At 33.8% G+C, this 72089-nt stretch overlaps 2 long non-coding RNA genes across 2 annotated transcripts; both read right to left on the minus strand.

Annotated features, from left to right (window-relative positions):
- Positions 1-12670: 12670 nt before the first annotated feature.
- LOC127718202 (uncharacterized) lies at positions 12671-55066 on the minus strand. The gene is made up of 4 exons (XR_007989632.1): positions 55007-55066; positions 30982-31086; positions 15527-15660; positions 12671-13235 (listed from the first exon to the last, which is right to left on the minus strand). It is a non-coding gene; the product is annotated as an uncharacterized LOC127718202 (long non-coding RNA).
- LOC127718203 (uncharacterized) lies at positions 18715-19135 on the minus strand. The gene is made up of 2 exons (XR_007989633.1): positions 19034-19135; positions 18715-18769 (listed from the first exon to the last, which is right to left on the minus strand). It is a non-coding gene; the product is annotated as an uncharacterized LOC127718203 (long non-coding RNA).
- Positions 55067-72089: the final 17023 nt, after the last annotated feature.

Consider the following 72089-nt stretch of genomic DNA (forward strand, 5'->3'; position numbering starts at 1 on the left):
TTTAGTAGCTTCCTTGTGAGCAGCAATCCTCTATCAAGGAAATCATGATAGGAAATACAAGACCGGGAATATCGTATCAATTGGGAGATATATACTCCGTATGCAGGGGCTGCTGGAATGTTGCTACATAGAAATGGAAAGTTCACAATTGGGAAGCTGAAATCATCTCTTTTGTCGTAAAGTTTTGTTTTCAACCGACCCTCATTGTCAATTTCTAGATGTAAGTTAAGATATGAGGCAGACTTAACTGTATCTGTAGTATCCTTTATGTCTAGTTCGATGGGATAGTTTCGTTCAACATAGTCACCAAATTTTGTATTTCTTCACTGACATTAGCAGGATCCTGCAAGTGAGGATCAGATTTGTTTCAGGGCATAACATTGTTTGTCCTTATTTGCAATTCATTTATGAATTTCAAAATCTCCATGCTTGACAGACACCTAAATTTACAGGTTTTCTCTATGATCTCATAAGCACACACATACATACCCGAAACTATAACATTTATTTGTATTGTTGCTTGAGTGATTTTCAGAAAAATAAGATGCTTACTCATTGAAAGTTTGAAGATTAATTATAAAATAACATGTTTCTGGCATCCAATAAATTTGAACGACAGAGCTAATGTATCCGGAAGAAGTGAAAAGTTTTCCTTTTACAAAATTTACACTCGTACAGACTACAATATCTTTGAATAGCTTTAAAAAAAACCGATAAATCCCTTGAAATAGGGTAAAAAACACAAAGTTCTTTATCAAGGGCATTGATCCCCAATGTCAATGAAAAGACCCCATTAGTCTAGGACTTTTGGTTTCATAGTTATAGCTAATAATGTCTTTCCCACACCGTCAATGGGAGTTATTCGTCTTACGGAAAGTAATATATATTCAAATAGACGCAGGGTGCATTGAAAATATACATGAAACCCTTAAAATGGGTCTAAGACCTTTTGTTTAAGAGTTATGCCTAATAATGTCTTAACAAACTGTCAGTTGGGTATGCTCCTTACAGAATGGTAAAATCAATACAGTCATAATGTAACAAAATTGCCCCTTAAAGAACCAAACATTTTTCACCGTTTAAATTTCATCTATCTATAATCATTTGAGAATAAAAGGGGGAAAAAAGAAATGTCAAAATCTTAAACATGACCTTCACCTTTGACCTTGGCCTATATATTTATGAGATGCCTCAGCATACCGCTAAGTAAAATATTCAAGGGGAGATCCCTCCTATAGGAAGACAATGGATTGCATTGTCGCTAACTCTTTTAGTTTATGAAGAGTAGCAATAACAGTGTTTTTGGGAATGGGTGAAATAACTCTTATAAGGGAAATAGTACGCTTCGGTGCCCTAACCACAAAAAAGATTTTAGTAACCCGATACTTGGTACCAAAGATCATTTTAATATGTCGCGTACTTTTTGACTACTCACTTTGAAATTTAATGGAGGAAATAATAGTGAACAATTGAGAGGTCTTTCCTTTTCTTTATGTAGACTATTGCTCCATATAGACGCAGAATGCATTGATAAGCTTTAAAACCAAACATAAAACCCTTAAAATAGGGTCAAAAACACGAAACTCGCTGTCCTGGATATGACCTTGACCTTTAACCCTATGACCTTTGTCTAGTTTATTAGTCATTGATGTCATGGCAAAAGACCCAATGGGTCTAGAACCTTCGGTTTAACAGTTAAAGGTGATTTTGTCTTTTAAGAAACCGTTAACGTCGGTTATGCCCTTAAAGTAAAGGTCAAATCTCTCCGGTCAAAATGTAACAAAATTGCACCTTGATGACCTAACTTTTTTCACTACTTACGATTCCTGTAAGCATAAGGGTTTCTGATATATCTCATAACAAGTAGTAAGGTGTAAGGTCAAAGGTCAACCTGGAAAAGCTTTAAAACACATATGAAACCCTCAAAATAGGGTCAAAAACATAAAATTCGATATCTAGGACATTACCTTGACCTTTGACCTTCTGACCTATGTCAAGGTCATTGGTCCACGATGTCATTGCAAAAGACCCAATTTTTTACATTATAATTAAATAGTGCGGGCCAAAACTTTTTTTTCTATTCTATTAGGTTCGTGTAAACAGTTATCATTCTTTAATTTTCGTTGTCATGAATTTTGAGGTCAAGAAGTGATTTAGTCCAGTTGAAAAAAGTAAAGCATTGTTATATCAAAACATGCAAGTAATGGTTTACTTTTATAAATTTTGACTTGGATGGAGAGTTGTCTCATTGGCACTCATACCACATCTTCTTATATCTAAATATTATATTTTACTGCCGTGTTTTGAAACTGTCAAACTGAATTATAGATCCCCTTAACATATTGAAATTATCCATATTTAAATTTAGAGGTGGTAGACTTCTCTATGATTTTGATATATTTTGTCCCAAAAGTAGAAAACAACACGGAAAAAATCTTATTAAGAAAACGCAGGTGGGATTTTTTTCATTTGCTTTTATTGTTCTAAATTCCATTATATTGACAACAATGTGTGAGCAAAACAAACAGAAATAAAGTAAAAATGTCAAAAATTGGGATACAGCAGTCAACATTGTGTTATAATCTTCATCACTAAGACTAAAACAAACAACTACATCTTACGTTTATGTATAGCTGTAATGATTTTAATATACCCTCTAGAAAAAAGAAAAACCAAACTTACAGTGTCTATTCTCTTCTTTTTTTAAAGGAATAGTATTTCCTACTAATATAAATATATTATGGGAACGATCATTAATACTGTTGATTATCTTGGAGGAGGTGGCGAATTATGGAAATGAATATGCTGGCCTGGTACGAACTGGAAAAAAATAACCTTGCCTAAAACGGGTAGAAAATGAATAATTTGCCAAACAATAAGCTAGAAATAGTTGTCTACAAAAGTGAAACTCTATTTTTGGACTACAGACCCGCACGAGATAGATAAGTGGAAATAGCAACAGGTGAAAACGAATATCCCCGTCCCCCCGCAAAACACCAACATTCTCCGACCCCTCTCCCTAACCCAGCCCTAATTAAATACGAAAGTACGAGATTTATAAAGTGTATTTGACGGTGGTACTTAGCAAGTCCGAGTCTGTTAACTTTAATGTAAACTGTACGAAATTTCCCATTTGCAACCTGAAATTCGTAGAAATTTTCATGGTTTATTAAAGAGAATCCCAAAAAGTATTTATTTTAAAATAAAACAGGAGGCGCCAACTATGTATGGCATGAAGTTTAATAATTAATTTTAGTTCAAACCAAGTGAATGCCGTAGGAGCTTAGCTTTGACAAACCTCCCAATAGATAAAACAAATCAATCTGATAGGAAATTTAAACTGCAAGAAACTATATATATATACATTATTCTTTAGGCAAACTGTGGGAGATTCTTTAAATATGCACAAATGAAAAAACTCTATGTTTTAATAGCTATTGGAAACATTAATAAATAAATCTGATAAAATAAAAAATAAAATAAGAGGTGCGCAACCAGATATGGTACGAAGAAATCTTATTTCACTTCCTATGTAATCTGTAATCTTTGTAATTTGACTTGCAGAATTTGCGTTGATAGTCTACTCTTGCCCATATAACGAAACCACAAATTTCGTGTTGTTTTTCTATTATAGTAAACCTAAAAGTCGGTCTGATACAAAAGTAAAAAAAAAAATTGAGCACAAATATAGGCAGAATGAAGTAGTTTTGTCAAGTTACGTTCCAATAATCATATTGTAAGATTTATGGTTAAAATACTTTTTGACGGGCAGAATAATAGACAAAGAAAAACAGACAAATATTTTCCCAGTATACAATGTTTCCTTAATACATGGTATCTTCTTTGTTGTGTTTGTCCAGAGAAGTTTACCTTTACTTCAATTTGATAACTGCATTCAAAGCTATAGCAATACTTGTAGCTCTATATTTCTTTTGCATTTTACATTTCATAACTACACTCAGCAGCGAAAATGGTAATTGCACGAAGAGATCTTATTCTCTTAAGAATAAAAACAAAACTACCACCTAAAATTACAGTTTATAAAAAACAAATAAAAAAGAAAAATATCCTAATTTCCGTAAATTATCTTCGTGCACTTATGTTTTGTAGCAATACATGATGAACAAAATTCAAAACTGTTCCTCTCTTCTTTTGATTCGGAAAAAAAATTATACTATTTATTTCATTTACATAGGCTTCCTCCCTGTTTAACGGAAGGGGAAGTAAAACAGGAAAACTTAATTCGTTTACAGTGTTGGGTTTACCTTGAATATGCATCATATTTCATCAATACTTTCCTTTACAATACATTTTTCGAAGCGATAACAAAAAAAAAAGGGAGAGGTTGCAATCCAATGTTAAGTTACTTCGTCTTAAAACCTTTATCTTGAAAAAGTCCATTCCCGATACAATAAATATAATATATTAAAAACTATAATAAGCTATTTATTGTTAAGGAAAACTTGCAACGCAGCCTATATCGCTTAAAAAATATTGATATAGCGTTGAAACTCACTTCTAAAAACGACTGAAGAAAATATTTTTTTTTCACTTTTTAGTTTTTCCATAATGTATTAATGGAAGTAAGAAAATATGAGATAGTTAACCGATACATGTATGGACCGAAAATGTGAAAAGAATAAAACTGTGAGGTCATTCATTTGGAAATCTGATCACGAATGTCACGAAGGTCTATGATCACTATACTAGGTGTTTGAATTATTTTATTTTCCCCGAATTTGACAATACTTAATACACACTTTTTTCTAAACTTATACATGATAAAGCCAAAATAATTGTACAGTCATATGTATTTGTACAAAAATTAATGCTACCTAATTAAATAATTTAGATGTTAGAATATCATAAATACAATCTCCATCACCCTTCCTTCAATTCGAAATATACTTTAAAATAGTCCGAGGAAGATGTTAGAAAATATGGGAATATAATCATTAAATTAAATGGTGGTTGGGTCATGGACCCCTCTTTTTCTTTTTCTTTTTTTTTGGGTAGAGCCAACATTGTGTTAAAATCTTAATCACAATAAAAACAAACAACCATGTCAACAAAGAAAAACAAAATGGCATACTCTATAGACAAAGCGCAAAGGCCAAAATGAAAGACAAGAATACAAAAATAACTATAGCACAATAATAAAATGACGGGATGTATAAATACCGAGAAACTCCAAAGGGATATTACCAAAAATAGACTAAGCAGTAAAGGTTCAAAATATACAAAGACAAGTAAAAAGAACACTATAACTTGTTATTAAGATGATAAACGACGTCAATACCTAGAATCTATACTTCAAGACCATCATGTATCATTTTTGAAGTTGGTACGGAATATTTATCAACAATGTCTTGGTATCTTCCGATGAACTTTTTTTTTTAGAAATAGGACGAGACGTTCTTTGACATAAACCTGGTTCATCAAATTTCTGCTCAGACACTGGTGACGTTTTATAAAGTCTAAGTAGCAGCTGCAAGCTCTTGTTAACTGTGAAGGGGGTGGGGGGCTGACATGTGGTGCTCCTGTTCCAAATCTCTTTGTTTTTAATAAATATATGTCTCTAATCCTAAACCCAAAAAGCGTGCCTTTCTCCTCAACTGTGTTCTCGAATTTTATCGAATTGGTCTAAATAGATATTCGAAACACCTGTTGATCTATGGAGTTGGGGTGCTAGGTTAGGATATGACAACGGTTTATTGAAATATTTAGTCTAAATAGAATCAACATAACACCTTCTATTACAAATCATTAATGGCACATGGTCGCGTGCTTAACGACTTCACTCTTCTGTCATGAGACACCCTAATGTGAGAAAAAAGTTTTGTGTATGAAACCAATTTATTTTAGTTAACTTTAATTACCTTTTTTTTCACAGATTTTTACAGTTTGCTCTGATGTTATGCCGTTGTGTCACTGTCCCATGTTAGGAGAGGGTTGAGAGCTCGCGAACATGTTTAACCCCCGCCACATTCTGTATCTGTCTATCCCACGCCAGGAGCCTGTAGTTCAGTAGTTGTCGTTGGTTTTTGTCTATCATATTTTTTTTTTCGTTTATTGTTCTGTACATAAATCAAGTCATTGGTTTTCTCGTTTGAACTGTTTTATATTTTATCAAAGCGGGGCCTTTTATATGTTATTGGTTTTGCTTCTTGTTGAAGGCCGTACTGTGACCTATAGTTGTCTACATCTACTACATTTGTTCTCTGGTAGATAGTTGTCTTATTGACATTCATACCACATCTTCTTATTTTTTATATTAAATGTTTGATTTACAATTAAGCTGTGTATAAACTCATCATAGATACCAGGATTGAAATTGTGTACGCTAGACATTGTGTAGCGTTTCGTCCAAAAAAAAAAGACTCATCAGTGACGCTCGAATAAAAAAAGTTCAAAATTCCAAACAAAGTACGAAGTTGACTAGCAATGAGGACAAACATTCATTAATGTTTTGCCAAATACAGCTAAGGTAGTCTATTCCTGGGGTAGAAAATCCTTAGTATATCGAAAAAATTCTAAGTTTTGTAAACAGTTAATTCATAATTATAACCATATAAATGACAATTTATGTCAACACACATGACACAGATGTGCTGACTACTGGGCTTATGATATCCACGGGAAGAAAAACTCATCCAAGCAGTGGCGTATTATTTTTCCTTTTTGTACTGCTAAATAATGAATTTATATAATGAAAATGAGATTTGGAGTTAACATAAATGCAACGGCAACGCATCTACACACAAACACGAAAGGCTTCTATATATCTTAAATAACTGAAGGTGTAGATTACATATTTAGCTCTTAATCGCTAAGAATGTCCCAAAATTGTATATGTTTAAACCGAAACCACCAAAATTCACCATTAACACTAAATTCTTAAAACAAAAAAATGAAACAAAAAAACACACACAAAAAACCCTACACAAAATACACACAAATCAAAACAATGAAACAACAGGCTGTGTACATTCTGTATATACAACTCGTCTAAACATCAGCCCAACAATGTTAGATCTATAAATTTGCTTTCGCAAATTTTTTGTTCTTCCCTCGCCGGGATTCGAACTCATGCTACTGAGATATCGTGACACCAAACGCCTGCACTGTATCCGACGCGCTAGACCACACGACCACCTAGGCTTCACAAAAATAAAGCTTTCGGTGGCCGGGTGTTACCTTTCCTCGTCAGTTTTAATCTAGCGTCGTAATACAGTACATGATATATAAGGCATGAAGATGGTATTGTTACAGATCAGCTGAAATATCTATTGTAAAGGATCCTACAAATTAATGCAAAGCTGATCTGAAACAATTCCATCTTCATGTCTTATATATCATGTACTGTATTACGACGCTAGATTAAAACTGACGAGGAAAGGTAACACCCGGCCACCGAAAGCTTTATTTTTGTGAAGCCTAGGTGGTGGTGTGGTCTAGCGCGTCGAATACAGTGCAGGCGATTTGGTCTCACGATATCTCAGTAGCATGAGTTCGAATCCCGACGAGGGAAGAACAAAAAATTTGCGAAATCAAATTTACGGATCTAACATTGTTGGGCTGATGTTTAGACGAGTTGTATATACAGAATGTACACAGCCATGTATCACCATCACTGCTGGTGATCCGATGGATAAATCGGTTGCAGAGTTGTCACTGGTTCAGACGTTCTTATAAATATAATTATTTCTGTGACTGTTTCTTGCATTGATTTGTAGGATCCTTTACAATAGATATTTCAGCTGATCTGTAACAATTCCATCTTCATGCCTTATATAACATGTACTGTATTACGACGCTAGATTAAAACTGACGAGGCAAGGTAACACCCAGCCACCGAAAGCTTTATTTTTGTGAAGCCTAGGTGGTCGTGTGGTCTAGCGCGTCGGATACAGTGCAGGCGATTTGGTGTTTTTTACAGATCTAACATTGTTGGGCTGATGTTTAGACGAGTTGTATATACAGAATGTACACAGCCACGTATCACCATCACTGCTGGTGATCCGATGGATAAATCTGTTGTAGAGTTGTCACTGTTTTAGACGTACTAATATATATATATATATATATATATATATATATATATGTATATATATATATGTAACTTACGATCCTTTACGATAGATATTTAGCTAATCTGCAATCAATTCCATCTTCATGCCTAATATATCATGTACTGTGTTACAACTCTAGATTCTACTGACGAGGAAAAGTAACACTAAGCCACCGAAAGCTGAATTTAACATTGTTGTGCTGATATTTAGAGTAGTTATGTACTTTTACAAATTGTGACTTGGATGGAGAGTTGTCTCATTGGCACTCATACCATATCTTCTTATATCTATGTATATATATATATATCTGCCTATGTGCAGTGACAACTGTACCTTGTTTATCGGATTTCTTATGATTAAGAAATACCAAGCGTTAGAATATTTATAAAGTGCATAGAAAATCAACCTAACAATGTTAAAGTAGATCTGATTCTTTACTTATGTAAATATATATAAAACACAATTTTCAGGTCAAGAAAGTTTTACAAGAAAGTAAGCCGTGTAAAGATCCAAAATCATGGTAGTTCAATTGAAAGGAAGAACTTGTAATAATTGTGTTAAGAACAGATAACAGAGGGTGTGGATGGGGGTTTACAGAATAAAGGTGAATGGGTAAAAATATAAAGAATAGAGAGAAATGGACCAAAAAAAAAATAAAGAAGAGAGAATAATGAGGTGCTACAATATAAAAAATAGAGAATAATGGGCAAAAAGTATGAAGAATATGAAAAAAAATTGGCCTCAAAAATTAAAGAATAACGTTGGATGAAGAACCCCCATCCAGACCCTCGTAACAGACAAATGGACACCCGAAAAGACAACATGATTCTATCATGAATGCCGGATGAATCCGTTAGCATAAACCTAATTTTCAGCTGAAATAAAAAGGTTGTATGTTGTTTATAATTATTTATGCATCAGATAAATCAAATCAAACGAGTGTATCCTTGTTAAATAATGGTTGTGGTCATTCACATTTATATCAACAGATGCATCTGTTGCTTAGATGAGAGTTTCCGCCCTAAATAACCCAACGTAAATATCGAGTCCTTGTAATAGATATTTTGTATTTTTTCTATATTTAGTATTATGTTTCATGTACAACGACCTCCGGTAAACGTGACTTTTTCTCTCGGATGTTATACACCGCTTGTTTCCACAAACCCTTTGCACTATTGATCAATAATCACCTTGTTAAGGATGTTCGCTGCTCTGTTCCAAAATAACAAGTTTTTTAAAAGACTGTTATAAGTTGATAGTATATGAATAAAGGAACTAAAAAAGCAGAGAAAAATGAAGGGTCTGTGCGCTTGTTTTCGAAATATAAACCATTGAAAATTTGGCGGGAAATGATTCTCTCTAGATTTTTCGTACATTCAGCATTGGCACCTTTTTTTGTTTCAAAAGCTATGAAAAAAAACAAGGGTTTTATAGGATTTTCAAATATGGCTTTTAAAACTTTATGTAATAAAATTATGTAAAGAAAAGCAGGGGTTAGGGGGAAAAATATGTAATGGCACTTCATGGATAAGACCAGAGGATTCTGAATATCGGACAGAATTTCAAAAACAAGAGGACCGAACATCCTTTAAGTTTATCCAACAAGTGCAGTCGTCAATCGTAACTACTCGGCCATTCTCGCTACACCTGGCTTCAATAACGTATCATTGGCAGCAGACCAAGACAAAATATATTAATTTTGTAATTTTTCTTGTTAATAATTTAAAAAAAACTTTATTAAGCACAAATTACACCCATAAGAAGGTCAAAGGCATAACAACAATTACATGTATAAACAACAATATAATGATGCCATTTACATTTAAATAAAAATATAACAAAATATTAAACACACAACTGTTACGTACACAACAAATGACCTCAAGTGCCCTCTGTCCATAAACTGTTTAACAAAGTAGCCTAAATATTTCACTTGCTGACTAGAAGTTGGATTTAGAATATATTTCATGTTATAATATCAGAAAAATCCTTGTGTTGGGTTTTTAAATCGTTAAAAAAAAGACGTCTTAAATCATTTTTTATTTTACATTACGAAAAAAGTATTTTATAAAAATACAATAATTATCTGACTATAAAGTAGAAAAGTAATTTTTCATATCAGCCCTTGTCTCATGTCTCAACCTATATCGGTCCTCAAGCTTATCAACCCTGATATTTTCCTGAGACTCGCATATCGGGCTGAGGGCTTTAGTCCGTCGTTCGATATTGGTAGAGGAATGATACCTGTGCCGATATTGAAAATGCCTAGTAATAAATGAAAATACTTGTAAGTTATCGTCCTATCTTAACATATGTAAGAGGGTCTGGATAGGGGGTCCTTTATTGCTTGTTCCTTTAACTTTTAATCATGTTTCTCTTTTCTTTATATTTCAGCGCCCCATTGTTCTCTATTCTTTTTTTTTGTTTGTTTATTTTTGTCTATTCTTTTTTTTGTTTGTCTATTTTTGTCTATTCCTAAATTTTATTTGCCCTTTATTCTGCTCTTTTTGCCCATTATTTTCTATTCTGCAAACCCTCTCCAGACCCTGATAAACAGTGCTGACATGAAATATGAAATATCATTGACACGATCATTGTCTATACATTATTTTACTGTTGATAAAAGGTTGCATTATTAGAATATACTCAAGGCGTGGATTACCGAAACTAGAAATATGAAATATCATTGATACGGTCATTGTCTATAAAACATCTTACTGTTTATAAAATGTTGCATTATTATAATCTACACAAGGATTGCCGAATCCAGAAATATGAAATGTCATTGATACGATCATTGTCTACAAATCATTTTACTGTTTATAAAATTATGCATTATTAGAATCTACCCAAGGCGTGGATTTCTGAAACAGATTTGGCACAATTTTTTTGAATGTTTGAATTTCAATGCTGATCAACTTCAAATTGATCTGGCTTAACGAGAAGCTGAAAACTTGATCAAAAAGTGTTTTTAATGTGTTTTGGTTATAAATTATATTTTTGGTACACACATTCTATCTTAGTATATGCTTATGCAATTTTTTAAGTATCTTATAATTAAAATTTATTTTGTACTTTTTAAATGAGACTCCCAGTAATGTTTTTATGTAGTGTTTTTATCCCTTTCTTGTTTTGTTTGATTGTGTGTATCTCTTCATTTAAAACTAAAAACTCTTCGCTTTACAGGAAAACAAGGTATCGTCACAAAAAATAGTCACTGTGTTTATCTTCCTGAGCACCAGAATTCAGCTCTAGTTTATAAGGGGTTCCTGTTGCTCAATCGTTTTTATGTTTAGTGTATTGTCGACTGTTGTTGTGTCTTTTCGTTTTTCTCTTTTAGTTGTGACAGATTTTGTCATTCCTCTATTGATTATTCGCGTTTTCCCTTGTAATATATCAGGGGCCGGGTAACAAGAAACGTCATATAAAGACCTCATTAGTCATAGTTTACGCCAGCACAGAGAGTGCGATAAAGAAACAAAAAGCTAATGTCCGACACATATCCAAAAAGCGTAGACTAGTTTCAACTCATCACTTTTGAGCAGATGATTAAATTTAAAATCATTTTGTTTAGTGGTATTGGAAAAATGTTTGACGAAAAAATGTAAGTTCATTCAACATATTGAAATATTGAATTTCAGAGTATATGCAATAAGAAAGTAAGTATCTGACTGATCAAAAATATTCGCACGTTACATTTCGTCACTATACAGCTACTAAATATTTATTAAAAATAAAATATTTAATATATAAGTTTCCAAATATAAAGATATTTGTTTAGTACTTTTTGAGAAAAAAAAGAGACGAGAATAAGGACGGACACGCTGATTGCGATATAGTCCCACTCCTTCTTTACAGTAAGGGAAATCATATATGTTCAATACTTCTAACTGTGTTCCTTAACCAGTAACACCATTATGGACCCAAAACTTTTGATAATGCATTCTAGGAAATGAAAGATATTAAATTTACCCCATGATTGAATTAGTAAAACCACACGAGCTGTAAAGATTATCAATTGCATGTTTATGAAAAGTAATACAATTATCAGTGTAAAAGAAATGTATTTCTGATTTTTGATGTTGGATTGCTGTATTATTGACGTACGCCCTGCATCTCCTCTCATCCTGCCTTTACCTGACTGAGGGTCTGAATGAGGGTCCTTCAATTCTGTATTATTTATTTATTTTGCCATTTTTCTCTATTCTTTATAAATTTTGCACATTATTATTCTGTATTCTATTTTTGGCATATTTTTCTCTTTTCTTTATTAATTTGGCCCTTTTTCAATAGTATTGGCGCATTATTTTCAATTCTGTAAACCCCATCCAGACCCTCCTGACTACAAATCTGGTAAACAAGAAAAGAGCAATCTTCAAATCAAGTTAATTATATTTATTATAAACATAGCAAATGTCTAATACATAGTCAAAATGAGTGACGTACAGTCTATTTAGAAAGCAATTATTTAGAAAGACCAATAACACGAGTCAGAGGCGAAATGTTAAAACCAAGATCGGCTGCCAAGGAAACAAATATGTTATTCAATTTTGGTTTAAAATAGCAGTGAATTTTTACAATTATATAATGTCCTTGAAGAAAAAAAAATGAATATGCACATTTTTAGTTTTGCGCCCATTAATAAAAATGCGTCTTCAGGCATATGAAAATATTGGTCTTTATTTTTGTAACAAAAATACGAAACAGTTAAGATTTTTCTTCCATTACAATATAAAAAAGTCGCGTTATCTACAAAGCAGCATGATATATACGTGTGCGGCTTCAAAGTTCATAGTACGATATCGTTGAGTACATATCACACATCTAATTTTCTAATGACGTTTAATCTGTATGGTATAGACTATATCGTCGTATGTTTCTGGACAACAGTCGTACTTCCTTGCCTCTCGAACAACACTCGATCCGACTATTTCGTACTGGGCGTTTTCCGTGTAGGTTTCCAGCAGTACGCGAGGACTGATGGCTTGTAATTCGATTTCATGTGCACCGTACGTCCAGGATCCAAATTTAAATTTACATTCGATAACATCGTCATTCTTCTGCTTGCAGTTTTCAGTGTCATACTTAGCATCAGGAACCATAATAACATCTCCATTCCGACTTATAACAACATTTTGGTTGTATAATGGCTTTGTATTTGGACTGCAAAAAAAAAAACAATTTAAGTGTTAACATACTAGTGTCGATCAAGAAGTTTTGGTAAAAAAACACGACAAAATTAACAATGAAAAACTTTCAAAATGGCGCTCGAACAGGGTAAGAATTTAGCGACCAGCATGCGTCAACTGTCATGTGATACTAGGTTGCTCTTTTGTGTACCAACTTATGTCAACATATCTGAACACTGTGATTGGACGAAAAATACAGCATCTACTGAACATATTTTTCCAAGATGAGGGATGAATCAGGTGTAGAAAATATAAACAAATTTTACACATGGGTGAAAATGAATTTTTGAGAATTTTTGTATTCACTTTATGATAAAAGGCCGCAAAGTACTAGTGGCCTTAGGTTTATAAAGATAGCAGAAAAAGAAGACGGTCATATTCACATTTGTTTCTGAATATTATAACGAAAGTACTTCGGTTAACTGTGTGTGTAGATTCTGGGTCAGTGTTAGAAAGTGGAGAATATTATAAAAAAAACCTTTCATTATCACTATGGCCCTGGAAATACAACCGTTCCACCTTCCTGTCTTCCTGCCTTCCCCCTTTAAAAAAATCAAATGGTCGTCCCCTTACTATACGGTATTGATTTTGCTTATTGTTGAAGCCAGTTGCATACATTCACGTCCTTTTGGTTTCTCGTAGATATGCAATAAACCTGCATTTCCTTTTAACGCTCTCCGAATTATTTGTTTTTCGGCAGCACATAGTAATCGCTTTGTCCGTCCTTCCTTCCGTGTGTCTGAAACAAATGGTTTCCGAAAGAAAACCTTAAGATATTGGGAAGGGAAAGAAGTCTAAATATTTTGGGGCAGAAAAAGAAGACGGTCATATTCACATTTATTTCTGAATATTATACGAAAGTACTTAATTAACTGTGTGTGTAGGTTCTAGGTCAGTGTTAGAAAGTGGAGAACATTAAAAAAAGGCTTCGTTATCCCCATTGCCCAGGAAATACAACCGTTCCACCTTCAGTCAAACACGCGTCAGAATCCGAAATAAAACAAGGTAGAAAAGTAGAGGACATATGAGGAACTCGGCTGTAATTCAGTGGGTGTCGTTATTTGATGTTTACCATATTTGTTTTTCGTTTATTGTTTTTTTTAACATAAATAGTGGTTTTCTCGTTTGAATTTTTTTTTACATTTTGTCATGCCTGGGTATTTTATAGCTTATATAATAAAAGGACGATCATTTGATTTTTTGGCGCATGGGGAGGATTTATTTCGGATAGAATAATCATATTCACCTATTGCAATGCGGCTTATTTTGTGCGCCAAATCCACGCGACAATATATCGTAGAATTAATGAACGACAAATATTAGAAATGCCCTTCAAACTCAAAGAGAGGGCGACCTAATAAATGTGTTGCTCAAAATAGCAAGAAATTTAGATCCTTTGGAAAAGCCTTTCTTATGAGGCAGTCAAAATGGCTTGCTTACGGCAATCAGTCTTCAAACCCCAACGTGATATTTGGAATGAGGTATCACCTAAGGTCTGGGCGGGGTTTACTGAATAAAGAATAACGGGCAAAAAGTGCAAAAAAAAGGGCAAACAAATAAAGAATAGAGAATAATTGGCAAAAAATGCAGAAAAATGGGCAAACAAATAAGAATAGAGAATAATGGGCAAAAAGTGCAGAAAAAAGGGCAAACAAATAAAGAATAGAGAATAATGGGCAGAAAGTGCAGAAAAAAGGGCAAACAAATAAAGAATAGAGAATAATGGGCAAAAAGTGCTGAATAAAGGGCAAACAAATAAAGAATAGAGAATAATGGGCAAAAAGTGCATAATAAAGAGCAAACAAATAAAGAATAGAGAATAATGGGCAAACAGTGCAGACAAAAGGGCAAACAAATGAAGAATAGAGAATAATGGGCAAACAGTGCAGAATAAAGGGCAGACAAATAAAGAATAGAGAATAATGGGCAAAAAGTGGAGATTAAAGGGCAAACAAATAAAAATAGAGAATAATGGGCAAAAAGTGCAGAAAAAAGGGCAAACAAATAGGAATAGAGAATAATGGGCAAAAAGTGGAGAATAAAGGGCAAACAAATAAGAATAGAGAATAATGGGCAAAAAGTGCAGAAAAAAAGGCAAACAAATAAAGAATAGAGAATAATGGGCAAACAAATAAGAATAGAGAATAATGGGCCAAAAAATAAAGACTAGAGAAAAATTGTCTAAAAAGTTAAAGAATAAAGAAATGAGGAACCCCCATCCAGACCCTCATAATCGACTGTACTGGTGCTTATTAAACTACTTACTGTTTGTATAGAACTATATCTGGTATCCATATGAGAGACATTGGGAGTCTTATTCTTGCTGGTGTTCCATTCCAGGTCAATCTAGGGTCATTCCATTTCAGCTCTGACCAAACCTCAATAGACATTTTGGACTTCTGCAAATGAAATGCGAAAATGGAAACGTTGATTATTTTTGAGTGTTGTTAATGCTTAAACTCGCACGGGGGTCAAATTCGCGCATCAACTGTACATTCGCACTTCACATCAACGATGTTGCTTTCTACAAACCATTCGCGTACTTTACCTAATCGCGAAATAAGCGAAAATAACGGTTACCCCCGCGCGAAAAGCAGTTCCACCAAATCCTATCAAACTTTCTTGGTTAGAGATCAGATAGCTCTAAAACTTATCTCTGATTGAAAATTATAATGTTGTGCGAGTAATGACTGTATCGACTTTCAAAAAACAATATCATCTGACTTCAACAAAATATTTAACATATATACTATTTTGCTAGAAAACTTTTTATTGTAATACTGTAATAAAAATGTTGAACAAAAATTCTCGCCATTTTTTTTCTTCCTGCGATCTAAGTTGCGAACTTACTTAAATGAGATCCACAAACTCCTTAAAAAACTAAATGCTAGAAACAAATACGTAAGTTATGAAATATCGGTCATGAATATGTGTCCATATGACACCATGCCTCGCGTGCACTATCATTTTCTTGTTCAGTGAACCGTGACATTGAGATCTTAACTGTAATTTCGGTTATACTTTACAAGGTCAATATCACAACCAACATGTATATTAAGTTTTATGTTGGTGTGATCACAACTTCATGGTAAACCAAATACCTGACAAAACATACTTTTTCCAACTTTCACATTTCCATGTTCAGTGAACTCTTAAAAATGGGGTCGAACCGTAATTTGGAATACAGTTTTAAAAGTTAATACCATAATAAAGATGTTTATTGGTGGCCTTGGGCTGTTTTCTGCACTTTGGTCGGGGTGTTGTCTCTTTGACACATTCTCCATTCCCATTCTCAATTTTACTCATTTTCAAGTTGATTTGACTACAACTTCCTGGTAAACAACCTTGACAAAAATCTTTAACCTGATATGGGATTAACGGACACACAGAATAGAAAACATTACTACTATCATAAGCGGGCCATAAACCTTGAAACCAAAGCAAAATTCAATAAAGAAAGAAAGAAAAAAGAAAAACAAATGCCTTCGTTTTTAAGTACTAATGGGCGAGACATGTCTATGTGTCAACGAAAAATTGAAATGAATTAAGTAGTTTCAAGACGCACTTACCATACTATCATAGTCCATTTTTTCGAGATTCAGGCTATGCGAGACTTTCACTATTGGATGTTCAGTTGTTCCAGGGTAGGCATATTTGTCGTAACCCTTCAAGACCTTTGTTATGGCTCCGTCTTCCTTGACATGTACAGTCCTATCAATTTTATTTTAAAAAAACATAATATAATTGTTTCTACTGATTTGTATGCCCAACCTACGATAGTAGAGAGGCATTATGTTTTTCGGTCTGTGTGTCCGTTCGTTCGTCCGTCCGTTCGTCTGTCCGTCCGTTCGTCCGTCTGTCCCGCTTCAGGTTAAAGTTTTGGTCAAGGTAGTTTTTGACGAAGTTGAAGTCCAATCAACTTGAAACTTAGTACACATGCTCCCTATGATATGGTTTTTCTAATTCTAATGCCAAATTAGAGTTTTGACCCCCAATTTCACGGTCTACTGAACATAGAAAATGATAGTGGGAGTGGGGAATCCGTGTACTATGGACACATTCTTGTTTTAAAATAAAACATCTCATACTGATGCATTATGTCAACTACCGGGGCCTCGGTGGCCAACTGGTGTATAAAGTTTATCTATTATAACTAGTCTGTCAATTACCGGGGCCTCGGTGGCCAAGTGGTATAAGCAGTTTATCTTCTATTATAACTAGTCTGTCAACTACCGGGGCATCGGTGGCCAAGTGGTATAAGTAGTTTATCTTCTATTATAACTAGTCTGTCAACATCGAGGTTATGAGATCGAACCTCACTCGTTGCAGGTGCGTTCGACTCCTATCTTAGTCGACAAGGATTGCCAGTTTTCCTGTCGAAGGTCGATGGTTCTTTTCGGTTTCCATCAATAAATCAATAAAAAATGGCCGCCACGATATAGCCAAGAGAGCTGTTAGTGGCCTTAAGCATCGAAAATCAATCAATAAATGTCAACTACCAACCGTCAGTTTGACAAACCAAGGATGTACCCTCCGTAGTAACCCGAGTGTTACCCTAAAGTATCATGTGTGTGACTTTTAGATATGACGAAAAAATGATAATATCATGTTTGTCTTACGTTTCGCACTACAATACCTATTGTTAATGATATGATATCATTAGATTGATTGACTGTTTACTTAACGTTCAGTGACAAATATTTCTTCCATATTCAGGACAAAAACAAAATGAAAATATACCATAACGGTAGGTGTTGCAAACTGTGCCTACCGAGAAAGGCGAGAAGTTACACATGATAATATAAGTTATATGACATACTAGAACGGACAGTAGTTTACTTTTTATCATAATATATCATTGTGTTATTGAAAATCCTAATAGCATGTGCTATCAATCCTTTATTGTTTGCAAAGTATAGCTTTAGTCTCATATTTAATCTAAAGTACAGAAAAAATCCACCAAACTTGTCAATACCTTGAGGACCACTAACATGATAAAAATTTTGCTTACATATTTAAGTATCAATTGTCATTTTAATTTCAAAAAATTGCATTTAACCTTATAAGTACATATGGGCGAGACATGTCTTTGTGTCAACAGTTTTAACTATTTTTAGAGTTTAGAATGAGAAATACTTGTAATAAGGGGAAAAAAAGGTAACATGTTACTATAGTATTCAACTCGGAAACGAGGAACAAGACTCAGGTACATGTTAAAAATAACAAGAATATTAAATAATTTTGCCAGAAGTATATTTGAGATTGAAGTTTTTTCTTATATGCATGTATTGAAAAATATAGAGGTTACTATAAAAAGTTTCTATGGATAGCACAGGAAAAGGTGCAAGTGCTTGCAAAATATAAAGTACAAAACTCGAGAACCCAATGTCCTAATAAATAAATGTAGTAAACGTCATAAGGGGGACTTACCCCTCCTGGCATAAGTATTCCCAAACCGTAAAACACAGATTAGCACAAGCACAGCAGACAGCTTTGCCGACATTCTTTCTGCGAAGAAAAAAGTTCGTAATTAATTGGTAAGACTGTCAGGAAATTTTATTTTACTTTATATCAATTATATTCGAATATTCTTCACTGCTGCAATGATTTAAGCATGCATATTCGATCTTTGAAACGTTATTATTAAAATTACTATTTACACTCGAATTTACATGACACATTTTACGTCCTAGCCTAATTCAAACAACAAAATGGTTTGGCAATTTTCCTGTTAATGTCATACTAAAAGTTAATAAATGAAAAACAACTTACCAGACAAAAAGTTGGATGCTAAGCAATTACTACAAACACGCTAATTTCACAAATACAGCAGTATTAATAGTTAAGTTTACAAGCACCTCTTCCGTCTAAAAACGGAAATGTGAAGGTTATCTGCATATTATCAAACCAATAAGTGCTTAGATATGACCAACCTTTAACCCATTGAAGCCATCCATTGGCTGGGTCTGATCGGGCAAACGTTCATCCGTTACGCCCGCTCATTTCGTTGTTTTTACATTGGACATTTAAACGCACGGGGTCGCCGAAGGGTTCTCAATGCCTACAAACAAATACCTTTAAAAACTATACAGGAGTTAACCTTGTGTTTTTATTAACATTGAATAATTGAACATTCTTTAATGGCGTGTTAGTTAAGTTTTGATATACACACATATATTTGCTTGTCTGAGTAAATTCATTGTTAGCGATAGCCGATGACAAACATGTTAAAGGTAAATGGTTAAGTATTATAAACAAAACTAGAACACACCATAGACATCGCAGGTCCATGACTGAATTTAGGTACCTACGCCTTATTTTTAGCCTGGATTTTTAGTATTATCATCTGATAAAGTCGTGCTGCTTATAGGGTGCACAGTGTTTTCTGCTTTCAAAATCTTTCTGTTTGAACCCGTCCTAGTTTCCTTACTACAACACTCAGCAGCGAAAATGGTTATTGCCCGAAAAGATCTTATCTCTGCATATAATTCTTTAGAAACAAGAAAAAACTAACACCTCAAATTACAGTTTATAACAAACAAACAAAAATGAAAAATATCCTAATTTCCGTAAATTATCTTCGTGTACTTATGTTTTGTAGCAATATATGATGCACACAATTTAAAACCGTTCTTCTATTCTTTTGTTTCAAAAAAAAATTAAAATATTTCTTTCATTTACATAGGCTTCCTCCTTGTTTAACGAAAGAGGAACTAACACGGGAAAACTTATTAGTTTACAGTGTTGAGTTTACCTTAAATATACATCATATTCTAATAAAAACTTTCCTTTACAATACGTTGTTTAGAAGCGATAACAAAAAAGGGAGAGGTTGCAATCCAATGTTAAGTTACTTCGTCTTAAAACCTTTATCTTGAAAAACTCCATCCCCGATACAACAAATATAATATATCAAATACTATAATAAGCTATTTATTGTTAAAGAAAACTTGCAACGCAGCCTATATCGCTTAAAAAATATTGATATAGCGTTGAAACTCACTTCTAAAAACGACTGAAGAAAATATTTTTTTTTCTCACTTTTTAGTTTTTCCATAATGTTTTAATGGAAGTAAGAAAATATGAGATAGTTAACCGATACATGTATGGACCGAAAATGTGAAAAGAATAAAACTGTGAGGTCATTCATTAGGAAATCTGATCACGAATGTCACGAAGGTCTAGGATCACTATACTAGGCGTTTGAATTATTTTATTTTCCCCGTATTTGACAATACTTAATACACACTTTTTTCTAAACTTATACATGATAAAGCCAAAATAATTGTACAGTCATATGTATTTGTACAAAAATCAATGCTACCTAATTAAATAATTTAGATGTTAGAATATCATAAATACAATCTCCATCATCCTTCCTTCAATTCGAAATATACTTTAAAATAGTCCAAGGAAGATGTTAGAAAATATGGGAATATAATCGTTAAGTTAAATGGTGCTTGGGTCATGGACCCCTCTTTTTCTTTTCTTTTTTTTTGGGTAGAGCAAACATTGTGTTAAAATCTTAATCACAATAAAAACAAACAACCATGTCAACAAAGAAAAACAAAATGGCATACTCTATAGACAAAGCGCATAAGCCAAAATGAAAGACAAGAATACAAAAATAACTATAGCACAATAATAAAATGACGGGGTGTATAAATACCGAGAAACTCCAAAGGGATATTACCAAAATTGGACTAAGCAGTAAAGGTTCAAAATATACAAAGACAAGTAAAAAGAACACTATAACTCGTTATTAAGATGATAAACAACGTCAGTACCTAGAATCTATACTTCAAGACCATCACGTATCATTTTTGAAGTTGGTACGGAATATCTATCAACAATGTCTTGGTGTCTTCCGATGAACTTTTTTTTTTTAGAAAAAGAACGAGACGTTCTTTGACATAAACCTGGTTCATCAAATTTCTGCTCAGACACTGGTGACGTTTTATAAAGTCTAAGTAGCAGCTGCAAGCTCTTGTAAACTGTGAAGGGGGTAGGGGGCTGACATGTGGTGCTCCTGTTCCTAATCTCTTTGTTTTTAATAAATATATGTCTCTAATCCTACACCCAAAAAGCGTGCCTTTCTCCTCAACTGTGTTCTCGAATTTTATCGAATTTGATTATTTTGTGCGCTTATATTGTGCACTTAAATTCACATATAGATTACATGTGGTAAGACACTCTTATGACTCATCTTCAAAGAGTAAAGGTTAAATTTTGACATAGGGTTAGTTTATAGCAAAATACTGGCGTTCTCGCAAAAAAATCACCACTACATTTTTTTTTTTTATATTTAGGAAGCTACGTTTGTATTGTCGAAAATATATACCACACTTGAAGATGTCGTTACCCATGTTTACCCAAGTATTATTTCTAAACACACGTTGAGAGTAATATTTTCAGCGGAACAAATTACTGGAAGATTATAATTATTCAAATGTCCATAGCTTGAAACAATTTTTGGAAAAGTGTGATTATTTCTATGTCCCAGTATGAATAAAAGGACATGTGTGGAATTTGTAAAAAGTCAAACAACAAAAATACCGAACTCCAAGTAAAATTCAAAACGGAAAGTCCCTTATCAAATGGCAAAATCAAAAACTCAAACACATTAAACTGTCATATTCCTGACTTGGTACAGGCATTTCCTTATGTTACAAATCGCGGATTAAACCTGGTTTCATAGCTAGCTACCTCTCACTTGTATACATGACGATCTACCCACCGACAGCCACAGGACATCAGGAGGTAATATAGAGTCTTTAAAATATATTCAACATAAAAAGTAAAATCACAAAAATATAATTTCTTGTCATGTGTGAATCTCATGAATATCAAAAATAATATCAACATAGTTTATGAGGGTCTGGATGGGAGTTTTTCATTTCTGTATTCTTTAATTTTAGGTCATTTCTCTATTCTTTATATTTTTAGCCTATTAATCTCTGTCCTTATATTTTAGCACCCCGTTGTTCTCTATTCTTTTTTGTGTTGCTCTATTTTTCTCTACTCTTTATTTTTTGGCAATTTATTCTGCACATTTTACCCATTATTCTATATTCAGTAAACCCCATCCAGACCCTCGTTCATTTCATTATTCATATTCTTAATATTTATATTTATAACTATAGAAATATAACGTTGATCTATTCACGTTCATTTCATAAGCCTTGACATATTTTAACATGCACATGAATGTTATGTTTATTCATTTTTGTTTAAATCGGGAGTATGATATTACTAATGTCTTAATTTAAAATTACGTAGTGCATTTTCAGCCTTAATCCCCCCCCCTATATATATATATATATATATATATATATATATATACATGTAACTTACGATCCTTTACGATAGATATTTAGCTAATCTGCAATCAATTCAATCTTCATGCCTAATATATCATGTACTGTGTTACAACTCTAGATTCTACTGACGAGGAAAAGTAACACTAGGCCACCGAAAGCTGAATTTAACATTGTTGTGCTGATATTTAGAGTAGTTATGTACTTTTACAAATTGTGACTTGGATGGAGAGTTGTCTCATTGGCACTCATACCATATCTTCTTATATCTATGTATATATATATCTGCCTATGTGTAGTGACAACTGTACCTTGTTTATCGGATTTCTTATGATTAAGAAATACCAAGCGTTAGAATATTTATAAAGTGCATAGAAAATCAACCTAACAATTTTACAGTAGATCTGATTCTTTATTTATGTAAATATATATAATACACAATTTTCAGGTCAAGAAAGTTTTACAAGAAAGTAAGCCGTGTAAAGATCCAAAATCATGGTAGTTCAATTGAAAGGAAGAACTTGTAATAATTGTGTTAAGAACAGATAACAGAGGGTGTGGATGGGGGTTTACAGAATAAAGGTGAATGGGTAAAAATATAAAGAATAGAGAGAAATGGACCAAAAAATAAAGAATAGAGAATAATGAGGTGCTACAATATAAAAAATAGAGAATAATGGGCAAAAAGTATGAAGAATATGGAAAAAACATGGCCTCAAAAATTAAAGAATAACGTTGGATGAAAAACCCCCATCCAGACCCTCGTAACAGACAAATGGACACCCGAAAAGACAACATGATTCTATCATGAATGCCGGATGAATCCGTTAGCATAAACCTAATTTTCAGCTGAAATAAAAAGGTTGTATGTTGTTTATAATTATTTATGCATCAGATTAATCAAATCAAAGGAGTGTATCCTTGTTAAATAATGGTTGTGGTCATTCACATTTATATCAACGGATGCATCTGTTGCTTAGATGAGAGTTTCCGCCCTAAATAACCCAACGTAAATATCGAGTCCTTGTAATAGATATTTGTATTTTTTCTATATTTAGTGTTTCATGTACAACGACCTCCGGTAAACGTGACTTTTTCTCTCGGATGTTATACACCGCTTGTTTCCACAAACCCTTTGCACTATTGATCAATAATCACCTTGTTAAAGATGTTCGCTGCTCTGTTCCAAAATAACAAGCTTTTTAAAAGACTGTTATAAGTTGATAGTATATGAATAAAGGAACTAAAAAAGCAGAGAAAAATGAAGGGTCTGTGCACTTGTTTTCGAAATATAAACCATTGAAAATTTGGCGGGAAATTATTCTCTCTAGATTTTTCGTACATTTAACATTGGCACCTTTTTTCTTTCAAAAGCTATGAAAAAAAATAACAAGGGTTTTATAGGAATTTCAAATATGGCTTTTAAAACTTTATGTAATAAAATTATGTAAAGAAAAGCAGGGTTTAGGGGCACAAATATGTAATGGCACTTCATGGATAAGACCAGAAGATTCTGAATATCGGACAGAATTTCAAACAAGAGGACCAAACATCCTTTAAGTTTATCCAACAAGTGCAGTCGTCAATCGTAACTACTCGGCCATTCTCGCTTCACCTGGCTACAATAACGTATCATTGGCAGCAGACCAAGACAAAATATATTAATTTTGTAATTTTTCTTGTTAATAATTTAAAAAAACTTTATTAAGCACAAATTACACCCATAAGAGGGTCAAAGGCATTACATGTATAAACAACAATATAAAGATGCCATTTACATTTACAAAAAAAAATATAACAAAATATTAAACACACAACTTTTACGTACACAACAAATGACCTCAAGTGCCCTCTGTCCTCAGTTCCATAAACTGTTTAACAAAGTAGCCTAAATATTTCACTTGCTGACTAGAAGTTGGATTTAGAATATATTTCATATTATTATATCAGAAAAATCCTTGTGTTGGGTTTTTAAATCGTTAAAAAAAGACGTCTTCAATCATTTTTTATTTTACATAATGAAAAAATATTTTATAAAAATGCAATAATTATCTGACTATAAAGTACAAAAGTAATTTTTCATATCAACCCTTGTATCATGTTTCAACCTATATCGGATCTTGAGCTTATCAACCCTGATATTTTCCTGAGACTCGCGTATCGGACTGAGGGCTTTTGTCCGTCGTTCGATATTGGTAGAGGAATGATACCTGTGCCGATATTGAAAATGCCTAGTAATAAATGAAAATACTTGTAAGTTATCGTCCTATCTTAACATATGTAAGAGGGTCTGGATAGGGGGTCCATTATTTCTTGTTCCTTTAACTTTTTAATCATTTTTCTCTTTTCTTTATATTTCAGCGCCCCATTATTCTCTATTCTTTTTTTCTAGTCTATTTTTGTCTATTCTTAATTTTGTTTGCCCTTTATTCTGTTCTTTTTGCCCATTATTTTCTATTCTGCAAACCCCCTCCAGACCCTGATAAAGAGTGCTGACATGAAATATCATTGACACGATCATTGTCTATACATTATTTTACTGTTGATAAAATGTTGCATTATTATAATATACTCAAGGCGTGGATTACCGAAAGTAGAAATATGAAATATCATTGATACGGTCATTGTCTATAAAACATCTTACTGTTTATAAAATGTTGCATTATTATAATCTACAAAAGGATTGCCGAATCCAGAAATATGAAATGTCATTGATACGATCATTGTCTACAAATCATTTTACTGTTTATAAAATTATGCATTATTAGAATCTACCCAAGGATTGCCGAATCCAGAAATGTGAAATGTCATTGATACGGTCATTATCTATAAATCATTTTACTGTGTATAAAATGTTGCATTATTAGAATCCATCCAAGGCGTGGATTTCTGAAACAGATTTGGCACAAATTTTTGGAATGTTTGAATTTCAATGCTGATCAACTTCAAATTGATCTGGCTTAACGAGAAGCTGAAAACTTTATTAAAAGGGTTTTTAATGTATTTGGTTATAAATTATATTTTTGGTACACACATTCTATCTGAGTATATGCTTATTCAATTTTTTAAGTGTCTTATAATTAAAATTTATTTTTCACTTTTTAAATGAGCAACCGGTAATGTTTTTATGTAGTGTTTTAATCCCTTTCTTGTTTTGTTTGATTGTGTGTATCTCTTCATTTAAAACTAAAAACTCTTCGCTTTACAGGAAAACAAGGTATCGTCACAAATAAAAATAGTCACTGTGTTTATCTTTCTGAGCACCAGAATTCAGCTCTAGTTTATAAGGGTTTCCTGTTGCTCAATCGTTTTTATGTTTAGTGTATTGTCGACTGTTGTTGTGTCTTTTCGTTTTTCTCTTTTAGTTATGACAGATTTTGTCATTCCTCTATTGATTATTCGCGTTTTCCCTTGTAATATATCTGGGGCCGGGTAACAAGAAACGTCATATAAAGACCTCATTAGTCATAGTTTACGCCAGCATAGAGAGTGCGATAAAGAAACAAAAAGCTGATGTCCGACACATATCCAAAAAGCGTAGACTAGTTTCAACTCATTCCTTTTGAGCAGATGATTAAATTTAAAATCATTTTGTTTAGTGGTATTGGAAAAATGTTTGACGAAAAAATGTAAGTTCATTCAACAAATTGAAATATTGAATTTCAGAGTATATGCAATAAGAAAGTAAGTATCTGACTGATCAAAAATATTCGCACGTTACATTTCGTCAATATACAGCTACTAAATATTTATTAGAAATAAAATATTTAATATATAAGTTTCCAAATATAAAGATATTTGTTTAGTACTTTTTGAGAAAAAAAAGAAACGAAAATAAGGACGGACACGCTGATTGCGATATAGTCTCACTCCTTCTTTACAGTAAGGGAAATCATAGATGTTCAAATACTTCCAACTGTGTTCCTTAATCAGTAACACCATTATGGACCCAAAACTTTTTATAATGCATTCTAGGAAATGAAAGATATTAAATTTACCCCATGATTGAATTAGTAAAACCACACGAGCTGTAAAGATTATTAATTGCATGTTTATGAAAAGTAATACAATTATCAGTGTAAAAGAAATGTATTTCTGATTTTAGATGTTGGATTGCTGTATTATTGACGTACGCCCTGCATCTCCTCTCATCCTGCATTTACCTGACTAAGGGTCTGAATGAGGGTCCTTCAATTCTGTATTATTTATTTATTTTGCCATTTTTCTCTATTCTTTATAAATTTTGCACATTATTATCTATTATTCATATTTTAGCACCTCATTATTCTGTATTCTATTTTTGGCATATTTTTCTCTTTTCTTTATTAATTTGACCCTTTTTCAATAGTATTGGCGCATTATTCTCAATTCTGTAAACCCCATCCAGACCCTCCTGACTACAAACCTGGTAAACAAAAAAAGAGCAATCTTCAAATCAAGTTAATTATATTTATTATAAACATAGCAAATGTCTAATACAAAGTCAAAATGAGTGACGTACAGACTATTTAGAAAGCAATTATTTAGAAAGACCAATAACACGAGTCAGAGGCGAAATGTTAAAACCAAGATCGGCTGCCAAGGAAACAAATATGTTATTCAATTTTGGTTTAAAATACAGTGAATTTTTACAATTATATAATGTCCTTGAAGAAAAAAAAAATGAATATGCACATTTTTAGTTTTGCGCCCATTAATAAAAATGCGTCTTCGTGCATGTGAAAATAATGGTCTTTATTTTTGTAACAAAAATACGAAACAGTTAAGATTTTTCTTCCATTACAATATAAAAAAGTCGCGTTATCTACAAAGCAGCATGATATATACGTGTGCGGCTTCAAAGTTCATAGTACGAAATCGTTGAGTACATATCACACATCTAATTTTCTAATGACGTTTAATCTGTATGGTATAGACTATATCGTCGTATGTTTCTGGACAACAGTCGTACTTCCTTGCCTCTCGAACAACACTCGATCCGACTATTTCGTACTGGGCGTTTTCCGTGTAGGTTTCCAGCAGCACGCGAGGATTGATGGCTTGTAAATCTTTTTCATGTGCACCGTACGTCCAGGATCCAAATTAATTTAAATTTACATTCGATAACATCGTCATTCTTCTGCTTGCAGTTTTCAGTGTCATACTTTGCATCAGGAACCATAATAACGTCTCCATTCCGACTTATAACAACATTTTGGTTGTATAATGGCTTTGTATTTGGACTGCAAAAAAAAACCAATTTAATTGTTAACATTCTAGTGTCGATCAAGAAGTTTTGGTAAAAAAACACGACAAAATTAACAATGAAAAACTTTCAAAATGGCGCTCGAACAGGGTAAGAATTTAGCGACCAGCTTGCGTCAACTGTCATGTGATACTAGGTTGCTCTTTTGTGTACCAACTTATGTCAATATATCTGAACACTGTGATTGGACGAAAAATACAGCATCTACTGAACATATTTTTCCAAGCTGAGGGATGAATCAGGTGTAGAAAATATAAACAAATTTTACACATGGGTGAAAATGAATTTTTGGGAATTTTTGTGTTCACTTCATGATAAAAGGCCGCAAAGTACTAGTGGCCTGAGGTTTATAAAGATAGCAGAAAAAGAAGACGATCATATTCACATTTATTTCTGAATATTATAACGAAAGTACTTCAGTTAACTGTGTGTGTAGATTCTGGGTCAGTGTTAGAAAGTGGAGAATATTATAAAAAAAACCTTTCATTATCACTATGGCCCTGGAAATACAACCGTTCCACCTTCCTGCCTTCCCCCTTTAAAAAAAACAAATGGTCGTCCCCTTACTATACGGTATTGATTTTGCTTATTGTTGAAGCCAGTTGCATACATTCACGTCCTTTTGGTTTCTCGTAGATATGCAATAAACCTGCATTTCCTTTTAACGCTCTCCGAATTATTTGTTTTTCGGCAGCACATAGTAATCGCTTTGTCCGTCCTTCCTTCCGTGTGTCTGAAACAAATGGTTTCCGAAGGAAAACCTTAAGATATTGGGAAGGGAAAGAAGTCTAAATATTTTGGGGCAGAAAAAGAAGACGGTCATATTCACATTTATTTCTGAATATTATAACGAAAGTACTCTAGTTAACTGTGTGTGTAGGTCAGTGTTAGAAAGTGGAGAACATTAAAAAAAGGCTTTCATTATCCCCATTGCCCAGGAAATACAACCGTTCCACCTTCAGTCAAACACGCGTCAGAATCCGAAGTAAAATAAGGTATAAAAGTAGTGGACATATGAGGAACTCGGCTGTAATTCAGTGGGTGTCGTTATTTGATGTTTACCATATTTGTTTTTCGTTCATTGTTTTTTTTTAACATAAATAGTGGTTTTCTCGTTTAAATTTTTTTTTACATTTTGTCATGCCTGGGTATTTTATAGCTTATATAATAAAAGGACGATCATTCGATTTTTGGCGCAGGGGGAGGATTTATTTCGGATAGAATAATCATATTCACCTATTGCAATGCGGCTTATTTTGTGCGCCAAATCCACGTGACAATATATCATAGAATTAATGAACGACAAATATTAGAAATGTCCTTCAAACTCAAAGAGAGGGCGACCTAATAAATATGTTGCTCAAAATAGCAAGAAATTTAGATCCTTTGGAAAAGCCTTTCTTATGAGGCAGTGAAAATGGCTTTCTTACGGCAATCAGTCTTCAAACCCCAACGTGAAATTTGGAATGAGGTATCACCAAAGGTCTGGGCGGGGTTTACTGAATAAAGAATAACGGGCAAAAAGTGCAGAAAAAAGGGCAAACAAATAAAGAATAGAGAATAATTGGCAAAAAATGCAGAAAAAGGGCACACAAATAAGAATAGAGAATAATGGGCAAAAAGTGCAGAATAAAGGGCAAACAAATAAGAATAGAGAATAATGGACAAAAAGTGCAGAATAAAGGGCAAACAAATAAGAATAGAGAATAATGGGCCAAAAAATAAAGAAGAGAGAAAAATTGTCTAAAAAATTTAAGAATAAAGAAATGAGGAACCCCCATCCAGACCCTCATAATCGACTATACTTGTGCTTATTAAATTACTTACTGTTTGTATAGAACTATATCTGGTATCCATATGAGAGACATTGGGAGTCTTATTCTTGCTGATGTTCCATTCCAGGTCAATCTAGGGTCATTCCATTTCAGCTCTGACCAAACCTCAATAGACATTTTGGACTTCTGCAAATGAAATGCAAAAATGGAAACGTTGATTATTTTTGAGGGTTGTTAATGCTTAAACTCGCGCGGGGGTCCAATTCGCGCATCAACTGTACATTCGCACTTCACATCAACGATGTTGCTTTCTACAAACCATTCGCGTACTTTACCTAATTGCGAAATAAGCGAAAATAACGGTTACCTCCGCGCGAAAAGCAGTTCCACCAAATCCTATCAAACTTTCTTGGTTAGAGATCAGATAGCTCTAAAACTTATCTCTGATTGACAATTATAATGTTGTGCGAGTAATGACTGTATCGACTTTCAAAAAACAATATCATCTGACTTCAACAAAATATTTAACATATATACTATTTTGCTAGAAAACTTTTTATTGTAATACTGTAATAAAAATGTTGAAAACAAAAATTCTCGCCATATTTTGTCTTCCGGCGATCTACGTTGCGAACTTACTTAAATGAGATCCACAAACTCCTTAAAAAACTGAATGCTAGAAACAAATACGTAAGTTATGAAATATCGGTCATGAATATGTGTCCATATGACACCATGCCTCGCGTGCACTATCATTTTACTTGTTCAGTGAACCGTGACATTGAGATCTTAACTGTAATTTCGCTTATACTTTACAGGGTCAATATCAAAACTAACATGTATATTAAGTTTTATGTTGGTGTGATCACAACTTCATGGTAAACCAAATACCTGACAAAAAATACTTTTTCCAACTTTCACATTTCTATGTTCAGTGAACTCTTAAAAATGGGGTCTAACCGGAATTTGGAATACAGTTTTAAAAGTTAATACCATAATAAAGATGTTTATTGGTGGCCTTGGGCTGTTTTCTGCACTTTGGTCGGGTGGTTGTCTCTTTGACACATTCTCCATTTCCATTCTCAATTTTACTAATTTTCAAGTTGTTTTGACTACAACTTCCTGGTAAACAACCTTGACAAAAATCTTTAACCTGATACGGGATTAACGGACACACAGAATAGAAAACATTATGCCAACTACTATCATAAGCAGGCCATAAACCTTGAAACCAAAGCAAAATTCAATAAAGAAAGAAAGAAAAAAGAAAAAGAAAAAACAAATGCCTTCGTTTATAAGTACTAATGGGCGAGACATGTCTATGTGTCAACGAAGAATTGAAGTGAATTAAATACTAATTAAGTAGTTTCAAGACGCACTTACCATACTATCATAGTCCATTTTTTCGAGATTCAGGCTATGCAAGACTTTCACTATTGGATGTTCAGTTGTTCCAGGGTAGGCATATTTGTCGTAATCCTTCAAGACCTTTGTTATGAGTCCGTCTTCCTTGACATGTACAGACCTATCTAAACATTAACATTTCATCAATTTTATATTAAAAAAACATAATATAATTGTTTCTACTGATTTTTATGCCCAACCTACGATAGTAGAGAGGCATTATGTTTTTCGGTCTGTGTGTCCGTTCGTTCGTCCGTCCGTTCGTCTGTCCGTCCGTTCGTCCGTTCGTCCGTCTGTCCGGCTTCAGGTTAAAGTTTTTGGTCAAGGTAATTTTTGACGAAGTTGAAGTCCAATCAACTTGAAACTTAGTACACATGTTCCCTATGATATGATCTTTTGAATTCTTATGCCAAATCATAGAAAATGATAGTGGGAGTTGGGCATCCGTGCACTATGGACACATTCTTGTTTTTAAATAAAACATCCCATACTGATGCATTATGTCAACTACCAGGGCCTCGGTGGCCAACTGGTGTATGAAGTTTATCTATTATAACTAGTCTGTCAACTACCGGGGCCTCGGTGGCCAAGTGGTATAAGCAGTTTATCTTCTATTATAACTAGTCTGTCAACTACCGGGCCTCGGTGGCCAAGTGGTATAAGTAGTTTATCTTCTATCATAACTAGTCTGTCAACATCGAGGTTATGAGATCGAACCTCACTCGTTGCAGGTGCGTTCGACTCCTATCTTAGTCGACAAGGATTGCCAGTTTTCCTGTCGAAGGTCGATGGTTCTTTTCGGTTTCCATCAATAAATCAATAAAAAATGGCCGCCACGATATAGCTAAGAGAGCTGTAAGTGGCCTTAAGCACCGAAAATCAATCAATCAATGTCAACTACCAACCGTCAGTTTGACAAACCAAGGATGTACCCTACGTAGTAACCCGAGTGTTACCCTAAAGTATCATGTGTGTGACTTTAGATATGACGAAAAAATGATAATATCATGTTTGTCTTACGTTTCGCACTACAATACCTATTGTTAATGATATGATATCATTAGATTGATTGACTGTTTACATATTCGATCTTTGAAACGTTATTATTAAAATTACTATTTACACTCGAATTTACATGACACATTTTACGTCCTAGCCTCCTAGTTCAAACAACAAAATGGTTTGGCAATTTTCCTGTTAATGTCATACTAAAAGTTAATAAATGAAAAACAACTTACCAGACAAAAAGTTGGATGCTAAGCAATTACTGCAAACACGCTAATTTCACAAATACAGCAGTATTAATAGTTAAGTTTACAAGCACCTCTTCCGTCTAGAAACGGAAATGTGAAGGTTATCTGCATATTATCAAACCAATAAGTGCTTAGATATGACCAACCTTTAACCCATTGAAGCCATTCATTGGTTGGGTCTGATCGGGCAAACGTTCATCCGTTACACCCGCTCATTTCGTTGTTTTTACATTGGACATTTAAACGCACGGGGTCGCCGAAGGGTTCTTAATGCCTACGAACAAATACCTTTAAAAACTATACAGGAGTTAACCTTGTGCTTTTATTAACATTGAATAATTGAACATTCTTCAATAGCGTGTTAGTTAAGTTTTGATATACACACATATATTTGCTTGTCTGAGTAAAATCATTGTTAGCGATAGCCGATGACAAACAAGTTAAAGGTAAATAGTTAAGTATTATAAACAAAACTAGAACACACCATAGACATCGCGGGTCCATGACTGAATTTAGGTACCTTCGCCTTATTTTTAGCCTGGAGTATCTGATAAAGTCATGCTGCTTATAGAGTGCACAGTTTTTTCTGCTTTCAAAATCTTTTTGTTTGAACCCGTCCTGGTTTTCTTACTACAACACTCGAAAATGGTTATTACCCGAAAAGATCTTATCTCTGCATATAATTCTTTAGAAACAAGAAAAAACTAACACCTCAAATTACAGTCTATAACAAACAAACAAAAATGAAAAATATCCTAATTTCCGTAAATCATATTCGTGTACTTACGTTTTGTAGTAATATATGATGCAAACAATTTAAAACCGTTCTTCTCTTCTTTTGTTTCAAAAAAGAATTAAAATATTTCTTTCATTTACATAGGCTTCCTCCTTGAGAGGAACTAACACGGGAAAACTTATTAGTTTACAGTGTTGAGTTTACCTTAAATATACATCATATTCTATAAAAACTTTCCTTTACAATACAATTTTTAGAAGCGATATCAAAAAAGGGAGAGGTTGCAATCCAATGTTAAGTTACTTCGTCTTAAAACCTTTATCTTAAAAAAGTCCATTCCCGATACAATAAATATAATATATTAAAAACTATAATAAGCTATTTATTGTTAGAGAAAACTTGCAACGCAGCCTATATCGCTTAAAAAATATTGATATAGCGTTGAAACTCACTTCTAAAAACGACTGAAGAAAATATTTTTTTTTTCACTTTTTAGTTTTTCCATAATGTATTAATGGAAGTAAGAAAATATGAGATAGTTAACCGATACATGTATGGACCGAAAATGTGAAAAGAATAAAACTGTGAGGTCATTCATTAGGAAATCTGATCACGAATGTCACGAAGGTCTAGGATCACTATACTAGGTGTTTGATTTATTTTATTTTCCCCGAATTTGACAATACCTAATACACACTTTTTTCTAAACTTATACATGATAAAGCCAAAATAATTGTACAGTCATATGTATTTGTACAAAAATCAATGCTACCTTATTAAATAATTAAGATGTTAGAATATCATAAATACAATTTCCATCACCCTTCCTTCAATTCGAAATATACTTTAAAATAGTCCGAGGAAGATGTTAGAAACTATGGGAATATAATCGTTAAGTTAAATGGTGCTTGGGTCATGGACCCCTCTTTTTCTTTTTCTTTTTTTTTGGGTAGAGCCAACATTGTGTTAAAATCTTAATCACAATAAAAACAAACAACCATGTCAACAAAGAAAAACAAAATGGCATACTCTATAGACAAAGCGTATAAGCCAAAATGAAAGACAAGAATACAAAAATAACTATAGCACAATAATAAAATGACGGGATGTATAAATACCGAGAAACTCCAAAGGGATATTAACAAAAATAGACTACGCAGTAAAGGTTCAAAATATACAAAGACAAGTAAAAAGAACACTATAAATCGTTATTAAGATGATAAACAACGCCAGTACCTAGAATCTATACTTCAAGACCATCATGTATCATTTTTGAAGTTGGTACGGAATATTTATCAACAATGTCTTGGTATCTTCCGATGAACTTTTTTTTTAGAAAAAGGACGAGACGTTCTTTGACATAAACCTGGTTCATCAAATTTCTGCTCAGACACTGGTGACGTTTTATAAAGTCTAAGAAGCAGCTGCAAGCTCTTGTTAACTGTGAAGGGGGTGGGGGGCTGACATGTGGTGCTCCTGTTCCAAATCTCTTTGTTTTTAATAAATATATGTCTCTAATCCTACACCCAAAAAGCGTGCCTTTCTCCTCAACTGTGTTCTCGAATTTTATCGAATTGGTCTAAATAGATATTCGAAACACCTGTTGATCTATGGAGTTGGGGTGCTAGGTTAGGATATGACAACGGTTTATTGAAATATTTAGTCTAAATAGAATCAACATAACACCTTCTATTACAAATCATTAATGGCACATGGTCGCGTGCTAAACGACTTCACTCTTCTGTCATGAGACACCCTAATGTGGATAAAAGTTTTGTGTATAAAACCAATTTATTTTAGTTAATTTTAATTACCCTTTTTGCTTGATGTTGATCCGATGAGTCTTACCTTTTTCACAGATTTTTACAGTTTGCTCTGATGTTATGCCGTTGTGTCACTGTCCCATGTTAGGAGAGGGTTGAGAGCTCGCGAACATGTTTAACCCCCGCCACATTCTGTATCTGTCTATCCCACGCCAGGAGCCTGTAGTTCAGTAGTTGTCGTTTGTTGTTGTCTATCATATTTTTTTTTCGTTTATTGTTCTGTACATAAATCAAGTCGTTGGTTTTCTCGTTTGAACTGTTTTATATTTTATCAAAGCGGGGCCTTTTATAGCTTACTATATGCTATTGGTTTTGCTTCTTGTTGAAGGCCGTACTGTGACCTATAGTTGTCTACATCTACTACATTTTTTCTCTGATAGATAGTTGTCTTATTGACATTCATACCACATCTTCTTATTTTTTATATTAAATGTTTGATTTACAATTAAGCTGTGTATAAACTCATCATAGATACCAGGATTGAAATTGTGTACGCTAGACATTGTGTAGCGTTTCATCTAAAAAAAAAGACTCATCAGTGACCCTCGAATAAAAAAAGTTCAAAATTCCAAACAAAGTACGAAGTTGACTAGCAATGAGGACAAACATTCCTAAATGTTTTGCCAAATACAGCTAAGGTAATCTATTTCTGGGGTAGAAAATCCTTAGTATATCGAAAAAATTCTAAGCTTTGTAAACAGTTAATTCATAATTATAACCATATCAATGATAATTTATGTCAACACACATGGCACAGAAGTGCTGACTACTGGGCTTAAGATATCCGCGGGAAGAAAAACTCCACCAGCAGTGGCGTATTATTTTTCTTTTTTGTACTACTAAATAATGAATTTATATAATGAAAATGAGATATGGATTTAATATAAATGCAACGGCAACCCATCTACACACAAACACGAAATGCTTCTATATATCTTAAATAACCGAATGTGTAGATTACATATTTAGCTCTTAATCGCTAAGAATGTCCCAAAATTGTATATGTTTTAACCGAAAGTACCAAAGTTCACCATTAACACTAAATTCTTAAAACAAAAAAATAACAAAAAAAAAACACACAAAAAAACCACACAAAATACACACAAATCAAAACAATGAAACACAACACATTTTTGTGTAGTACTGTCTGCTTATCTACACTTCAAGTAAATTTAACGATATCCAGGAAGTCGACCGATTCCTTTTATGTTTGCTTTGAAGAAGGTAACATGGGTAACGACATCTTCAAGTGTGGTATAGTATTTTCGACAATACAAACGTAGCTTCCTAAATATAAAAAAAAAACTATAGTGGTGACTTTTTCACGAGAACGCCAGTATTTTGCTGTAAACTAACCCTATAGCAAAATTAAACCTTATCTCTTTTAAGATGAGTCATTAGAGTGTCTTACCACATGTAATCTATATGTGAATTTAAGTGCACAATATAAGCGCACAAAATAATCAATTTATTTTGTAACTGTTTTAATGCTTCTTTTAAAGGAGACATATATATGTTCAATGTGTTGGAGACTCCAATAAGGACTTTTTCTCAGATCTACAGGTTGCACTTTGTAAATTCAACTGTTTCACAAACCACGCCTCTTTTGGGGAGAAATTTAATATTCATGGATATTTTGTTTTGTTTACCTACTGGTTCACAGATATTACCTCTATGCTTCATCTCGAATGTTATCAGTATAAAAACACATGGGGGAGATCCAAAGTGAAGGAAGGGTAGTACAGAATTTTAGTACAAGTTTGAACTCTAACAAGTTCGAGGCATATAAATGTTGAAAATATGCCGCACCGCCCTATGGTTTGACCTCTGAAAAAAATAGTAGTGCATAAAAAATAACATAAAAAAAATACCGAACTGCAAGGAAAGTTAAAAACCGAATGACCCTTATCAAATGGCAAAATCAAAAGCTCAAACACATCAAACAGATGGAAAACAACTGTCATATTCCTGACTTGGTACAGGCATTTCCTTATGTATAAAATGGTGCATATATACTTTCCATTTTAGGATATATTTGTTTACAAAACTTCATAGTAAAAGCGAGTTTCTATGGGAAATTTCATTGTCTATATTCACAGAGGTGCAACATACATGTGATAAATCTACGATATTTAGTTATAAAGAATTCATTTGAAGAAATGCAGTAGTATGGACGCATGTAATTTATAAAGTATCATTTACATTAACGATTTGTGTCACTTCTTCGTATCCTTGGATCAGAAATTGTATCATAAGATTTAGTTTTCTAAGTCATTTATTTAAATGACGTCTGTGTTGATTATCATTTAAGACGTCTTTCTTTTTTATGATGCAACAATTAGGATTCAAAAACTTACCAACATCTGTTCACAATCATACTTTTTCTTAAACAATTGTACAATGTACTTGTTTTAGTTAATAAATATTTGGTAGAAAATTCTTGACGGAAGAAATTAATCTGTCATTATCATGGTATTCCAGGGTTGGGTCATACTGGGTACTGTGATATTTTAAGCCTCTTTTAAAACAAACTAGACAGAATTAGGTTTCAAGTATTATTTCTAAACACACACATTTTATACAGATTGTCGTTGAGAGTAATATTTTCAGCGGAACAAATTACTGGAAGAATATAATTATTCAAATGTCCATAGCTTGAAACAATTTTGGGAAAAGTGTGATTATTTCTATGTCCCAGTATGATAAAAGGGCATGTGTGGAATTTGTAAAAAGTAAAACAACAACAATACCGAACTCCAAGTAAAATTCAAAACGGAAAGTCCCTTACCAAATGGCAAAATAAAAAGCTCAAACACATTAAACTGTCATATTCCTGACTTGGTACAGGCATTTCCTTATGTTACAAATCGCGGATTAAACCTGGTTTTATAGCTAGCTACCTCTCACTTGTATACATGACGATCTACCCACCAACAGCCACAGGACATCAGGAGGTAATATAGAGTCTTTAAAAGATATTCAACATAAAATGTAATTTCTTGTCATGTGTGAATCTCATGAATATCAAAAATAATATCAACATAGTTTATGAGGGTCTGGATGGGAGTTTTTCATTTCTGTATTCTTTAATTTTAGGTCATTTCTCTATTCTTTATATTTTTAGCCCATTAATCTCTATTCCTTATATTTTAGCACCCCATTGTTCTCTATTCTTTTTTGTGTTGCTCTATTTTTCTCTACTCTTTATTTTTTGGCAATTTATTCTGCACATTTTACCCATTATTCTCTATTTTGTAAACCCAATCCAGACCCTCGTTTATTTCATTATTCATATTCTTAATATTTATATTCATAACTATAGAAATATAACGTTGATCTATTCACGTTCATTTCATAAGCCTTGACATATTTTAACATGTACATGAATGTTATGTTTATTCATTTTTGTTTAAATCGGGAGTATTATATTACTAATGTCTTAATTTAAAATTACGTAGTGCATTTTCAGCCTTAATTCCCCCCCCCCCCCTATATATATATATACAACTCGTCTAAACATCAGCCCAACAATGTTAGATCTGTAAATTTGCTTTCGCAAATTTTTTTGTTCTTCCCTCGCCGGGATTCGAACTTATGCTGCTGAGATATCGTGACACCAAATCGCCTGCACTGTATCCGACGCGCTAGACCACACGACCACCTAGGCTTCACAAAAATAAAGCTTTCGGTGGCCAGGTGTTACCTTTCCTCGTCAGTTTTAATCTAGCGTCGTAATACAGTACATGATATATAAGGCATGAAGATGGAATTGTTACAGATCAGCTGAAATATCTATTGTAAAGGATCCTACAAATTAATACAAGATACAGTCACAGAAATAATTATATTTATAAGTACGTCTGAACCAGTGACCACTCTACAACAGATTTATCCATCGGATCACCAGCAGTGATGGTGATACATGGCTGTGTACATTCTGTATATACAACTCGTCTAAACATCAGCCCAACAATGTTAGATCTGTAAATTTGCTTTCGCAAATTTTTTGTTCTTCCTTCGCCGGGATTCGAACTCATGCTACTGAGATATCGTGACATCAAATCGCATGCACTGTATCCGACGCGCTAGACCGCACGACCACCTAGGCTTCACAAAAATAAAGCTTTCGGTGGCCGGGTGTTACCTTACCTCGTCAGTTTTAATCTAGCGTCGTAATACAGTACATGATATACAAGGCATGAAGATGGAATTGTTACAGATCAGCTGAAATATCTATTGTAATGGATCCTACAAATTAATGCAAGATACAGTCACAGAAATAATTATATTTATAAGTACGTCTGAACCAGTGACAACTCTACAACAGATTTATCCATCGGATCACCAGCAGTGATGTTGATACATGGCTGTGTACATTCTGTATATACAACTCGTCTAAAAATCAGCCCAACAATGTTAGATCTGTTAATTTGCTTTCGCAAATTGTTTGATCTTCCCTCGCAGGGATTCGAACTCATGCTACTGAGATATCGTGACACCAAATCGCATGCACTGTATCCGACGCGCTAGACCACACGACCACCAAGGCTTCACAAAAATAAAGCTTTCGGTGGCCGGATGTTCCCTTTCCTTGTCAGTTTTAATCTAGCGTCGTAATACAGTACACGATATATAAGGCATCAAGATGAAATTGTTACAGATCAGCTGAAATATCTATTGTAAATGATCCTACAAATTAATGCAAGATACAGTCACAGAAATAATTATATTTATAAGTACGTCTGAACCAGTGACCACTCTACAACAGATTTATCCATCGGATCACCAGCAGTGATGGTGATACATGGCTGTGTACATTCTGTATATACAACTCGTCTAAACATCAGCCCAACAATGTTAGATCTGTAAATTTGCTTTCGCAAATTTTTTGTTCTTCTCTCGCCGGGATTCGAACTCATGCTACTGAGATATTGTGACACCAAATCGCCTGCACTGTATCCGACGCGCTAGACCACACGACCACCTAAGCTTCACAAAAATAAAGCTTTCGGTGGCCGGGTGTTCCCTTTCCTTGTCAGTTTTAATCTAGCGTCGTAATACAGTACACGATATATAAGGCATGAAGATGGAATTGTTACAGATCAGCTGAAATATCTATTGTAAAGGATCCTACAAATTAATACAAGATACAGTCACAGAAATAATTATATTTATAAGTACGTCTGAACCAGGGACCACTCTACAACAGATTTATCCATCGGATCACCAGCAGTGATGGTGATACATGGCTGTGTACATTCTGTATATACAACTCGTCTAAACATCAGCCCAACAATGTTAGATCTGTAAATTTGCTTTCGCAAATTTTTTGTTCTTCCTTCGCCGGGATTCGAACTCATGCTACTGAGATATCGTGACACCAAATCGCCTGCACTGTATTAGACGCCCTAGACCACACGACCACCTAGGCTTCACAAAAATAAAGCTTTCGGTGGCCGGGTGTTACCTTACCTCGTCAGTTTTAATCTAGCGTCGTAATACAGTACATGATATATAAGGCATGAAGATGGAATTGTTACAGATCAGCTGAAATATCTATTGTAAAGGATCCTACAAATTAATGCAAGATACAGTCACAGAAATAATTATATTTATAAGTACGTCTGAACCAGTGACAACTCTACAACAGATTTATCCATCGGATCACCAGCAGTGATGGTGATACATGGCTGTGTACATTCTGTATATACAACTCGTCTAAACTTCAGCCTAACAATGTTAGATCTGTAAATTTGCTTTCGCAAATTTTTTGATCTTCCCTCGCATTGATTCGAACTCATGCTACTGAGATATCGTGACATCAAATCGCCTGCACTGTATCCGACGCGCTAGACCGCACGACCACCTAGGCTTCACAAAAATAAAGCTTTTTGTGGCCGGGTGTTACCTTACCTCGTCAGTTTTAATCTAGCGTCGTAATACAGTACATGATATACAAGGCATGAAGATGGAATTGTTACAGATCAGCTGAAATATCTATTGTAATGGATCCTACAAATTAATGCAAGATACAGTCACAGAAATAATTATATTTATAAGTACGTCTGAACCAGTGACAACTCTACAACAGATTTATCCATCGGATCACCAGCAGTGATGTTGATACATGGCTGTGTACATTCTGTATATACAACTCGTCTAAAAATCAGCCCAACAATGTTAGATCTGTTAATTTGCTTTCGCAAATTGTTTGATCTTCCCTCGCAGGGATTCGAACTCATGCTACTGAGATATCGTGACACCAAATCGCATGCACTGTATCCGACGCGCTAGACCACACGACCACCAAGGCTTCACAAAAATAAAGCTTTCGGTGGCCGGATGTTCCCTTTCCTTGTCAGTTTTAATCTAGCGTCGTAATACAGTACACGATATATAAGGCATCAAGATGAAATTGTTACAGATCAGCTGAAATATCTATTGTAAATGATCCTACAAATTAATGCAAGATACAGTCACAGAAATAATTATATTTATAAGTACGTCTGAACCAGTGACAACTCTACAACAGATTTATCCATCGGATCACCAGCAGTGATGGTGATACATGGCTGTGTACATTCTGTATATACAACTCGTCTAAACATCAGCCCAACAATGTTAGATCTGTAAATTTGCTTTCGCAAATTTTTTGTTCTTCTCTCGCCGGGATTCGAACTCATGCTACTGAGATATTGTGACACCAAATCGCCTGCACTGTATCCGACGCGCTAGACCACACGACCATCTAAGCTTCACAAAAATAAAGCTTTCGGTGGCCGGGTGTTCCCTTTCCTTGTCAGTTTTAATCTAGCGTCGTAATACAGTACACGATATATAAGGCATGAAGATGGAATTGTTACAGATCAGCTGAAATATCTATTGTAAAGGATCCTACAAATTAATACAAGATACAGTCACAGAAATAATTATATTTATAAGTACGTCTGAACCAGTGACCACTCTACAACAGATTTATCCATCGGATCACCAGCAGTGATGGTGATACATGGCTGTGTACATTCTGTATATACAACTCGTCTAAACATCAGCCCAACAATGTTAGATCTGTAAATTTGCTTTCGCAAATTTTTTGTTCTTCCTTCGCCGGGATTCGAACTCATGCTACTGAGATATCGTGACACCAAATCGCCTGCACTGTATTAGACGCCCTAGACCACACGACCACCTAGGCTTCACAAAAATAAAGCTTTCGGTGGCCGGGTGTTACCTTACCTCGTCAGTTTTAATCTAGCGTCGTAATACAGTACATGATATATAAGGCATGAAGATGGAATTGTTACAGATCAGCTGAAATATCTATTGTAAAGGATCCTACAAATTAATGCAAGATACAGTCACAGAAATAATTATATTTATAAGTACGTCTGAACCAGTGACAACTCTACAACAGATTTATCCATCGGATCACCAGTAGTGATGGTGATACATGGCTGTGTACATTCTGTATATACAACTCGTCTAAACTTCAGCCTAACAATGTTAGATCTGTAAATTTGCTTTCGCAAATTTTTTGATCTTCCCTCGCATTGATTCGAACTCATGCTACTGAGATATCGTAACACCAAATCGCCTGCACTGTATCCGACGCGCTAGACCGCACGACCACCTAGGCTTCACAAAAATAAAGCTTTTTGTGGCCGGGTGTTACCTTACCTCGCCAGTTTTAATCTAGCGTCGTAATACAGTACATGATATACAAGGCATGAAGATGGAATTGTTACAGATCAGCTGAAATATCTATTGTAATGGATCCTACAAATTAATGCAAGATACAGTCACAGAAATAATTATATTTATAAGTACGTCTGAACCAGTGACAACTCTACAACAGATTTATCCATCGGATCACCAGCAGTGATGGTGATACATGGCTGTGTACATTCTGTATATACAACTCGTCTAAACATCAGCCCAACAATGTTAGATCTGTAAATTTGCTTTCGCAAATTTTTTGTTCTTCCCTCGCCGGGATTCGAACTCATGCTACTGAGATATCGTGACACCAAATCGCCTGCACTGTATTAGACGCCCTAGACCACACGACCACCTAGGCTTCACAAAAATAAAGCTTTCGGTGGCCGGGTGTAACCTTACCTCGTCAGTTTTAATCTAGCGTCGTAATACAGTACATGATATATAAGGCATGAAGATGGAATTGTTACAGATCAGCTGAAATATCTATTGTAAAGGATCCTACAAATTAATGCAAGATACAGTCACAGAAAAAATTATATTTATAAGTACGTCTGAACCAGTGACAACTCTACAACAGATTTATCCATCGGATCACCAGCAGTGATGGTGATACATGGCTGTGTACATTCTGTATATACAACTCGTCTAAACTTCAGCCTAACAATGTTAGATCTGTAAATTTGCTTTCGCAAATTTTTTGATCTTCCCTCGCATTGATTCGAACTCATGCTACTGAGATATCGTGACACCAAATCGCCTGCACTGTATCCGACGCGCTAGACCGCACGACCACCTAGGCTTCACAAAAATAAAGCTTTTTGTGGCCGGGTGTTACCTTACCTCGTCAGTTTTAATCTAGCGTCGTAATACAGTACATGATATACAAGGCATGAAGATGGAATTGTTACAGATCAGCTGAAATATCTATTGTAATGGATCCTACAAATTAAGGCAAGATACAGTCACAGAAATAATTATATTTATAAGTACGTCTGAACCAGTGACAACTCAACAGATTTATCCATCGGATCACCAGCAGTGATGTTGATACATGGCTGTGTACATTCTGTATATACAACTCGTCTAAACATCAGCCCAACAATGTTAGATCTGTAAATTTGCTTTCGCAAATTGTTTGATCTTCCCTCGCAGGGATTCGAACTCATGCTACTGAGATATCGTGACACCAAATCGCATGCACTGTATCCGACGCGCTAGACCACACGACCACTAAGGCTTCACAAAAATAAAGCTTTCGGTGGCCGGATGTTCCCTTTCCTTGTCAGTTTTAATCTAGCGTCGTAATACAGTACACGATATATAAGGCATCAAGATGAAATTGTTACAGATCAGCTGAAATATCTATTGTAAATGATCCTACAAATTAATGCAAGATACAGTCACAGAAATAATTATATTTATAAGTACGTCTGAACCAGTGACAACTCTACAACAGATTTATCCATCGGATCACCAGCAGTGATGTTGATACATGGCTGTGTACATTCTGTATATACAACTCGTATAAACATCAGCCCAACAATGTTAGATCTGTAAATTTGCTTTCGCAAATTTTTTGATCTTCACTCGCAGGGATTCGAACTCATGCTACTGAGATATCGTGACACCAAATCGCCTGCACTGTATCCGACGCGCTAGACCACACGACCACCTAGGCTTCACAAAAATAAAGCTTTCGGTGGCCGGGTGTTACCTCTCCTCGTCAGTTTTAATCTAGCGTCGTAATACAGTACATGATATACAAGGCATGAAGATGGAATTGTTACAGATCAGCTGAAATATCTATTGTAAAGGATCCTACAAATTAATGCAAGATACAGTCACAGAAATAATTATATTTATAAGTACGTCTGAACCAGTGACAACTCTACAACAGATTTATCCATCGGATCACCAGCAGTGATGGTGATAAATGGCTGTGTACATTCTGTATATACAACTCGTGTAAACATCAGCCCAACAATGTTAGATCTGTAAATTTGCTTTCGCAAATTTTTTGTTCTTCCCTCGCAGGGATTCGAACTCATGCTACTGAGATATCGTGACACCAAATCGCCTGCACTGTAGCCGACGCGCTAGACCGCACGACCACCTAGACTTCACAAAAATAAAGCTTTTTGTGGCCGGGTGTTACCTTACCTCGTCAGTTTTAATCTAGCGTCGTAACACAGTACATGATATATAAGGCATGAAGATGGAATTGTTACAGATCAGCTGAAATATCTATTGTAAAGGATCCTACAAATTAATGCAAGATACAGTCACAGAAATAATTATATTTATAAGTACGTCTGAACCAGTGACAACTCTACAACAGATTTATCCATCGGATCACCAGCAGTGATGGTGATTCATGGCTGTGTACATTCTGTATATACAACTCGTCTAAACATCAGCCCAACAATGTTAGATCTGTAAATTTGCTTTCGCAAATTTTTTGTTCTTCCCTCGCCGGGATTCGAACTCATGCTACTGAGATATCGTGACACCAAATCGCCTGCACTGTATCCGACGCGCTAGACCACACGACCACATAGGTTTCACAAAAAAAAAGCTTTCGGTGGTCGGGTGTTACCTTTCCTCGTCAGTTTTAATCTAGCGTCGTAATACAGTACATGATATATAAGCCATGAAGATGGAATTGTTACAGATCAGCTGAAATATCTATTGTAAAAGATCCTACTAATTAATGCAAAGCTGATCTGTAACAATTCCATCTTCATGCCTTATATATCATGTACTGTATTACGACGCTATATTAAAACTGACGAGGAAAGGTAACACCCGACCAACGAAAGCTTTGTTTTTGTGAAGCCTAGGTGGTCGTGTGGTCTAGCGCATCGGATACAGTGCAGGCGATTTGGTGTCACGATATCTCAGTAGCATGAGTTCGAATCCCGGCGAGGAAAAAACAAAAAATTTGCGAAAGCAAATTAACAGATCTAACATTGTTGGGCTGATGTTTAGACGAGTTGTATATACAGAATGTACACAGCCATGTATCACCACCACTGCTGGTGATCCAATGGATAAATCTGTTGTAGAGTTGTCACTGGTTCAGACGTACTTATAAATATAATTATTTCTGTGACTGTATCTTGCATTAATTTGTAGGATCCTTTACAATAGATATTTCAGCTGATCTGTAACAATTCCATCTTCATCCCTTATACTGTGGATTCATTATTAATCGTTGGATACTATTTTTCGTGGATTTCGTGGGTACAGGTGAACCACGAAATTAAGTTTTCAACGAATTACAAATTTTCTATAAGGAAATGTGCAGATTTTGGCAAAACCACGAAATCAAATATCCACGAACATGCAAGTTTTCCTCAATCCACGAAAATTGGTACCCACTAAAATAAATGAATCCACAGTATATCATGTACTGTATTACGACGCTAGATTAAAACTGACGAGGAAAGGTAACACCCGGCCACCGAAAGCTTTATTTTTGTGAAGCCTAGGTGGTCGTGTGGTCTAGCGCATAGGATACAGTGCAGGCGATTTGGTGTCACGATATCTCAGTAGCATGAGTTCGAATCCCGGCGAGGGAAGAACAAAAAAATTGCGAAAGCAAATTTACAGATCTAACATTGTTGTGCTGATGTTTAGACGAGTTGTATATACAGAATGTACACAGCCATGTATCACCATCACTGCTGGTGATCCGATGGATAAATCGGTTTTAGAGTTGTCACTGGTTCAGACGTACTTATAAATATAATTATTTCTGTGACTGTATCATGCATTAATTTGTAGGATCCTTTACAATAGATATTTCAGCTGATCTGTAACAATTCCATCTTCATGCCTTATATATCATGTACTGTATTACGACGCTAGATTAAAACTGACGAGGAAAGGTAACACCCGGCCACCGAAAGTTTTATTTTTGTGAAGCCTAGGTGGTCGTGTGGTCTAGCGCGTCGGATACAGTGCAGGCGATTTGGTGTCACGATATATAAGTAGCATGAGTTCGAATCCCGGCGAAGGAAGAACAAAAAATTTGCGAATTTCAAAGCAAATTTACAAATCTAACATTGTTGGGCTGATGTTTAGACGAGTTGTATATACAGAATGTACACAGCCATGTATCACCATCACTGCTGGTGATCCGATGGATAAATCTGTTGTAGAGTTGTCACTGGTTCAGACGTACTTATAAATATAATTATTTCTGTGACTGTATCTTGCATTAATTTATAGGATCCTTTACAATAGATATTTCAGCTGATCTGTAACAATTCCATCTTCATGCCTTATATATCATGTACTGTATTACGACGCTAGATTAAAACTGACGAGGAAAGGTAACACCCGGCCACCGAAAGTTTTAATTTTGGGAAGCCTTGGTGGTCTTGTGGTCTAGCGCGTCGGATACAGTGCAGGCGATTTGGTGTCACGATATCTCAGTAGCATGAGTTCGAATCACGGCGAGGGAAGAACAAAAAATTTGCGATAGCAAATTTACAAATCTAACATTGCTGGGCTGATGTTTAGACGAGTTGTATATACAGAATTTACACTGCTGGTGATCCGATGGATAAATCTGTTGTAGAGTTGTCACTGGTTCAGACGTACTTATATATATATATATATAATGTAACCTACGATCCTTTACGATAGATATTTAGCTAATCTGCAATCAATTCCATCTTCATGCCTAATATATCATGTACTGTGTTACAACTCTAGATTCTACTGAAGAGGAAAAGTAACACTAGTCCACCGAAAGCTGAATTTAACATTGTTGTGCTGATATTTAGAGTAGTTATGTACTTTTACAAATTGTGACTTGGATGGAGAGTTGTCTCATTGGCACTCATACCATATCTTCTTATATCTATGTATATATATATCTGCCTAAGTGTAGTGACAACTGTACCTTGTTTATCGGATTTCTTATGATTAAGAAATACCAAGCGTTAGAATATTTATAAAGTGCATAGAAAATCAACCTAACAATGTTAAAGTAGATCTGATTCTTTACTTATGTAAATATTAGGGATGTCAACGAGTACTCGAGTACTCGAGTATCGCTCGGTAGTACCGAGTACCGATTACCAAAATGATACTCGACTAATCGGTTTCCTGTAAGAATGTTGTTGCTTTCTTGCTTTCTTAAGCTAAAACAACAAATACAATTTTTTTTTGAGAGCCTAATAAAACCTAATTTTCAGCTGAAATAAAAAGGTTGTATGTTGTTTATAATTATTTATGCATCAGATAAATCAAATCAAACGAGTGTATCCTTGTTAAATAATAGTTGTGGTCATTCCCATGTATATCAACGGATGCATCTGTTGCTTAGATGAGAAATTCCGCCCTAAATAACTCAACGTAAATATCGAGTCCTTGTAATAGATATTTGTATTTTTCTATATTTAGTATTATGTTTCATGTACAACGTCCTCCTGTAAACGTGACTTTATCTCTCGGATGTTATACACCGCTTGTTTCCACAAACCCTTTGCACTATTGATCAATAATCACCTTGTTAATGATGTTCGCTGCTCTGTTCCAAAATAACAAGCTTTTTAAAAAACTGTTATAAGTTGATAGTATATGAATAAAGGAACTAAAAAAGCAGAAAAAAAATGAAGGGTCTGTGCGCTTGTTTTCGAAATATAGACCATTGAAAATTTGGCGGGAAATGATTCTCTCTAGATTTTTCGTACATTCAACATTGGCATCTTTTTTCTTTCAAAAACTATGAAAAAAAACAAGGGTTTTATAGGATTTTCAAATATGGTTTTTAAAACTTTATGTAATAAAATTATGTAAAGAAAAGCAGGGGTTAGCGGGAAAAATATATAATGGCACTTCATGGATAAAACCAGAGGATTCTGAATATCGGACAGAATTTCAAAAACAAGAGGACCGAACATCCTTAAAGTTTATCCAACAAGTGCAGTCGTCAATCGTAACTACTCGGCCATTCTCGCTACACCTGGCTACAATAACGTATCATTGGCAGGAGACCAAGACAAAATATATTAATTTTGTAATTTTTCTTTTTAATAATTTAAAAAAAACTTTATTAAGCACAAATTACACCCATAAGAGGGTCAAAGGCATAACAACAATTACATGTATAAACAACAATATAATGATGCCATTTACATTTACATAAAAATATAACAAAATATTAAACACACAACTGTTACGTACACAACAAATGACCTCAAGTGGACTCTGTCCTCAGTTCCATAAACTGTTTAACAAAGTAGCCTAAATATTTCACTTGCTGACTAGAAGTTGGATTTAGAATATATTTCATGTTATTATATCAGAAAAATCCTTGTGTTGGGTTTTTAAATCGTTAAAAAAAGACGTCTTCAATCATTTTTTATTTTACATAACGAAAAAAATATTTTATAAGAATACAATAATTATCTGACTATAAAGTAGAAAAGTAATTTTTCATATCAGCCCTTGTATCATGTGTTAACCTATATCGGTCCTCAAGCTTATCAACCCTGATATTTTCCTGAGACTCGCATATCGGGCTGAGGGCTTTTGTCCGTCGTTCGATATTGGTAGAGGAATGATACCTGTGCCGATATTGAAAATGCCTAGTAATAAATGAAAAAAACTTGTAAGTTATCGTCCTATCTTAACATATGTAAGAGGGTCTGGATAGGGGGTCCTTTATTTCTTGTTCCTTTAACTTTTTAATCATTTTTCTCTTTTCTTTATATTTCAGCGCCCCATTATTCTCTATTCTTTTTTTTTTTGTTTGTTTATTTTTGTCTATTCTTTTTTTTGTTTGTCTATTTTTGTCTATTCCTTAATTTTGTTTGCCGTTTATTCTGCTCTTTTTGTCCATTATTTTCTATTCTGCAAACCCTCTCCAGACCCTGATAAAGAGTGCTGACATGAAATATGAAATATCATTGACACGATCATTGTCTATACATTTTTTTACTGTTGATAAAATGTTGCATTATTAGAATATACTCAAGGCGTGGATTACCGAAACTAGAAATATGAAATATCATGGATACGGTCATTGTCTATAAAACATCTTACTGTTTATAAAATGTTGTATTATTAGAATCTACACAAGGATTGCCGAATCAAGAAATATGAAATGTCATTGATACGATCATTGTCTATAAATCATTTTACTGTTTATAAAAAGATCCATTATTAGAATCTACCCATGGATTGCCGAATCCAGAAATATGAAATGTCATTGATACGGTCATTGTCTATAAATCATTTTACCGTGTATAAAATGTTGCATTTAATTTATTAGAATCCACCCAAGGCGTTGATTTCCGTAATGAGATCTGGCACAAATTTTTGGTATGTTTGAATTTAAATGCTGATCAACTTCAAATTGGTCTGGCTTAACGAGAAGCTGAAAACTTTATTAAAAAGTGTTTTTAATGTATTTGATTATAAATTATATTTTTGGTACACATATTCTATCTTAGTATATGCTTATGCAATTTTTTCTTATAATTAAAATTTATTTTTTACTTTTTAAATGAGACTCCCAGTAAAGTTTTTATGTAGTGTTTTAATCCCTTTCTTGTTTTGTTTGATTGTTTGTATCTCTTCATTTAAAACTAAAAACTTTCGTTTTTCTCTTTTAGTTATGACAGATTTTGTCATTCCTCTATTGATTATTTGCGTTTTCCCTTGTAATATATCAGGGGCCGGGTAACAAGAAACGTCATATAAAGACCTCATTGGTCATAGTTTACGCCAGCACAGAGAGTGCGATAAAGAAACAAAAAGCTAATGTCCGACACATATCCAAAAAGCGTAGACTAGTTTCAACTCATCACTTTTGAGCAGATGATTAAATTTAAAATCATTTTGTTTAGTGGTATTGGAAAAATGTTTGACGAAAAAATGTAAGTTCATTCAACATATTGAAATATTGAATTTCAGAGTATATGCAATAAGAAAGTAAGTATCTGACTGATCAAAAATATTCGCACGTTACATTTCGTCACTATACAGCTACTAAATATTTATTAGAAAGAATATATTCAATATATAATATCCAAATATAAAGATATTTGTTTAGTACTTTTTGAGAGAAAAAAAAGAGACGAAAATAAGGACGGACACGCTGATTGCGATATAGTCCCACTCCTTCTTTACAGTAAGGAAAATCATAGATGTTCAAATACTTCCAACTGTGTTCCTTAACCAGTTACACCATTATGGACCCAAAACTTTTGATAATACATTCTAGGAAATGAAAGATATTAAATTTACCCCATGATTGAATTAGTAAAACCACACGAGCTGTCAAGAATATTATTTAAAATTGAGAATGGAAATGGGGAATGTGTCAAAGAGACAACAACCCGACCATAGAACAGACAACAGCAGAAGGTCACCAACAGGTCTTCAATGCAGCGAGAAATTCCCGCACCCGGAGGCGTCCTTCAGCTGGCCCCTAAACAAATATATATACTAGTTCAGTGATAATGAACGCCATACTAAACTCCAAATTGTACACAAGAAACTAAAATTAAAAATAATACAAGACTAACAAAGGCTAGAGGCTCCTGACTTGGGACAGGTGCAAAAATTCGGCGGGGTTAAACATGTTTATGAGATCTCAACCCTCCCCCTATACCTCTAGCCAATGTAGAAAAGTAAACGCATAACAATACGCACATTAAAATTGCATGTTTATGAAAAGTAATACAATTATCAGTGTAAAAGAAATGTATTTCTGATTTTTGATGCTAGATTGCTGTATTATTGACGTACGCCCTGCATCTCCTTTCATCCTGCCTTTACCTTACTAAGGGTCTGGATGAGGGTCCTTAATTCTGTATTCTTTATTTAATTTGCCATTTTTCTCTATTCTTTATAAATTTTGCCCATTATTATCTATTATTCATATTTTAGCACCTCATTATTCTGTATTCTATTTTTGGCCTTTTTTTCTCTTTTCTTTATTTATTTGGCCCTTTTTCTATAGTATTGGCGCATTATTCTCAATTCTGTAAACCCCACCCAGACCCTCCTGACTACAAACCTGGTAAACAAGAAAAGAGCAATCTTCAAATCAAGTTAATTATATTTATTATAAACATGATAGCAAATGTCTAATACAAAGTCAAAATGAGTGACGTGCAGTCTATTTAGAAAGCAATTATTTAGAAAGATCAATAACACGAGTCAGAGGCGAAATGTTAAAACCAAGATCGGCTGCCAAGGCAACAAATATGTTATTCAATTTTGGTTTAAAATACAGTGAATTTTTACAATTATATAATGTCCTTGAAGAAAAAAAAATGAATATGCACATTTTTACTTTTGCGCCCATTAATAAAAATGCGTCTTCATGCATATGAAAATATTGGTCTTTATTTTTGTAACAAAAATACGAAACAGTTAAGATTTTTCTTCAATTAAAATATAAAAAAAGTCGCGTTATCTACAAAGCAGCATGATATATACGTGTGCGGCTTCAAAGTTCATAGTACGAAATCGTTGAGTACATATCACACATCTAATTTTCTAATGACGTTTAATCTGTATGGTATAGACTATATCGTCGTATGTTTCTGGACAACAGTCGTACTTCCTTGCCTCTCGAACAACACTCGATCCGACTATTTCGTACTGGGCGTTTTCCGTGTAGGTTTCCAGCAGCACGCGAGGACTGATGGCTTGTAAATCGGTTTCATGTGCACCGTACGTCCAGGATCCAAATTTAAATTTACATTCGATAACATCGTCATTCTTCTGCTTGCAGTTTTCAGTTTCATACTTTGCATCAGAAACCAAAACAACGTCTCCATTCCGACTTACAACAACATTTCGGTTGTATAATGGCTTTGTATTTGGACTGCAAAAAAAGATCAACAGTGTTAACATACTAGTGTCGGTCAAGAAGTTTTGCTAAAAATATACTACAAAATTAACAATGAAAAACTTTCAAAATGGCGCTCGAACAGGGTAAGAATTTAGCGATCAGCATGCGTCAACTGTCATGTGATTCCAAATACACGTGAAGTAGCAAAAGGTGGAACGGTATTATTTACTTTCTTGGAACTAGGTTGCTCTTTTGTGTACCCCACTTATGTCAATATATCTGAACACTGTGTTTGGATGAAAAATACAGCATATACCGAACACATTTTTCCAAGCTGAGGGATGAATCAGGTGTAGAAAATATAAAATAATTTTACATACAGGTGAAAATGAATTTTTGAGAGTTTTTGTATTCACTTAATGATAAAAGGCCGCAAAGCACTAGGTTTATAAAGATAGCAGAATACGAAGACGGTCATATTCACATTTACGTCTGAATATTATAACGAAAGTACTTCAGTTGACTGTGTGTGTAGATTTTGGGTCAGTGTTAGAAAGTGGAGATTATTATAAAAAAAGCTTTCATTATCCCTATGGCCCTGGAAATATAACCTTTCCACCTTCCTGTCTTCCTGCCTTCTCCCTTTTTAAAAAAATCAAATGGTCGTCCCCTTTACAATACGGTATTGATTTTGCTTATTGTTGAAGCCATTTGCATACATTCACGTCCTTTTGGTTTCTCGTTTCTCGTAGATATGCAATAAACCTGCATTTCCTTTTAACGCTCTCCGAATTATTTGTTTTTCGGCAGCACATAGTAATCGCTTTGTCCGTCCTTCCTTCCGTGTGTCTGAAATAAATGGTTTCCGAAGGAAAACCTTAAGATATTGGGAAGGGAAAGAAGTCTAAATATTTTGGGGTCAACGTAACTTGCTAGGAACAGAAAAAAGTTTACCGAATGTTTACTTGAGTTTCCTTTGATTGATTGATTTGTTGTTGGTTGCTTAACGTCCAGTAGTAAATATTTCATGTATATTCTGGACGAGAACAAATTACCGATACATGCAATTGGTAGATCCTGTAATAGAGGCCATCCGGGATGAAGGTCGGGGAAATTTTGAATGCCACTGGAAAATAAGAGTATATCGGATAGGGACAGAAATTTTGCCTACCGAGAATCCCCCATCCAGACCCTCACAACCGACTGTACAGGTGCTTAAACTACTTACTGTCTGTATTGAAATATATCTGATGTCCATATGACAGACATTGGGAGTCTTATTCTTGCTGGTGTTCCATTCCAAGTCAATCTAGGGTCATACCATTTCAGCTCTGACCAAATCTCAATAGACAATGGACGTCTGCAAAAGACATGCAGATATGTAAACGTTGATTATTTTTTCGGGTTGTTATATTCTCGATATCAATGCTTAAACTCGCACGGGGGTCAAATTCGCGTATCAACTGTAAATTCGCACTTCACATCAACGATGTTGCTTTCTACAAACCATTCGCGCACTTGACCTAATCGCGAAGTAAGCGAAAATAACGGTTACCCCCGCGCGAAAAACAGTTCCATCAAATCCTATCAAACGTTCTTGATTAGAGATCAGATATCTCTGATTGACAATTATAATGTTGTGCGAGTAATGACTGTACCGATTTTCAAAAAACAATATCATCTGACTTCGACAAAATATTTAACATATATACTATTTTGCTAGAAAACTTTTTATTGTAATACTGTAATAAACATGTTGAAAACAAAAATTCTCGCCATTATTTTTTTTCTTCCTGCGATCTACGTTGCGAACTTACTTAAATGAGATCCACAAACTCCTTAAAAAACGAAATGCTAGAAAAAAATATTTGAGTTATGAAATATCAGTCAAGAATAAGTGTCCATATGACACCATGCCCCACTTTCATTATCATTTTGCTTGTTCTGTGAACCATGACATTGGGATCTTAACTGTTATTTCGCTTATACTTTACAAGGTCAATATCACAACTAACATGACTTTTTGTATATTAAGTTTTATGTTCTTCATGGTAAACGAAATACTTTAACCTGACAAAAATACTTAATCCAACTTTCACATTTCCATGTTCAGTGAACTCTTAAAAATGGGGTCGAACCGTAATTTGGCATACAGTTTTAAAATTTAATACCATAATAAAGATGTTTATTGGTGGCCTTGGGCTGTTTTCTGCACTTTGGTCGGGGTGTTGTCTCTTTGACACATTCTCCATTTCCATTCTCAATTTTACTAATTTTCAAGTTGATTTGACTACAACTTCCTGGTAAACAACCTTGACAAAAATATTTAACCTGATACGGGTTTAACGGACACACAGAATAGAAAATATTATGCCACCTGCTATCATAAGCGGGCCATAAAAACCTGAAACCAAAACAAAATTCAACAAAAAAAAGAAATAATAAAGAAAAACATAAGCCTTTGTTTTCAGTGAAACAAAATTACGTGGTCGTCATTGACTGAAATTGATTAAATACTAATTTAACGGTTTCTAGACGCACACACCATGCTATCATAGTCCATCTTTTCGAGATTCAGACCATTTGTGACTTTCATTATTGGATGTTCAGTTGTTCCAGGGTATGCATATTTGTCGTAATCTTTCCAGACCTTTGTTATGGCTCCGTCTTCCTTGACATGTACAGTCCTTTCTAAACATTAACATTTTATCAATTTTATGAAAAAAAAAACAAACATAATATAATTGTTTGTAATGACTTTTTTTTTAAACATCCCATACTGATGCATTGTCAACTACCGGGGCCTCGGTGAGCAAGTGGTATAAGTAGTTTATCTGCTATGATAACTACTCTGTCAACTACCGGGGCCTCCGCTGCCAACTGGTATAAGTAGTTTATCTTCTATTATAACTAGTCTGTCATCACCGAGTTTATGAGATCGAACCTCACTCGTGGCAGGTGGGTTCGACTCCTTTCTTAATTGACTAGGATTGCCAGTTTCCCTGTCGAAAGTCGATTGTTCTGTCCGGTTTCCATCAATAAAAATTGGCCGCAACGATATAGCGAAGAAAGCTGAAAGTGGCGTTAAGCCCGACAATCAATCAGTCAATATCAACTACCAACCGTCAGTTGGACTAACCAAGGATGTACCCTCCGTAGTAACCAGAGTGTTACCCTAAAGTACCATGTGTGTGATTTTAGATATGACGAAAAAAAATATAATAACGTGTTTATCTTACGTTTCGCACTACAATACCTATTGTTAATGATATTATATCATTAGATTGATTGACTGTTGTGTCCAGTGACAAATATTTCTTCCATATTCAGGACAAAAACAAAATATACCATAACGGTAGGTGTTGCAAAATGTGCCTACCAAGAAAGGCGAGAAGTTACACATGATAATATAAGTTATATAACATACTAGAACGGACCACATATTACTTTTTGTCATGGTTTATCATTGTGTTATTGAAAATCCTAACAGCATGTCCTATTAATCTTTTGATATTTGCGAAGTAAAGCTTTAGTCCCCTAATAAATCTAAAATACAGAAAAAAGACCACACTGGTCAATACTTTGATGACCACTAATATGATAACAATTTTGCTTAATTTAAATGTCAAAAATTATTAATTGGTCTATTTAAAATGAACAACTTGAAGTTGTGGTAAGTTATGATATTTGGTATGCAGTTGTATTAGCATTAGCTCATCTCATTTCCATGGGCATGGAGATAATTTGACCCTGAACCTTTATGGTTATGGTTCAATGACTTCGAATAATTTGCATAGTTTACATGTTTAAGTATTGTCATTTTAATTTAAAAAAAGTGCATTTAACTTTATAAGTACATATGGGCGAGACATGCCTGTGTGTCAACAGTTTACTATTTTAAAAGTTTTGAATGAGAAATGAAAAGGGTAAAACAGTGACATTTAACTATTATAGGATTGAACTAGGAAACGAGGAAAAGGACTCAGATACATGTTAAAAATAAAATGAATATCAAATAATTTTGCCAGATATATTCGAGATTGAAGTTTTTACTTATATACATGTATTGAAAAATATAGAGGTTACTATAAAAAGTTTGTATGGATAGCCCAGGAAACGATGCCAGTGCTTGCAAAACTCGGGAAGGCAATGTCCTGATAAACTGTTTTAGCAAACGTCATAAGGAGGACTTACCCTTCATGGCATTAGTATCCTCTAACCATAACACACAGGTTAGCACAAGCACAGCAGACAGCTTTGACGACATTCGTTCTGTGAGGATAAACAATCTTAATTATCTGGTAAGACTGTTAAGAAATTTTATTTTACTTTATATAAATCATTTTCGATCATTCTTCACTGCTGTAAGTTTTAAGCATGTATATTCGATCTTTGAAACGTTATTATCAAAATTACTTACACTCGAATTTACATGACAAATTTTACGTCCTAGCCTCCTAGTTCAAACGACGAAATGGTTTTGCAATTTTCATGTTAATGTCATTACGAAGAAAAACTTACCAAACAAAAAGTTTGATGATAAGCAGTTACTGCAAACACGATTATTTCACAAATTCAGCAGTATTAAAATTTAAGTTTACAAGCACCTCTTCCATCCAAAAAAGGAACTACATATTATCAAACCAATAAGTGTTTAGATATGACCAACCATTAACCCATTGTGGCCATCCATTGGCTGGGTCTGATCGGGCAAACGTTCATCCGCTACGCTCGCTCATAACGTTGTTTTTACAAACCTTACTCAAGCTGACAGCCACTTTTGGCAGCCAATCAAGATAGCAACCACTTTTTTCCAGCAGCCAATTTTAATGATATGTCTAAAAACCAAAAAACTGTATACGACTCAAACGTTCCAAAAATCTCAAAATCTTAGTTAAATATAATTTGACTGCGGAATTCGACATTTTCACGGCTTGTCGTGATAACTCTACCAATGATGAAAGCAGCCCCTTTTTTCGAAGGACACTGTTTGTTTGATAAAAAAAATTGTACAATTTAAAATCGTTTTGTTTCCGTTCTTTTTCTCGTTTTTTGATTTCTTATAAAAAGGAGGTACAGAAACAATGTAGGAATAGAAAATAAAAAAAGCAAAGTACAACTACCATTGTTAATAAGTAAGTTGTGAGGAATCGTGTTATATACGTAATTCCAACCAATTTGAACTGAATAAAAAAGATGCAATGTACGATAGAAACATTACATACATGCTTTCCATACACTCGGCGTCCTCAAATATCCACTATTTCAGTTGAAACCATTTTCATTATCTATTTCTGTATATATGAAATGAAAACATTTCGATATACATGTAATGTTAATCCCTTTTTTAATGTGAACAAGAATTTTCTATAAAAATCCTACGTGGACTATTTTGTACGGCATGCAACATTACCAATTCTGAATTTAAAACTGAAATTTCCTTGTCAAATGTGCCAGTTCAAATACTTGACATATAACTAGAGCTGTGGTGGCCCGGATCCCAGAAAAACATTTAAGTGGGGAATAGCCTGGGTCAATACTTTTGAAAGAGGCTAGGTTCAGTTCGGAATTTTGCCGTAGGGATATGCCGAGGAGTACCGAATGTGTGGATAGTATGGAAAGTACGTAAAGGGCCACCACAGGGGTTCAATTTGCCCCTTAATGTACTTTTCATATGAACCACACATTATTTCGGTACTCCTCGGCAAGTCCTTACGGCAAAGTTCCGAACCTGTTCTCTAATTTTAACTGAATGACCGCCCCTTTACAATTTAGATTTGTACATAGTGACTTTACCTTCTTTTCTTTTTGGAAATTAATATGCTATCCTGTTACGAACTGAAAAAAGAATAACCTTGCCTAAAACGAGTAGAAAATGAATATTTTACCAAACAAAAAGCAAGAAATAGTTGTCTACAAAAGTTGCAGTACGGACCCGCACAAAATAGATAAGTGGAATAGATTGCCTTAGCTTTGTTGTCAAACCTTTTAGAAATTTTGGGTTTTCAATGTTCATCAACTTCGTACTTTAATTAGCCTGTTTCACTTTTTTTATTCGAACGTAACTGACGGGTCTTTTGTAGACGACACGCGCGTCTGGGGTTCAAAATGTCAATCCTTGTATATATGATGAGTTTATTTGCATTCAGCGTGTTCGTCGTTATTTTCGTCTCTTTTTTCTCAAAAAGTACTAAAAAAGTATTCATATTTGGAAACTTCTATATTAAGTATTCAATTTTTAATAAATATTTAGTAGCTTGACAATGACTAATTGTAACGTGCGAGTATTTTTCTGATCTGTCAGATATTTACTTTCTGCTTGTAGATAACTCTGTATATTTCAATTTGTTGAATGAACTTACATTTTTTTCGCCAAACATGTTTGCAATACCGATAAACAGAATGATTTTACATTTAATCATCTGCGCAACAGTGAGGAGTTGAAACTAGTCTACGCTTTTCGGATTTGTGTCAGACATTCATTTTTGTATTCTTATCGCACTCTTTGTGCTAGCGTAGAATATGACTAACGAGCCTTTTTCTGACGTTTAATGTTACTGGTCCCTGATTTATTATAAGGGAAAACGCAAATTATCAATAGAAAAATGACCAAAAACTGCCATAATTGAAAGAGAAAAACGAAAAGATACAACACCAGTCGACTAAGCAGTACACACTAAAACGATTGAGCAACAGGAACTGGAGCTGAATTATGGTGCTGCTGAGGAAGATAGACACAGTGAATATTGATTTTTGTGACGATGCCTTTTTTTCCTGCTTGAGGAGAAAAGTATTTAGTTTTAGATGAAGAGATACACACAATCAAACAAATCAAAAAAGGAAATTTAAACACGACATAAAACAAGAAGCAAATACATTATAAAAATGTTTTAATAGAGTTTTCAGCATCTCGTTAAAACAAAAAGAAGAGCCAAATCAAATTTGAAGTTGATCCGCATTAAAACCCAACAATTCCAAATCTGGTTTCGGCAATCCACGCCTTGGGTCTAATAATGCTACATTTTATCAACAGTAAAATAATTTATAGACAATGACCGTATCAATGATATTTAATATTTCGTGTCAGCACTCTGAATAGGGTCTGGATTGGGTTTACAGAATAGAGAATAATGGAAGAAAAAGAGAAGAGTAAAAGGCAAACAAAATTAAAAATAGGTAAAAAAAAAATAAAGAATAGAGAATAATCTGTTTCTAAATTATAAACTTTTAAGGATATAGAACAATGGACAAAATAAATAAAGAATAGAGAAAAATGGTCTAAAAATTAAAGAATAAAAAAAGAAAGACCCCTATTCAGACCCTCCTTACTTGGTTGGCGATACGAAACGTAAATCGGTGCCGATGACCCTAGACCATGTAAAGCTTTCTAGACTTTTTAAACCTGTAGTCGTGACTTCATTCACTGACATAAAATAACTGTTCCAGGTGGCACTTGTCATGTGTTACTAATAACAATTACAAATCAAGTGACAAGACAGATATAAAACTAAAGGAGTCTGGGCGTAAAGTTACGAATAAAACAATACCGTAGTAATCTGTGACATAGATAAACGAGTCACGAACGCGTCCGAAAAACTTTTCCACCATATAACTTCAACTTATTGGCTTATTGCAGCTCTTCAGTAAGGAGCAATCCTCTATCGAGAAGGGAGCATTAATGGTCGAGTGGTCGAAATTATTCAACCACATACAATTAATACTGAGGTTGTGAGTTAGAATCCTGTTCGTGGCAAGGGGCGTTCGACTCCGATCTTAATTGATGACTAGGCTTGCCAGTTTTCTTGCTGAGGTCGATGCTTCTCTCAGGGCACTTCCGCTTCCTCAATCTGAAAACTGTCCGCCATGATAGTAGACTGGTCCTCCTGTCTTGATAAATGTTCATATTACATATTTCATATATCATGTATGGAACAAGGTGATTATACATAGCTGGAACCCAGTCTACCATGATAGGAACAAGTGTGCTGCAAATGGCGTTAAACACCAACAATCCATGTATCGAGGAATTCTGAGAGGAATCACAAGCTCTTAAATGCAATATCAGCTCGTAGATTTATATTCCGTTTGTAGGCACTGTTGGAATGGTGATGAATACAAATAGAAAATTCACCAGTCTGTTGCTATGTTTATTTTACATCCGACCATTAGTGCCGATTTCTGGGTTATACATATGTGAAATAATGCTGACAAACAAGCATTTCTTTTTATTGATACAACGTTTACATGTGAATATACATGAGGGTCTGGATGGGGTTTACAGAATAGAGAATGATAGACAAAACATATAGAATAAAGGACACAAAAAACAAAGAATACAGAAAAATGGGATAAAAATAAAATACTAATAGAAAATAATAGGGTGCTGAAATATAAAGCATAGAGAAAAATGTCTAAAAAGTTAAAGGAAAAAAGAAATAAAGGGTCCCCATCCAGACCCTTATACACATTTTAAGATATGATGCTAACTTCAATAGAGAGGGCTCTAATCAAGCTTCAAACCATACTGAGTCTTAACAGAATGTCTTCAATGAAACAAAAGTTTACAAAAATCGGCCATCAACTCAAGATTCCAAAGTATTCAAAAGGATAACGAAGCTCCCGACTGCAGACAGACAGATGAATATGTGATTGAGCTAAACTATTATTTTTCAGATCTCTGCCCCTTTTCATCTGGATCAGTCGACAATGGTCGACTAGCAAAAAGAAGTTTTATACTTGGTTGATTATATATCTATTAATTCATTCATTTGAAGTTTCGGATTATTTTTTACCGATAGCGTATTACGGTTGCAGCTGTCTACCTTTACACACAATAGTGTCATATAAATGATTGGTGGTAAAGTGTAAACGATTTCAATTACAATTTTAATTGTATTTGTGTAAATGTGTAAAAAGAAAGACAAAACGATTCATTGTGTCACTATGTTCGGTTACAGTCATTTCCAATTTACCAGACAATTTCTTAATTAATTTATATTTATCTAATTTTGTAAGTATAATATTTTGTTTAAGTTACATTATGTATGGATTCATTTCTTTTCGTGGGTACCAATTTTCGTGGATTAAGAAAAACGTACATGTTCCTGGATATTTTATTTTGTGGTTTTGCCGAAGTTTGCAAATATACTTATAGAAAATTTGTAATTCGTTGAATATTTTAATTATTTCTTGGTTCACCTGTACCCACGAAATCTAAGAAAATTGGTATCCAACAAATACGAATGAATCCACAGTATCATTTGAAGTGTGAGTTTTAGTTGATATAAAAAAAAAGAAAAAAAAAAAGAAATCATGTTTACAATTTAAGCTGACAGGTTAGAATGTTAAATTTTCATTCAGTTGTGTTCTATAAATCGTTTTACAATTGGATCAATGAGAAGAGGAACGAAATAAACGATTGTCTACATTGTACAAGTTGTTTTATATTTTTTTGTCATTTATTTTGCACTTCACAAATATATATTATATATATTAAAAAGATTGTTTCTCAAGTCTACATTTCTTTCTGTTTACAAACCTCTTGCATTCATTACAGTTACCATAAACACAAGGTAACAATATTACCACTTTTACTTCGAGGAAGGGACAATTTCCCCAGAATTTATTTCACACGAGGGTTATTTACAAAATGATTTTTAATCTTTACTTAAATTTACAAAATTACAACTCCATGTGTGTACTTTGAGGCTGTAATAACTTGTTGAATAATATTGAGTTATTAACTTTCTGTTTCTGTATTGATTCTGTTATTGATTCGAGGTTAACTGTATTGGGCCCGAGACTTGAAGAGTCATTTGCTAACAGAGGAGCCAAAGACTGCATGTAGAACCTTGAATCAAATATGGATCATAACAAATCAGCTTAAAAGGAAGGGACATTTTCGTTTGAACTGTTTTAAATTTTGTCATGTCGGGACCTTTTATAGGTGACTAAAAATGATGGGTTTTGCTAATTGTTGAAGGCAATATTGTGACATATATAAATGACGAATTCCGCTTCTTTTGGACTCTTATTAAATAGTTTTCTTATTAGCAGTCATACCACATCTTTTTATGTTAGATCGTTAAAATCTATGTTTTCAAATAGATAAAACGAAGGTTTTGACCTACAAATTTTTTAAAAGGACCGCAACAATTTTGATATTTTGTAATAGAAATGATAGTATGACCAGCAGATTTTTCCTGGTCAAATCTAGGAACCAATAAAACAGTGGTTGTTGTTGATTGCTATCTGCAATTTTAGTTTTTGGTATTAATGTTTTTTCCGTAAATCAGGCCACTGGTTTTCTCGTTTGAATTGGTTCACTTTGTGTTATGCCGGTACAGAGTTGTCTCGTAGACGGTCCGAACTGTCTTTTACCCGAGTGTGACTTGTTTTCATTTTTGAAAACATGAAAATCCGGTACACTGACATGTGAGAAAAAATGTTTTTTCTGTCTGTATTTCTTGAAAAGATGGCAGTAGTTTGTGCATTTTACAAAAAGCAAAGATATGACCAATTTATTGATGAATTATTAATTTTCAAAAGTTGAATGAAAAGAAAAGTCCGGAAAATGTATTTATATCCTTCCCTAATTTATTCTATGGAGCACATTTCATTGATAATGGACAAAGGTAAATAACTCCAGGTTCTTTTTGTAACATTTTCTTTTTACGACATCTGAGTAAATTTAATATGTTCGATTAATCTTTTGATATTAAAGTATTCTTTTATTTTTGATTAAATTGTTTTATTTTTGTTTTCTTGGTCCTTACACTTTAAGAGTCAGATTTTATTGAAGGATCAGACCAATACCGAGTAATTGACACACGCTGTTGAATACAATCACAACCATTGAACTTGGAAGGCCAAATGCACTGGTTTCTAGTGCGAATTCACCTTCATGTGTAGTTTCATTCAATTGCATTACCAAGAAACCAGATGAAAACAAAAACAAAGGGGAGATGAACTAAAATATTTTTGCCAATTTTGAAACAATTTTGAAAGATTATTGTTGAACTAACATATGATCTTCGAAAGGTCATATACAAAACTATCAAATCTAAAAAGATTGTGATAGCCTTCAGAAAGATCTTGATGCTGCTGTAAAGTGGAAAGAAGATTGGATGATGGATTTCCATCCTAATAAAGTCTCTGAGGACAAAGTACAGTTCTCACTGTTTCAAACAAAAAAACTATCAAACATCCCACTAAACACATAACGTTCAACGAACGTTGTGGATTGGTTCCTGTAAGGTTATTTCGGACCTTAACGTTTCACGAACGTTGTGAGTACGTTAAAATGAAACGTTACAGTTGAACGTTCTCTGAACGTTTTGTTTTAACGTTGTGTGGAAGTTTCAGTTTGGTTATGTTACAAACAAAACGTTGTAGAAACGTTGGATATTAGTTACTTTTTAACGTTACGTGACTAACAGTCTTAAAACGTTCGAACAATGTTCCTTATTTTTAGGAAATTTAATCTTTCCTCAAAGAAATAAAAATTTAAATTTAAAACAAAAAATGCAAGTAATATGTTTGCATATTAATCAAACCTGTATGTTGTTTAAGAGAGTCAATGCTGATAGTTTTTGAAACTTATCATAAACCAATACTATAATAAAAAAAATTAAATTGTTATACAGTAGATTGCCTAATTAAAAGTTCAAATTCATTATTCTCATTATTAATTATAACTTTTTTCATTCAACTTTAATCTGTGAAACATAATTAGCAATTATATACAGAATGATATTTGATACAGCCATTCTGTTAATCAAGCATATTTTGATAAGGTTGACCAGATGTTAGAAAAATTTAAAGATAGTTGCTATGGTAAACAAGGTTATCGGAAATCTTAATGTAATGGGATGGTCACTTTTGATGCTATTTCCTGTCATGTATTTGTAAGAAAGCAGTGATAACAAAGAAAACAAAAGAGGAAATCGTATCATCTAAAAAGAAAGAAACATGTAAGTTGTTACTTTTAAAATTCTTATATATGTATAACTACAAATAAAACATAAAGTTTCTATCATTTTATAACGTTGATCTTATGCTTCGGGAGAAATAGATTTTGTTTAAATCATTTTAAATCCGAAATAAACATGATTATTTGCCAGTGAACATTAGTATCAATAAACAAATTGTATACTTACCAACATTTTAATATTTTATTTCTAAAATCTATGTTATTAAAATATAAAGACTGCATTTATAACAATTATCAATGGAAAAGTCTGTTTTATAATGTATCTTGTTACGTACAGTTTCAGAAATGTTGTTTAATTATTTCTACTTCATACAAATATAAAAGAATTGGGCAGAAAGCAGAATGAATTATTCTAATTTAGTAACATAATAGCCATCCTTTATGCCACATCGTATTCGAAATTCACGAATATATATGCTTAAAATTTTAAAACATTACCGTTAATGCTGGTGTATTTTAGATTTGACTTCTATTTTTTTCACTAGAATTATTCATTTAGTTAGAACGTTTTTCTTTTAACATGGTTTTGTTTCCTGTGTCCATATCTACCCTCAATTTTCCGGGTTAACTTAGCTTGCACGGTGAAGTCTAACAATTTTGGTAAAGCATGTCCTATCCTGGATTCCATATTACTGTGCCTTGTATAGTCTAGGTAAAATATTAGAAAAGAGTCTTTTCTTTACTTATTTATCATATTTAGATTGTTGTGCCAGGACACCGGAAACAATGTTTTTATTTTATCTTTTTGCTTATTTTTTAAGGATTTATTATATTCGTAAGAAGTATACATTGAGTACTCATTTATGCATTACTTAAAATCTTTATTACAGGGCCAGTGAAATAGTTTTTATGAAGATTTGCTATACTGAATAAGAATTAAACATAAGACGCAGTCAGAAACAGTGCCAAAAAGAAAGTGTAGCAGAAAACAAAAGGAACACTCTTGTGAATACAAACCATGTTATATTACAGAACTAGGAAAATAACTGTATGAAAATGATGAAGTGAAATTACAGAACTAGGAAAATAACTGTATGAATATGATGTAGTGAAATTACAGAAATAGGAAAATAACTGTATGAACATGATGAAGTTATATTACAGAACTAGGAAAATAACTGTATGAACATGATGTAGTGAAATTACAGAACTAAGAAAATAACTGTATGAACATGATGAAGTGAAATTACAGAACTACGAGAAGAAATGTATGAACATGATGAAGTGAAATTACAGAACTAGGAAAATAACTGTATGAACATGATGTAGTGAAATTACAGAACTAGGAAAATAACTGTATGGACATGATGTAGTGAAATTCCAGAACTAGGAAAATAACTATATGAACATGATGAAGTGAATAACATTTACAGAAAAATGAATTATCATGAATAGACTTACTAATTTTCATTCTAGATCTGATTTAGCAACGTGTAGATACATACAATTAAACTTTTAACAATTTGATTGTTGTCTAGCTAAAATAAATAATATATACTAGTATTCATATTTTTGTATTCATTATTTAAGAAAAAAAGGTAACATGAATGTGTGGATTTAATTCATTCAAATACGGGTAAATTTCTAAAGTACAATTCCTGGAGAGAAAGATTGATTGCTTGTTGATTGCTTAAACGCCTAGTGGCAAAACGTTCCTGCATTTTTAGAAAGATTGAGAGAAAAACAACGTTGGGCCAATGAATGATTATACGTCGGGCCATTGTTGTGCCAACATACAAATGTTGTCTGTGACGACTAGGTTAAATTTGGGTTCCAGATTGGTAACACAAGGTTCTATAAATGTTCCTGATTGGTTACACAGGGTTCTATCAAGGTTCCAGTTTGGTTACACAAGGTTCTATCAAGGTTCCAGATTGGTTACACAAGGTTCTATTAAGGTTCCAGATTGGTTTTTCATAACGTTATATCATAACGTTCTTATAACGTAACTGGTAGTCCACACTTTTACGTTCCCACAACGTTAAATCACAACGTTCTCACAACGAAACAGAAACGTTCTAGGAACCTTTCCTGAACGTTTTTGTGTTTTGTGGGATGATAAAATTCTTCACAATCATACATGTACCTTATAATGCGTCTATTAAGCAAAATATCTCGGCATTACTCTTCTATTTGACTCAAAATGGACCCAACATACAAACAATATTATCGCAAATGCAAATAAAAGGCTAGGTGTTCTCAAAAGAAACCTCCAAACATCCAGTCACAGGCCTACCTAGCACTTGTCCGTCTAAAATTATATACGCTTGCTCAGTTTGGAACCTCATACTACTGAACAATGCAAAAAATCTGAGATGGTTCAGCGATGGGTATGCCTATAATCGTGCTCATAACACCAGTAGCGTTACAGACATGCTCAATACTCTCAACTGGCCTACCTAATTACAACAACGTAGACTTAAAACTTGACTCATAATGTTCTATAAAATTGTAAAGAATATCGTCGCAGTACCCTCAGTATTACTTTTTCCAACAAACAATAGAACACGACAAACCCATCCATATACTTACAGACATCTTCTTACATCTAAAGAATGCTACACAAATTCATTTTTTTTCTTAGTACAATTATACAATGGAATTTACTACCTTCAAACGGAGTACTTTCCCCTACACTCCATATTTCTACAGAACAGTTCACACCTACTATAGAAAAGTTGACACCTTGTACATTGTAGAAGAAAAAGAAAGGCATATTATAATTTTAGATGTATGAACATGCTAAACATGCTCAGGTTTGTCCCCTTCTGACAAAAATGGCAGGATTAGCTCTTTATTTTAAATTCTGCCCTTAAATCTTAGCTAGGTTACTAGTATTTTTATATTGGATACATTTATTTCAACATGTATATCTTAATCATTGTTAATTCTCAATAAATGTCTTCTTTCTGAATGTATTTATATTGTTGATGGTTATATTGGTCAACCTCTCCAACATGTAAATAAAAAAAAGATAATTTATAAGACAGAGAAAAATACGGAACACATCATTTAATGTGACACTACATTTTTCAGTAGATATTCCAAGAATTGATTTGTTTAAACCCACATGTACCACATTCTTATATGCCTGTCCCAAGTCAGAAGCCTGTAATTCAGTGGTTGCCGTTAGTTGCTGTTTATCATATTTGGTTTTGGTTTATTGTTTTCTACATAAAATAGTCTGTTTGTTTTATCGTTTTAATGGTTTACATTTGTCGTTTCGGGGCCTTTTATAGCTTACTATATGTGGTATGGATTTCGCTACTTTTTCAAGGCTGTATGATGACCTAAAGTTGTTAATTTCAAGGTCATGTGGACTCTTGTTGAGATTTGTCATAATGGACACCATACAAAGTCTTTTGATTTTTCATATTGTTACCATAGTTAAAGTAAAACATGATGCAATTTTCTGATATACATTTATTTGGCCTTTTTCAAAATTACCTAAACCCTTTAAAAAGGTTTAGAAAATTTGGAATAACGAATTATTGACTTAAGTTTGACATTTTATATTTCGAATCGTTCGAAATTTTCAGGGAAGGGAAAAGATAGATTGTTTGACATCTGAATTTACACGAGTAACAAAGACCTTATTGATTCTAATAAATCCGGATCACAAAAGCGCTTTCACCTCTGTGAAACGGGGCCTCGGTAGCCGCGTTGTAAAAGTAGTCGAACTACTGTATCACATGCCTGTCAATACTGAGGTTGTGAGTTCGAATCACGCACGTGACAGATTTTCTTGACTCCAATCTTAATTGACTTGAATTGTCAGTTTCCTAACGAAGTTGGTTGTTCCCTCCACTGATAAAAAAATGACAGCCACAAAATAGTACAATAGCGCTAAATGTGGCGTTAATCACAAATTAATTCATCAATCAATCTAGGGGAAACATCTCAATTTTGGAGTTAATTAACGGCAAACAAAATTAATGAGCTGTATCTTTATCTACTTTGAATTCTTTTAAGTTAATCAAATCTGCACTTCACCTTCAAGAAGAGTTTGTACTGCAGAACAATAAACAACATACCTACGATACATAATTACCGTTGTGCTGTTGAAAAAAAAAACACTTTTTTTGACATTTAAGTAACATGTATATAAATATTTTAAAATGCTAAAAAGTAGCTTTAATAGATTACTCATTTTTTTATTATCGTTATTTTCAGAGATGAAGCATTGCGGTATATACGAGAGAATGATAAAGTGATGGTCTCAACCAAATTGAATAGGACTTTCTTTAGAAATGTTCCCTATGCTTTTGCAGCAGCTGTGAGTTTTGCTGGTATCAAATATTCAATGACTCCTGCCGGAAATCATCACTGTGCAGAACAGAATCAGATTTAAATAAAAAACTTTTTAAAGACTACCATCTGAGTGACTAGGAAATTGTAAGTTAACTTAATGAATAAAAAAAATGTGTGTATAAATAGGGCTGTTAATTGTAAAAATGAATATTTGTTGAAAGGAGATTATACTCCGTTGTCGTATAAATGTGTGTACCTGTCTTTTGCACGCTTCAGCACGAGAGCCATGGTGTAGTAAGAGAGCCATGGTGTAGTTGTTAGTGCATCGGACTACTAACACAAAGGTTCCTGGTTCGATCCCCGTTCCGGGGAGAAAATTTCAAGGACTTAATTTAAGGCTCTCCCTTGACACCATTTGCGAGTATGGTCTTGACAAACGATGATAGTCCGTCGAAAGGGGACGATAAACGGCTGACCCGTGTTAAGAGAGAGCCATATCTCTTGCACGTAAAAGACATCCTTGTAGATTTCGAAAAAGAGCAGGCTAATACCGCTACAAGGCAACACTCGCACCCGCAAAGTGGAAAGGGATTAATATAACATGTATAAGTTGCAATAACTTGTTTCCCAATCCACTTTAAATAAATATGTTTAAATTAATGTTGTGCTAAATTATCTTATTGATTTTACTGCATGGCTTTGTTCTTTAATTCACAATTGTGACATGGTTTTCAGAATTCCACGCACACTGGTGCTAAGGGCTGTCTTAAACTTGAAGTGAGGTGAGAGCTTATTTTCCTCTTGCTCTGTGTCAACGGCCTCACTGTGATTATAAGATGAAGAACAGCAATGTAAGTAAGTGCTGTTCTTTTTCTTTTTGTGTTTTTTGCTGTTCATAAAATGATTTTGCAGCATCGATGCTACTAGACTCAAAACGACGTTAGTATAAGCAACTATTGTTCACTGCACAGGTTTCAACATTCAGCCAAACCCAACCCTATACATGATATAAAAATATTGTATAAACTATTGACGTGGTGCTTTCTCTTCACATTAATCTGGTCATGTAACAACAACTTTCCGGATATCCATATGTTGCTCCTTCCTTTATTTTACTCAAAGTCCCGTGACAAACTAGACTGGAAAAAGGGAAAAAAGATTTCTGCGCGAAACTAAAAAAGTTAGAAAAAAGTTAACGATTTTAATTTCGTTAGCATATTGACTTTTTTCTTCATTTTATTGATTTTCTTACTGTAATTGATGATTTCGTACCTATATAAGTACTTGAAAAGGATATAATTCGGAGACTGCGTGAGGATTTTGTGATCCATGAACAATGAGACCTAAAGAGATGCTAGGATTTTCCTCGCATAGAAATTATACTACGAAAATAAATGGATGTGGAATGCTTGGTAACGAAACAACTATAATATATTGTACGAATGAGACAAAATGGCGTAGACTTTAGCAAACGAAGGTCATTTGACGTCCTTCAACAATTAGTAAATACTTAGCAACTAACAAATGAATAATGTATATAAGACTACAATATCAGACAGTATATAATAGATAATAATCCATACATGTAATAATAAATAATAATAATAATAAATATAATGATAATTATAAAATTTACTTTATATAAAAATATTTGTTGTTAAGCATCTCAACAACTAAATATTTTAAAACATATTGGTTGCTATCTTACTAAATTAAATAAATAGACAATTTTCAACACATTTTTTTTTATCTAATTTTAGTTTTTGTCCTTTGGCATTGCATTTTTGCAACAGAATCAATACCACTAGATAAGAAAAAAATCAGTAAAAGGCATTACGATTGATATATGAAGACTATACTAGTGTTTATGATGAACTACTTATGCGTGCAAATATCCCATCACTGAAGATTAGACGAATTCGTAACAAGCCTTTTGAATGTTTTAAATTTTACATAAACTGTCACCACCAGTTTTCACGATTTAATTGTATTGAAAGATTGTAAATTAATTTTAGATATTCTAACATGTAATTGTTTTATGGAATGATCTACGTGATCAGTTTAGACAGTTTGTGAATATATGTCAGTTTCAAAATATTTTGTGTCATGGAATGATAACGACTGTAAGTGCACAATTTGTGCAGATTATTAATTAATATATCATTATGACAGTTGTTATCCATTCGTTTGATGTGTTTGAGCTGATGATTTTTCTATTTGATTAGCATGATAAAGAACCTTCCGTTTTGAATTTTCCTCGGAGTTCAGTATTTTTGATTTTACTTTTTATGCTAACATTTTACCTTTAAGATCATATCATTCTTTTAATATTATATGTTAAGCATTTTACCAGCTTTCTTATCATGCTTAGTTTACCTTCTAAAAACTTTAACTATAATGATAAGTATGCTTTAAGCTTTTAAAATACCTAGCCTGTTATACTTATAATCTGTGCACTACCACCATGCTTATAGTGCTTCGTCTTGTGTTGTGTAAATCATTGCTTGTGTATTGTTATTATATCATTATATCTTGTATGTCGGTTGAAAAGCTCAGAGCTTATTTTATTTCCTTGTTTGTACACTATGCCGATTCTGAATAAAGCTTATATTTTAGTATTATTTATTATTTATGTACAAATTGCACTCTTATAACATCTGAAGACAATGTGTTTTATTAAATCAAAATATCTACATTACAGTCAAATGACAGAAACAATGATTGCCTTGGTCAAGTGCCCCAACATAGCAAATGTGAAACAATGTTTCTCTAGTTTGTTCACTTTTTTCACATTTCCAAATCAATTGTGAAAAAAGCTGTTCTCCTCACTAGTGAAATAACTGTTCTAGGCACCTGACTGGTTATTTTTTTTCTACTGGGACTACTTTCTATGAAACGGTATGACATATGTTGTGCGTCTTGCTTGGAGGAATGTCCCGGAACAGAACAGTTTGTTTCGAACTTTTCGGTTTAAGCCTACTTGTTTCTGGTTGCAAATTGTTGACTTATGCTATACCGGAGAAACTGGGCTGCTTAACCCAAGCAAAGCATGATAAGATGAAAATGATACATAAATCAGACTATCTACAATATTATGTTGTGGATTGTTGCATCGTATCATATATCTAATATATATTAGCATAATTATAATTGACAAATGTTTGCATTCAAATCATTTTAATATTTGATTTAATTCAATTAGGAATTACTCATTTTTAATAGAAGGATTCGTATTGTTGGTTGCTGATATGGCTTCTACCAAACAGTCTTTGTGGAAATTTGCACTGCTGTTGAAGAAATTGTAAGTGTGTTTCACCCTGTAAATATACAAACGTTCGATTATTGATTAACAGAAAAACATTTTGTATTCAAAATATTAAATAATTAAACAAATTTCATTTTTTCAGCTACACGACTTTATTGCTTACTATGTTTAACACGACAAATAAGAAGTGACAACGTATCTGAAGTATTATAAATGCATGTTAAT

The sequence above is a fragment of the Mytilus californianus genome, unplaced genomic scaffold (genome assembly GCF_021869535.1).
Source record: "Mytilus californianus isolate M0D057914Y unplaced genomic scaffold, xbMytCali1.0.p SCAF_10, whole genome shotgun sequence".
NCBI lineage: Eukaryota > Metazoa > Mollusca > Bivalvia > Mytilida > Mytilidae > Mytilus > Mytilus californianus.